The following is a 72,089-nucleotide window of genomic DNA, read 5'->3' as shown; positions in this document are numbered from 1 at the left end:
GTCAAATGCTTTCAGGAATTCCAAATACACCACATCCACTGGTTCCCCTTATCCACCCTGTCCGTTACATCTTCAAAGAATTCCAGCAAATTTGTCAAACATGACTTCCCCTTCATAAATCCAAGCTGACTCTGCCTGACCGAATTGTGCTTTTCCAAATGTCCTGCTACTACATTTTTAATAATGGACGCCAACATTTTCCCAACCACAGATGTTAGGCTAACTGGTCTATAGTTGCCCGTTTTTTGTCTGCCTCCTTTTTTAAATAGGTACATTACATTTGCAGTTTTCCAATCTGGTTTCAAACATTGAAATCTTTATTTTCAATACTTTGCATTCCCGGAAAAATTTGTGTGCACCTTTGGAAGTGGTTTAGCGAGTTGTAGTGAATGGTGAGACAAAACGGTAATACTCATGAGTGTGAAAGGAATCGCTTGGGCATTGTAGGGATGTTGTATGGTGTTGGTGTGGGGTAATGCCAACCTGGCACATCATGTGGCAGCCAGGGTGTACTGTGTCAAGTGAAGTAAATGTGGCTATGGTGAATCCATCTCTAGCATCCCGGGCAGCAATGTGGTTGGGTGCTGATGCCCTGTGTCCTGTGCAGCATAGTTGAATATTGTTGGTGCTGCTGGTGTGCCTGGTGATGCTGGTGTTGGGTGCTGGTCGTGGTGGGATTTTGAGGACCAAGGTGAGAAAGTTTCAAGGGCACTGATGCAGATGGAATAGATAGCAGGTGAAGTAGAGGTGACAGAAGCGATCTGTCTATGGTGAGAGAGGTAATGAGGTCACTGGATGGAGAATTGTGTAAAGACTTGCAGCATCCTGAATCTGTATAGGAAATGCAGTTTAGAGAAGCTAGTGGCTAAGAGAAGATATCTGAATCAGCTGGGAGCTTTGACTTGACATTTGAAGCTATCAACTCATCAGCTGAAACAATGGCAGACTACTTCCTGCCTCAGCTTCACTGACAAGGTCTGGGCACAGTGGGAAACCAGTGGGAAACCTGTCAAATTCAAAAATCTGGGATAAAAAACATTAAGTGGTTGTAAACATACCACTAATGATTTTAACGGCCTCCCCGCCGCTGTATGTTGGGTCTGCTGAGTGCTGATGGATCCGACATTTGAGAAAGTCGTGCGGTAGCGGGGTCCTGACCCGCTGTCAAAAAGCACACTTTCCCACTTTCACGCCCACTGACCCCTCTGCAAAATTCTCCTCATCGAGTCATAAAATCATAGAAAAATTACAACACAGAAGGAGGCCATTTGGTCCATCGTGTCCGTGCCGGTCGAGAATGAGCTACCCAGCCTAATCCCACCTTCCAGCACTAGGTCCGTAGCCCTGTCGGTCACGGTTCTTTAAGCGCAGATCCAAGTACCTCTTAAATGTGATGAGGGTTTCGGCCTCTACCATCCTTTCAGGCAGTGAGTTCCAGACCCCCACCACCCTCTGGGTGAAGACATTTTTCCTCATCTCCCCTCTAATCCTTCTACCAACTACTTTAAACCTATGCCCCCTGGTTATTGACCCCTCTGCTAAGAGAAATAGGTCCTTCCTATCCACTCTCTCCAGGCTCCTCATAGTTTTATACTCAAGCTGTGGCCTAACTAGTGTTGTATACAGTTCTAGCATAACTTCACTGCTCATGGTTCTGATTTGCAAAGTATTTTAATGTTGCACTTATTGCAATCACTTATATTGTGACAAAGTTGCACCTTGATGGAAGGCTAAAAAAAAAGACAATGTCAGTCTTTTAAAAGAAAACGAGAACATTACATTGATCAGTCATTTTGAACGGTTTCTGAGACAGCCTTAAGCATATTTATTTTCTAAACATGTGACTAGGAAGATAGGAACTGAACTAATACTTTTTGTAGTCATTCCAAACGTTCTGCTGATGGAACTACAGAGGTAAAACATAATGGAGCTACAATTGAATCAAATTTGTCGAAGCATTTTGCTTGTTAAAATGGCCAATACTAATAGAATGTTACAATTCTATCCACACTACAAGTACTGAATGAATCTTGCCAAATGTCCGAAAGATGAAGGAAACATGATCTGCAGTGTCTGATTTATGTTTCCGCTACTATGCAGTTTGATTGGTACAACCGCAGTTGTGTAACATTCCCATACTATGGTTTCTGGCTACAACAAGAGATTACTGGGTCGAGGATATATCAGAAATGACGTCCTCCGTCAGGTTGTTCCCGTTTTGTACTAGACTGTTCCATATACAGAAAACACAAAGGGGTGGATTTTCCGGTCCTTTGCACTCCATTTTTCACCCCAGAGGGGCGGCAATGACAGTGGTGAGGTCTTCCGGGTGGGCGGTCAGCCTCTAGCACCCCGCGGAGGTTTTCGGGGCCAGATTAGCGGAGGTGCGGAGCAGCACTGCCCCTGGTTACGATACTGGTGCGTTTTATGACTTCCGCCCGAACCCGTACGCCCCACAGTGCGCCCCACAGTGAATGCCTGGGAAATCAGGCGGTGCAACCCATACCGACTGCAGAGAGTTAAGTAATGCCGGCCTAAGGCAAGTGTGAATGTTTTTTCTTTTAATTTCTTTTGCGATTTATGTTGTGGTGGTGTGGGCTATGTTTCTGTTGGGTTTTTTCAGGGTCTTTTTTCTCCCCAGGCATCTCTCGGAACGCTCCCGAGCCGACTCTTTAGCTCGGGACTTTCCCACGCTAACGCGCCAAGAGAGGTGTACAACACCTCCCTTAGCACTGTGCCCCAGACTCAGGGCCCAGCTGCCCAATTTTGATGACTGAGGCGCAAACTTTAGCGCCCCGAAATCAGCAAAAGCCAAAAATCCAGCCCAAAACTTATAGCAGTAAAGGTTAAAAAATGAGCTAGCAAACCACAAGTAAAACTGAAAATAAATCTGAAGAGCTGAGTATTTTTGAGAACATTTCTAGGCAGTAGGAAGTAAGGAATTGTACATTCATGCTGAAATTAAAACGCTGACCTCCATGCATGTAGAGCAAGCTTCCTCGCAGAAGGGTAGAGGTTACTGTCAGCAATGTTATCATATAGATGCTTAATAGACTTGTGTCAATTCTTTATTATTTTAACATGGACTTTGGTGCCAATCTTTATCTCCCTTCTCTCCTATTTTGTGGCATAAACTGGGTAGTGCCACTTCCAAAATCCAAAAAAAATATTCTGACTTACTGCCATCCCATTTCAATTTGACAATAGGCCTTAAATTACGTCAAATTTTACAGCACAGAAACAGGACATTCGGCCCAACAAGTCCATGCCACTGTTAGTGCTTCACACGAGCCTCCTTTCATGTTATTCCATCTCATTCTATCAGCATATCCTTCGATTCCTTTCTCCCTCATGTACTTGTGTAGCTTCCCTTAACTGGCTTTGATTTAAGTGGCCAGCATTCCTGCCTGGTAGGAGCCTGATAGGTATATTAGATTCGGGTCCTAGGACGCAATGAGAATGTGGATGCCATTTTTGCGTGACTTTGTCAGTGAAGCTGAGGCAGGAAGTAATCTGCCATTGTTTCAGCTGATGAGTTGATAGCTTCAAATGTCAAGTCAAAGCTCCCATCTGATTCAGATATCTTCTCTTAGCCACTAGCTTCTCTAAACTGCATTTCCAATACAGATTCCGAACACTGCCCGTAAATCATAGCAGCACAGCGCGGAAAGCAGCCACTTACTGCAGTATTAACAGGGGTGATCACCTACTATCCTTTCAATTGCAGTAAACACTTGGGGCCCGAAATTGGTGAAGGCCCCTGCCCGCCCAAGTGCCGCCCAAAGGCCCGCCGATGGCTGCCGAGGTACCTGATGGTTCTTTGGGCAGGATATTCACCGCCGAGGGCCCTCAAAGATCGGCGGGTGGCAAATGAAGGACTTCCGCCGCCAATCTGGGCGGCAGCGGGCGGGAGCTCTCATTCTCGGCGGAAGAGGCACTTGCCGCCCAAGTGCTGCCAAGGATAGAGTCGGGCCCACGGAGGGTCGAAGAACTGGAAAAAAAATCATCAATAAAAAATGTTAAAAACTATCGAAAGACCTCCAGGGGACCCCATGTAGGTAAGTCGCTGTGGAAATAAAATGTTTAAATGTGCACTGACGTTTTTTTCAGGTTCTTCCTAATTACCGTCGGGGACAGACCAGCCTCCAGCCAGCGGTACACTCCTGTTCTGACGCCGAGTCCTGCTGACTCCCGCCCGCAGGAATCTGGGAGCTCGGCGGGCGGGAGCTCAGTTGTGCCACTCGGCCGTCCGCTGACGTCAGCGGACGGTTCCCAGCAGCTCTCCCCTCCCGCCCGCTCCAGGCCACATCCAAAGTGGCCCTGGGCGGATCAAGAAGAGCAGTGTCGGTGGCAGCGGGCGGTGAGGTGATGAATTTCAGCCCCACGGTGAACATCTCATTTTATTTTTCAGTCGTTTGTGGCTGGAGAGTTGCTGTTTATTTATTACTTGCAGTGGCTGGGGTTCGGAAAGATTAAAGGGTTACTGGCGATGCTCTTTCTTGCAAAATAGGAACCCTTCTGGCCATTTTATTCTGGCCAGAGTAAGAGAGGAGGAGGAGCAACAAGTACAAGGGGTACATGGAGCTGCAGCTGCAGGGAGACCAGCGAATTCACAGAAAGGCTTACCCTCCGCACGAGGTGTACAGGCCCAGAGTTGCGTCGCGAAAGAGCAGTGCATCAGACGGCCCCGTTTCTCCAGGGAAGCTGAGACAGACATGGGTCAGCTCCCGCAGCAAGACCTGTAACAGCTGGCACTGCACTGCCTGTTGCAGTTGAGGTCACTACAGTCCTCAACGTCTTTGCCTCTGGCTCCTTCCAGATCACAATGGGGAATATTAGCAGCGGGATTCTCTGTCTGCAGTTCAGGCTTGCATTAAGCAGGTGACCGATACCAAGCAAACAATTCCATCACATTACACATGGAGGATTGGAAACAGCAAGTTATTGCTCTGGGGTTCACGTGGATTGCAGGTTTCCTTCGGGCCTTGACAACATTGGCTATACCTTCTCAAGAGCAATTAGGGACCGGCAATAAATGCTGGACTTGCCAGCAAAGCCCACGTACCAGAATTAATTAAAAAAAAGACACATTGCCATGCAGGCTCATAGCTTTGATGAACTGCATGGATTGTGATCACCAGCAGCACATAATTCAGATCCATGCCTGACTTCCTGGAAGCTGCCAGGATGCTTTTATCTTGCGTCAAACCTCCATCGCCCTATTTTTTTGTCCCATGACAGTGAGTGAGAGGCTAGCTGCTTGGGGACAAGAGCTTTTCCCTGCACACTTGGTTCAGTGGGTAGCACTCTTACCTCCGAGTCAGAAGGTTGTGCGTTCATGTCCCACTCCAGAGATTTGTACGCAAAAACAAGCTGACACTCCAGTGCAGTGCTGAGGGAGCGCTGCACTGTCGGAGGGGCTGTCTTTCGGACACGACATTAAACCGATGTCCCATCGTCTCTCTCAGGTAGATATAAAAGATCCCAGGGCACTATTTCAAAAAAGAGCAGGGGAGTTATCCCCAGTGTCTTGGCCAATATTTATCCCTCACTCAACATCACAAAAGAAAACAGATTATCTGGTTATTATCACATCGCTGTTTGTAGCAGCTTGCTGTACACAAATTGGCTGCCGCCCTTCCTACATTACAACAGTGACTACACTTCAAAAGTACTTCATTGGCTGTAAAGCGCTTTGATACTTCCTGAGGTCATGAAAGGCGCTGTATAAATGCAAGTCTTTTTTCTTTCATGGCTCCTCTCAGGAACTCACACTCGCCAGCTGAACTGAACTACAATTGGATCCATGCTGTAATTGCCGCTGTGTACACTAATCCCATTTCCCTGCCCGTTCCCTAGTTCCCTTTGTATCCTTTCTTTTCAAATTTTTCAGAACAAATTTTCCAGGAGTGGCCTCCAATGTTGCATTGAGCACCGCTGACTGGCTGCTCAATGACTGGTAGAACTAGGCCTAATTTGCATTGGGCCGCTCCACCCAATAATATATGAAAATGGTAATTGGAGTCGTCAATTTACATATTTAACCAGCATCTCACCTATTTTGGATGGAAGTACTAGACACCCATTTAAAGACCTGCCTGAATTGAAATTGGGCCATAGAATCATAGAACCATGGTTACAGCATGGAAAAAGCCATTCGGCCCATCAAGCCCCTGCCGGCTCTGCAAGAAAACCTCAGCTAGTCCCACTCCCTCCACCCCCCTTTCCTCGGAGACCTGCAATTTTTTTCTGTCAGGTACTTATCCAATTCCCTTATGAAAGCCATGATTGAGTCTGCCTCCAGTACCTTTTCAGGCAGTGCACTCCAGATCCTAATCACTCGCTGCATAAAAAAGTTTTTTCTTATGTTGCCTTTGGTTCTTTTGCCAATCACCTTAAATCTTGTCCTCTGGTTCTTGACCCTTCTGCCAATGGGAACAGTTTCTCTCTCTACTCTGTCCAGACCACCTCTATCAAATCTCCTCTCAATCTTCTCTGCTCCAAGGCGAACAACCTCAGCATATCCAGTCTATCCACGCAGCTGAAATCCCTCATCCCTAGAATCATTCTCGTAGATCTTTTCTGCATCCACTCTAAGGCCTCCACATCCTTCCTAAAGTGCGGTGCCCAGAATTGGACACAATACTCCAGTTGAAGCCGAACCAGTGTTTTATACAGGTTCATCCTAATTTCCATGCATTTGTACTCTATACCTCTATTCATGAAACCCAGGATCTCGTAAGCTGTTTTAACCATTTTCTCAACCTGACCTGCCACTTTCAATGATTTGTACACATATCCCCCCAGGTCTCTCTGTTCATGCACCCCCTTTAGAATTGTACCCTTTAGTTTATATTGCCTCTCCTTATTCTTTCTACCAAATGTATCACTTCGCACTTTTCTGCGTTCAATTTAATCTGCCACGTGTCTGCCCATTCCACCAGGCTGTCTATGTCCTCTTGAAGACTATCACAATCCTCCTCGCTGTTCACTGTACTTCTAAGTTTTGTGTCATCTGCAAATTTTGAAATGTTGCCCTGTACACCCACGTCCAAGTTATTAATATAGATCAAGAAACGGCCTTGGGCATATAAGGGATGTTGAAGGTGCCCACCCAGTTTTCCTCCACTGGTCTCTCATTTTACAGGCAAGAAACAGGCGACCAGCAATTGAAAACTGCCCCATAATCTTAGTGCACACACTGAGAATTCAATCATTTGTCCCACAAAGAAACTACAATTCTTCACATGAGAAACATATCTATAGCAACATGAGATAATGTAGAAATTAATTAAAATGTAAAATCAATTCATCATTTGCAAATTGCTTCTTAACTCAATTGCTTGATTCATTTCTCAATTCATAAAAATACTTTTAGCAGTGTAGCAAATGGAAAGAATATCCACTAAGAGGGAGATTATAATTTAACAAATTCAAAGATGTCACTTAGATTCTTATAGATAGGAACAATGTCAACAACATTCAAAGCTGTAACTATTGATTAACAGCTGAAGAAATTTAAAATTACAGCAAAGGAGGGAATGAATTGGTAAGAGTTGGATTGATAGTAAAAGGACTGATGGCGTTCCTGTGTAATCAGATGGGAAGAATTTGATTAGATTGCCTTGCACAGAATGCAACATTTCTATGTCACATCACAGGGAGCAAGAAGAATTATATAATGAATAAAATCTATAAGTTGATGAACAATCAAAATTCATTCGAAATGCTGAGCTTTTGAGGTAACAAATGCTTCATGTGCACTGAATAAAAAATGAGACTGCAGACTGACTGACTAAGACTGCGTATGAGTGAATTTGTTGAATATGTTCCCATATCAACTATTGCATGACATTTATGATTGTCCGGTTTTAAGACTGTTTAATACATTCTAGGAGAAGGTCTGAAGATATAGTAATTCACTTTTACAGTTTGATATCGATGAAATGTGAAGACAGTGGAGTATGTGTTAACTCTCGGTAGGCAGGTTGGTGGAGCACACAGACTGGCCAGCCGATCCTTTTGTCCATTTCGAGGGCTGGGCCTGATTACCATCCCGTCGGTGAGTTGCACACAGACAGTTGCAGATCACTAGCTCCAGGCCGGCGCAGTATCGGGCAGCCTGAGGCTGATCCAGCCGGCATGAAGGTAGGCTCGGGGGGATGGCGGGGGTTGGGGGGAAACCTGGGATGGAAGTGGCCCTCATTATTCTTGTGGGACCCAGAGAAGCACTCCTGTTCCTCCTGGCTCCTCAAAAATCATTTTTGACTTACTTTTTGGTGCCTTTCCTCTTCACTGACCACCAAAACTGGGTGGAGGGTGCACGACGTGCCATCTGCCCAGTTGTTCTTCAAAATCACATCAGCGTCCTATGTACATCATGGGACCCCAGTATAAATAGCGTACTGAGGCTCCCTCCTGATTCAGGCAGGCACCTGGGCTGCCCAAGGGAAAGCTCAGCAAATTTGGCAATGTAGCAAGAATGGGGCAGCAAGTTCACCACCACTATTTTAACTCCACTATCGCCTCACTTCCGCCAGGCGTGCCGTGTTAAAATTGGCCCTGGGTCACAGATGGGCCGCGATTTCTCCACACGCGGCGGGATCGATGTGGCCGGGGTAAGTGGCAGGTTGAAAGCCCGCTCCCGACTCGAATCCCATCTCTCTCCGGAATCTTGCCACGATTGGTCTTGTTGAGCCCAGCCTTACCTGCCAATTAAGTAGAAGCCGGTCTGATGACGTCAATTGATGACGTGTCAACAGGGACCGTGCCCGACTATTCTTTGACGGTTCAACTCTCAGTGTTCTACAGCATTGAGCGACTGAAAACACTGACAAACACTGCACAAAGGTGCAGGGCTGCACACAGGCTCTCCCATGACTCCCTCCATATGCTGATGGAGAGAGTCGCAGCACACAGGGAGGGTCTCTTCCCATTCAATGGACAAAAGAGACCTCCCCAAGATAACAACGCAGCCTGGTTGCACATTGCACAGAAAGGGCACAAGCAGGGATGTGGTCAGGAGGACTAGGCTGCAGTGGCACAAACCTTTCAATGATCTCAGTAGATCACAAAACGTTACTGCAAAGCCACACTCAACCTCACCTTGCAGTGTCACTCATCACATCCCCATCACTCTGCCTTTCCTACCCTACCCCTGCACATCCTTACTCACACCAACTTACCTTGCACCTCCACCCATCCCTCTCTCTCTCTCGCTATCTACATTATTAGTTCCCCATTTCCACCCCTGATGCTCATCCTCATCCTTGTCCAATCGTACCAACTAACAACACACAAGAGCAGGCACTTAGGTCCATTAGCCAATGTTCATGTATAGTTAATGTTAATGTGTTGTCAAACATTGAAATCTTTATTTTCAGGACTTTGCATTCTTGGACAGATTTGTGAGCAACTTTGGAAGTGTCTTAGTGAGTTGTAGTGAATGGTGAGACATAAGGGTACCCCCCACAATGGTGATGAATGTGAAAGGAATGGTTTGGACATTGCAGGGATGCTTTATGGAGCTGGTGTGGGGTGATGCCGACCTGGCATCATGTTGTAGTCAGGGTGTACAGCGTGAAGTGAAGTAAATCTGGCCATGGTGAGGCCATCACTGGCCTCCCGGGCAGCAATGTGGTCAGGTGCTGATGTTTTGTGCACTGTGCAGCATCAGTTTGATTGTGGAAAAGGTTGGTGTTGTTGGTAGTGATGCTGGTGTGTTTAGTGACGTTGGTGTTGGGGCTGATTGTGGTGAGATTCTGAGGACCAAGGTGAAAAAGTTTCAAGGACACCGCTGCTGTTGGAATAGATGACAGGTGAGATTAAGATGACAGAAGCGATCTGTCAATAATGAGAGAGGTTGCCCCAAGGAGGTGACCGTGAATAGAGAGTTTACTACAAACACTTCCAAAGTGCATACAGCTCAAAATTCTTTTCCAAAGTGTGAAGGCTTCAACTTCTGACATTGGAAAGTGAACAGCTGTGAAATGGTAGCTGCTATACTATTTCTGCAGCTGTCAACTAGCCAAAGTAATGGAGAGTCACTGACAACCCGACACACTTACCTGGCGTGAAACCCAAGCAATGGCAAAAGTTTGGTAAAATTGCAAGTGCCTGCTTTTAAGTCTCTTAACAAGCATTTAAGTACCTTTTAATGTTGCTAATTATCTGTCCCACCGCTTGTTGTCGGGCCTGCTATCCGAACGCCAACCTTACAGTTGAGAAACTCACACAAAAGCAGGTTCAGTGTGGTATCCCGACCCGCTGTCAATCAAAGACATTTTGACAGCGGGCCCGCCTCCAAACCTACACTCGCAGGGCTGGGACAATTCCATCCATAGTGTTGGTTGGCAATAGTTCCAACACTCTGTCCTGCTCAAGTATTCAAAGGAGAAAAAGCACAGTAGCAAAAGCAAACATGTGTGACCTTGGGCAAGGTCTGGAATTTTGACATTTCATTTGAGACATAATTGAAAGTGGGATCAATAAGTAAATGCAGTATTATACACACACAATAAAACCTATGGTAACTCACTCAAAAGACAATGGCAAAGTAAGCAGTTTATAAGGCTTGCCTGAATTAGTACTGTCTGTAAGAACCCAATCGACAACGCACACACCACTCCAAAATTCTGTAGGATTACTACATTCACTGGATACCCATTAATCTCTCGTGGGGAGGAGGGAATTGCATCAGTTAAAATTTAATTAACTTTTTTAACATGTCATAGCTAACAGCAGACTGACCATGCAGTGCGTCAATGTACTCAACACCACATAACTTTCTGAAGTGTTTTAGCACTAACAGCTAGAATAACTCCTCCCCCACATTCTCTGTGGTACCATTGTGTTATTTATGAAATTTCATTTGCACTGAAAATGAAAATGATAATTTTTACAGTAGTGTTAGGTTTCTTAATATTACTTCATATAGTTTATAATAAAAAAAAGCATTGATCAAATTCAGGATTTTACTTTATCTCAAATATTGCCGCCAGCACTTTGCAGTATAATACACAGAACTTGGTGTTACAGAAAGGTACCTTAATTAAAATGGCTAACAATAATATGTTTGCTTCTGGCGGTTTGCTAAAGCACTGATTTGGTCCTTGTATTCAAAGATACGGATTATATCAGAACACTTTAGATGAAGGTCAATAACAAAAGAAGGTGCAGAAAACATCAAAATTAAGCAAAAGGAAGAAAAAAAATTAAACAAAGACAAACAAATTCAAAATAAAAGACAGGAAGGACAAGAGGATAAAATAATCTTTTCACCAGGGCTGATGTTTGCCTTGTGGGGCTCTATGCATAGATTTGGTATGGGGCCCCTTCACTGTTGAGTAAAATGAAACTAAATGGCCCTGAAATTCCAGTCAGAGGCTTCCTTCGGACGAATGCCTCCGACTCGAGAATTTTTTACGCATTTACAGGGTAGTCCTGGAAGCACCTGCGATTCCAGTGGGAAGGCCTTCTCCTCCCGATCTTCGAAGTGTGCTCCCGTCCTCGACGTTCGGACGCAGAAGGTGCAGTCATGTGTGACTGCGCAACCAATCAGGTACAGTATTCTCATCAATAGCAATGGGAACCCCATATCTACGAGTTCTTATTGCTATTAATGAGAAAAAAAACCCAAACACACTAAACACAACATAAAAAATAAAAAACACACCTCACATAATTAAAATTAATTGAAATTAAAGTTTATTAAATGTTTAAAGAAAAATATATATTTTGGTGAATTTTGTTTAAAGTATTTTCATAGGGTTTAAAATAAACTTACCTTAGTGGACAAGGTTTTTAACTGTGTTTTTAATTTTTATTTTTATGTGTTTTAAAACTCTTACACTGGTAAAAGTAAGCTATGCGCCTGCTTTTACCAAGCGAAAGAGTTTTAAGGACATTCACTGGGCAAGAGTTGGGCAAATAGCACAATCTCGCCTGCGCAAATGTTCTGGCTGCGGGGCTGCGGAAGATATGTGAAGCCAAAACTTGACAGATTGGAAAAGCCGTTTATTGGTGCATGTGCATTGCGCGCCAAAAAACGGCTTTTGCGGGGCCTTGCCGGGTCCATACGTATTCCATACGGACCCGGCGAGGCTGGAATTTTAGCCCCCGCTATTCACTAGCTCAGGGCTCTGTGCAATCCGGCAAAGCCTAAACGGGAAGTAAATGTGTCCAACTAGTAACCAGGTCTAGATTCTGAGGTAAATTGCAAGATCAGGTAGTGAAGAACACAATACTCGAGGTGGGGATAATCTTTGAACGCAAGCATTCTCCATGCACCGTGCTCCTTCACATCCCTACCCGCAGGTTTTGATAGACAATTTCTATTTAGGCTCAGGCTCATTATCCCGTTTGGCCAAGGTTGAAATGAAGTGATGCAAAGGGACTTTAACTGCCTTTTACAGAGGATAGGAACAGCCAATGAAATGTTGACTGTGAGGTTTATAATATCATGAGCATGTCTGCCAAGACAAGTAGAATGACGTACCATGTCCAATGGCATTTGGAGAATGTGGAATGTAGAACTGCAAATGTCCTTGCTCATGCATGAGCTGGAAATAGGGACAAGAAAAGAAGATACTAAACTGCAGAAGTTGGAAATCTGAACTATAAACAGAAAGTACTGGAAATACTCCCAGGTCAGGCAACAGTTTCTCTCTCCACAGTTGCTGCCTGACCTGCTGAGTATTCCCACCATTTTCTGTTTAAGACTTCAATTAGATTGATTTATTCAATTCTAAATGTTACCAAACTCCAAAACTTCGGGGTCGAAATTCAGTTTTGACCGCCACCCGTTACCGATGGCGGGAGGCGGCTAACAGGTGGACAAGGCCTACCTTCGATGGTAAGCGGTGTCTAGGCCGGCGCAGAAATTCAGTCGACTCTTTGGCAGAGGCGCCAAGAGACGACGCTGCACCGAGTAACGCCACCCACATGGTGACCTCACCTAGCCGGCAACGCCTCCTTGGTGCCTCTGTTGTGATATTTAGTTTGAACGTTGGCCTTTCCGGCAGGCGTTCTTAGAGCCTGGAAAAAGTGGTGCATCAACAGCGGAACTCTGACGGAATCGGCCAGAGAGCAAAGTAAGTTTTTGTCTTTATTTATTTCTTACTTTTTTTTCATTAGTAGTAACAGTGGGGAAGTTTGTGTGCGGGTCGGAGAAGTTTGAGGTTTTTTCTTTCTCCCGTTTCTTTCCGTTTTCCAGCTCGCATGGCGGCAGCCTCGCGATGTGAAATTCAGTCGGCCTCCTGAGCTCCTGCCCGAGGATGAGTGCGCAAAGCCACTCTTTATGGGTGCTCTCTCATCTTTGGGCGGGAAAGCTGAATTTGGCAGTTTGAGCCGGCACCTAACGCCTGGCGGTAAAACCAGCACTCAGGTGGTGACACCGCCTCAAAAACAGTGGTACTGATTTTCGACCCCTTAATATTTATTCAAAATTATTTTCAAATTAAAGGGTGCATTTTTCAAATACACATGCCCAATACACAGCATCATGCACCAGGAAAATTCTATAGGGCTTGATGACCTCCAGGCTGAATCTCTGATAATGTCCTCTAAGCAAGTGAAGATGCACATCAGGAATGCAAATTTATAAAGTCTTCAGTTAATTATCCACGATTTATTTTAAATCACAATTTTAATTATTTCATGAAATGCAATAAACATTATTCAGGCTAATTTAAATTGTCAAATTTTGTAAACTGCCTTTATTTCTCTCTTTTGTGCCCCTCTGCACTGATTCTCTTATGTTTTTTCCATTTCCTTCTCACGTCCTTTGGCTATGTTGTTTCTTTAACATTCTTCTCTCCTGATCCTCTCTGTCCTTGTCTACAGCTCTTAATATCTGTCTCTGGTCTCCTTGTTAGCCATTCTGTTGTGATTTATCAGCTGTCGCTCTCCTTTCTGTAGTTTTTTGTCTTACTCACTCTGTACCAAACCTTCTTCTGCACAAATACCCACCACTTTATTGTGCTGTCAATATCTGAAATGGTCCATTATATTCAAGAGTCTAGAACACCCATGCGATTCTTGTCTCCTCAAAGTTGACTGTACACAGAGAGATACATATTTACATCTCTGCTTGCATTACCCTAAGCATATCAGCTGCAAAATGTATACAAGATGAAAAATTTCTGAATGATAGTTAACTTCTTCTGAGAGATATTTAGTTAATTATCCTTATGTTGCATTTTTCTTCTCAATCAGCATCTCTTTTTACAAACCATGAAAAATATAAATGCAAGTATTAATACAACTGGGCACTAGATCAGTTGTTTATACCTGTCTGACCTGTCTTATTTGTCAGCTCAACATAGCTAACATTTAGTTTCCATCTGAGTCTTCTGACACATGCTGTTTCCTCCATATTCTGGTTATTAGCTGGTTATTAATCTATTCTTACTCCATGGTGCATTTTATCTCTTTCCAAATAGACCTTCACGTCGAGTATGATTAGTGCCACAGAAGCACGGCAGAGCGATGCAATAACTTGATGATTCCTGCTCTGGAAAGATTTTTTGTACATGCCGCCAAATAATCTATTTTCAGTCAAACAGAAATGGCACTTGATGCAAAGTTTTTGCATCTACAGTGACGATCTAACACTGAACGGTGGCTGTTCATCAATGTTCTCAGCTAATGTATCGGCGGCTACTTCAGCAATTACTATAGTTTACTGATCTCAATGTAGTTCAACAGCACTAATCTCTGGTGTTACTGTCAGCTCCTAATAGGCAGTAATTTCACTGATATGTACCAGTTCTTGCAAGTCCCCCTCGGATTTTTTTTTTAAACTAGCCTGTAGACAAACTAGCCAGAAATGTCTTCAACAAGTTCAGTATTCAACATCCATCTTCTTTATCTATGACATTAAAAATGAGACTGGTTTATATTTCTTCCAATTTCCCAACTAACATTCTTTACTATAAAATCTGCTCAAATTTTCCAAATTATAGTCATGATTTTCTATAAAAAGGTGTTCATTACCCATCTGATTCATCTATGACAGTACTAATTGTCTGTTCTTTAATTTTCCTAAAATTTTGATAGATTTGCACACGAAAGAAAGAGAATTGACAGGGTAGATGCTGAGAGTTTTTCCCCCTGGCTGGACTGTCTAGAACTAGGGGGCACATCTCAGGATACGGGGTCGGCCATTGAAGACAGAGATGAGGAGGAATTTCTTCACTCAGAGGGTTGTGAATCTTTGGAATTATCTGCCCCAGAGGACTTTGGATACTGAGTCTCTGAATATATTAAAGGCTGAGATAGATTTTTGGAGTCATGGGGAATCAAGGCATATGTAGATCGGGGGGGAAAGTGGAGTTGAGGTAAATGATCAGTCATGATCTTATTGAATTGCAGAGCAGGCTCGAGGGGCCATAGGGCCTACTCCTGCTCCTATTTTTTATGTTCTTATGTTCGTATCTTGCAGACTTGCATTTCTATGGCGCCTTTCAAAACCTCAAGACGTCCCAAAGTGCTTTACAGCCAATTAAGTATTTTTGAAGTGGTCACCATTGTAATGTAGCCAATTTGCGCACAGCAAAGTCCAACAAACAGAAATGTGAGAATGACCAGATAATCAGTTTTTTAGTGGTGTTGGTTGAGATATATTGGCCAGGTTACCAGGGACATTGCCGTGCTTTTCTTTTTATCTCCACCTCAGAGGACAGACAGGGCTTTGTTTTAATGTCTCATCCAAAAGGCAGCACCTTGGACAGTGCAATCCTTTCCTGGAGTGTCTGTCTAGATTTTGCCTAACAAACGAGCAGCAAATAGATATGTGACCAGATATCACTTTTCACAGTATGGTTGAGCGATAAATGTTGGCTCGGACACTGGGACAACATCTCCGCTATCCTGTGAATAATACAATGGGATCTTTTACATCCACCTGAGCAGCCACATGGAGCCTCGCTTTGACATCTCATTTGAAAGACAACGGATTTTATAATGGGCTGACCAGGTAATGAAGTTGAAAATTACCCCCAGTATCTCTGACACAGTGGAACTCCCTTAGGACTATACTGAGGTATCATTCTGGATTATGTGCTCATGTTCTGAACTAGATTTGCACCCACAAGCTTATAGGTCATACACTGAGGCACGCTATCACATGGATTGATTTTATTATACATGTGATTCAGTGATCATTTACTTCACAATAACTTCCAACTTTGTTCGATCACAGGTTTATGTTATAACTGTAAGCCTCAACATTTCTATAAAATGATCATTTTACCACAGCAATTTGGAGCTGCATACTTAAAAACTACAATGCTACAATCTTTTCATTGTAGTAATATTTTGGTTGAATATCAGTCATAATCCTGGATCAGATTGGAAACACACCGTTAAATAATGCATGCTGTCAAATGATAACTGTTGAAAATATTATTTAATCGCTAATACACATATTCAGTCTTAAAAGTCGGTTTGAATTGCAAAGACTGTTCTGCTCACTAAACATTACCAATTCCTGGAGCCTGGAGCTTCATTGGCTGAGACTGCATATTGGGTTAAAAACAGAGAATGCTGGCAATCTCAGTGGGTCAGGCAGCATCTGTGGAGAGAGAAGCAGAGTTAACGTTTCAGGTCAACGACCCTTCGTCAGAACTAGTTAGTGTTCGGAAAGAACACATTCTAAAGAAGCACTGAAAAGGGGAGGGGAAGAAAGAACAAAAGGGAAGGTTTGTGATAGGGTGGAAGGCAGGAGAGATTAGAGAGACAAAAGGGATGATGGGCCAAATTGAGATGGTAATGGCCGGAGATAGAAAAGGATGAGTCAAGATAGGGAGTGAATGGTGGAATAATGACCAGCTGCCGTTTGAGACAAGGGGGTCTCTCTAATCTTTCCTGCCTTCCACCCTATCACAAACCTTCCCTTTTGTTCTTTCTTCCCCTCCCCCTTTCTGTGCTTCTTTAGAGTGTGTTCTTTCCAAAAACTAGCCAGTTCTGACAAAGGGTCGTCAACCCGAAACGTTAACTCTGCTTTCTCTCCACAGATACTGCCTGACCCGCTGAGATTTCCAACATATTCTGTTTTTATGCCAGATTTCAGTATCCGCAGCATTTTGTGTTTGTACTGCATATTGGGAATTGTGAATGGAAGGCAGACGGCCTCACAGGATTGTCCATCCGTTAATATTGACGTATAAAAAAATTCACTCACCACTGCCCTAATTTCTTCAACTGTGGCAAAGCTCCTCACTGGGAGCAGAAATTTATGAACTTATCCAAATGTGCATTGAAGTCGTAAATTATTTTATTAAGAAGGTATTTACAATTATGTTACACATAACAAACCTAACAAGTATCGCTGATAAAGTTATTCACATTCATAAACACCAAATAGTCATACATTGTACTTCACATTGCTGTCAGATCTAAGCAACAAATGGTCACGTCACACTAAAAATATGTTTTTGTGACAATGCTTTATTTTTCTTCTGCTTCTCCCTCAATGGGTGTCATTCTTCTTTGTCTTTCTGCATACTCTGTCTGCCCTTTACTTATTTATTTCCTGAGCTTTATCCTGTCGTGGTCCTCTGTGTCCTTGTTGTCAGCTCTGTGCCTGTCTATCCCATCACAGCCTTTGTTGTCATTGATCAGCTGTAACCTTTCTACCAGTAGTTTTTCCCTTGATCCAGAAGCTGCCATTCATAGCCACCCTGCGCATCCGTCCTCGGTATTTTAAGGAAGTCTCTCATCTGACTTCCCACAGTTTCTCTCTTTTTGCTGTTCAACATCCTGGAGAGATATATATTGGACAACTTCAGGAGTTAAGGATTAATAATCAAACTTCCTTGTAACTTGGAGCAACAGGCTTTGCAAGATAAACAAGACAGCAACGGGGTACCACAGCAGAAACCATGGCTTATCTTCTGCTCCAAATGTCTGAGTATGATCTACGAGAAATGCTTGTGCGAAGAAATAAGTAAAGGATTTGATAATAGGTCAGGATGTCTTGTTTGAGGGAAGTATCTTTGAAGTAAACAACCACAACTGTTTATGGAAAGAAACTGTTTTCAAAAGATACAAGAACAGATATACCATGAGCTCTCTTATCTGTGACATGACCCTTTGGGCTCAATTTTTCCCAAGCCCATTTTCTGGCGTATTGCCAGAGTTACGCCCATTTTTCTAGGCCAGAAATGCACCAGAAATATTCTGCCAAAGTTTCCCTGATATATAATACAAATTTGGCGCCGCGCAGTGTGTCGAGTCGCGTTGGTGGAGGGGGGCGGAGCCTGTTGTCTGGGCCGAAAAAATGATGGTGCACCTTCTGCGCATGAGCGGGAAAAAAAGTGACATTTTTTACTTTATTTCAATGGACGCGCATGCACAGTACAGTTTTGGGTTGGCATTCGGCCATTTTTAAAGAGCCAGTTGTGTGTGTGACAATGTTGAATGCTGTGTGAAAGCATTGGAAAAATCGGAGTTGCAGCAGTGCAAGATGCAACACGGTGCAAGGACCAAGAATTTCTTGCAGGATGAAGTGGAGGCACTAGTTACTGTGATTGAGACCAGATGGCAGGAGCTGGACACCAGCAGAGGTCACATAAAAGTTCCACCCAAAGAAATGAAGAAACGGCAGAAAGTCAGCCGGGACAAGTTCTTTGTTGTCTCTCCCCAGGATCTGTATGGATGGATCACACCCAGGTCTTGTGATCTTCCCCACCCCGCCAACTCATTGCAGTCTTGTGACTTCTTCCCTTCTCCTCCCCTCCCAAACTCATTGCAGTCTTGTGTCTAGTGAAGCAGCTTTCTGATCGGCAACTCCCTCTCTGGGCTCAGTGCAGAAGCCTTCCAATCGCTACCTCCCTCCCTCGCAGCCGAGCTGTTAGCACCTGTTTCCAGACGCGGGGCTGATTCTGATGGTCGACGCTATGACCCTCCAGCCATGCTTGAAGATGTTCGGTGGCAGCGTGTGATTAAAAGAAAAATTAAAACTTCAGAAATCCAAGAAACTCTCATGTACTCCTTTGAAAGGTAAAAAAAGTTGAACCATATTGTGGATATTTAAAGTGTTTTTGACTCCCTCCAAATACTTCAATTCAAAGCAGTGGCGTCTTTCAGCACCGATTTCTCAATGTGCTCTGCTTTCTGTTAAGTCACCAGAAGGTTTTTCGGGAGTGGCCAGATACGCCGACCTAGGATTAACATTTGTTGGGCAAACTGTGAAAAATGCTGGAAACTGGCACAGACATGAGGGCAGACTGTGACGTCAAAGAAACCTAACCTAGAAAAATCGTAACGAAAACAGTTAAGTCCGGCGCAGATTCCAGGGGGAAACTTGTGCCAGAAAAAAACGGTGCAAATGACCCGGGAAAATTGAGCCCTTTGATATAGGCAACTACGGTGTTGATAGGAACGAGTTAGTTGGAGGGCTCGAAAGATACAGAAAGCAAAAAGCTGCTTACTGCATACAGTTAGATTGAGCATCTGTGCTTTACATCAATAATGTCTGTTCCATATACTCCAACATTAAGTGTCTCATGCTTTCTGAAGCGTGTCATTGTGAAGCATAAAAGGAAGGAGGTTGACTAAGAATTAATCCAACATTTGGCCCCTATATTTGCGGTAGCGTTTAGTCTCCAGAAGCAGCTTTTGTCTTTGACACTGCTTTGTACTTCAGGCCTGACAGGCCTCAGTTTCAGCTCCTTCAATTGCTCACTGGCTTTATTAACATTGAGCTTAGCTTATTAACATTTTTTTTATGTTTTCTCTGAACTACCTTATCTCTTATTTCTTTAATATCACTGCACATTATATTGCTAAACCTATAATGAACTGTTATATATTTACAACTAGTAGATGTCTGTAAGCTTCTATCCTTCCTGACCACGTCATCATCAGAGGCAGTCCCTCGAAATTGAGGAAGACTTGCTTCCATTCCAAGAGTGAGTTTTCAGGTGACTGAACAGTCCAATGCGGGAATTACAGTCTTTGTCACAGGTGGGACAGACAGTGGTTGAAGGAAAGGATGGGTGGGCAGTCTGGTTTGCCGCACGCTCCTTCCGCTGCCTGCGCTTGATTTCAGCATGCTCTCGGCGACGAGACTCATGGTGCTCAGCGCCCTCCCGGATGCTCTTCTTCCATGTTGGGCCGTCTTTGGCCAGGGATTCCCAGGTGTCAGTGGGGATGTTGCACTTTATCAAGGAGGCTTTGAGGGTGTCCTTGAAATGTTTCCTCTGCCCACCTGGGGCTCGCTTGGCGTGTAGGAGTTCCGAGTAGAGTGCTTGCTTTGGGAGTCTCGTGTCAAGCAACAGAGCTGGTCGAGCGTGGTCAGTGCTTCAATGCTGGGGATATTGCCCACAGTTTTTGTAATATATAGATGTCCACGAGCTTCAACTTGTAAATACTTTCCTGCTACAGGTATGTTGTGATGATATTTATTTTGTTCTCAGGATGTGGGAATGCTACCAAGGCCACAATTAATGTACATCCCTAGTTGACCTGAAAAAGTGGTACTGGGCCTTCTACTTGAAACATTGTAGGCCTTGTGGTGCTGATTCTCCCATGATGGAATTAGGGAATTCCAAAGGGAAATCTCCAAGGGCTAGAACATCCACTTTTGTGCTTATTGCCCAAAATGGGGTTATTTCTGGTGTGGGCGGTAAAATAGGGTTTTCAGATTGCTGGCTTCTCGCCCATTCTCAAATCACCTAGTCTCTGTTTTTTAAAATGGGTGTCACCGCGAGTGATATGAAATTGGTGGTAGCGTTAAATTCTTTTGACCTTCTGCTGTAAAGTGTGGCCGTCCTTAGCAACATCATGGCAACGCTCGATTCCCGCAATTCAGGAGTTCAAGGGTCATCTTCAAGGGCAGAAGAGGAGAGAGAGAGGGAGCAGAGAGGCACTGAAAGTGTGTGTGGCTGTGGTGTGTGCTTGTCTGGCTGTTGGGGGAGGCACGAGAGAGATTCACCAGCCTACTAAGCACCAAGAACATAGTTGGCACCAAGTTTTAGTCCAACAAATAAGATATAACCTGGAAGGGATGGAGGAGGCCCTGGAGCTGGTTGCCAGGAACACTGGTGGCAGAGGGCTCCCAGTGGTCCTGAAGCGCAGCACTGCACCCCAAGGTGCCGCACCCCTATTGCCAACCACACATGAGAGCCAGCAGCAACACCTTGCTTCTGGCTCAGAGCACGCTCCCACCTCGGGACCGTCCTCTCCCGTATCCGTGCAAGCAGCGCTTTGGCCATCACCACCCCTCCCCCCCACTGCCCCCTCCCCCAATGAAGCATTGCCTGAGGAGCTCCTCGGCCAGGTGGCTTGGAATTCAGGAGTTCAAGATTCGAAAATTTGTGGAAACCCCCCCCCAGTGTTTGGACTCATTGAAAAGGAAATTCGATTTGGGACTATTAAACAGAAAGTCTGGGATCCTAAAATGCTTATAGAAGAAATCTACGAGTTTTAACCAAGTTTGGGATTTTTAAAAGGTGAATGTTGGGTCTGCAAGAAAAGGGATGGGTTCAACCTCTAAAAGGCCAGTTTGGACATTGGAGCTAATCAAGCTGTCTGGGGACATTTGAGTTAATCAAATTGTCTGGGGAACTGTTTACCCTCGAAACCTGCCCCTAGAAGACATTTACATTCCAACAATGGATCCAAGGAAGTACAGTTTCAATCCAAGCACAAAAACCCATCCAATACATGCATAATGCTAATCACTTTTCCGGCCTGCGTAGAAAGTTCGGACCCAGGCAGATAACTCGACATCAGAAACTAACTTTAACAATTGCGACTCAAAACCGACACATAATTCCAGCAATTGACAAAAGCTGGTCAGCTCAGAAAAGTCTATCATCGCCAGATTAAAAACACTTAATCAAGTTTCAGTTAGCTGGGCAGCAAAACTTAAACAAGGAACCAAGGTTGATTTGGGGCACAGATAAGGAAGCCTCTCAAAGTATAAATAAGGCCTGTTTTTACAGCCATGAGGACACTTTGCTTCTACACCAGCTTCATATGCTTCAGACCTGACAGATTTCAAGATCAGCACACCAGTTTCGTTAACCTGGTTGTTCAGGACATCAACCAAGACAGTATCACAAGCGACCAGGACACCAAGCACATCGCAGCAGCAAAATGCTCACAAAACAACCACCAAGATATTACCAGCAACCAAATTGGTAATACTGAGCCACTGCGACCAACGATTTCAAATCCGAAGTCAACTCGACGAAAATTCGAAGATTCACAAGCTAGTTCCACTCTACAAGCTATTCCTGAGCTACCGCCTGGTAAAACATTATCTAAAAGAACTTTAAAACTTACTACTGAAGGAAGAAAGTGGGTACTTACCCCATAAATTCAATACGTGCCCTACCACATCAGCGGACACCACCCAACTGAGGAACACGCAGCAAGAAGTCCTCTCCTACGTTCGGGGTATGGCTAGCCGAATCAACAAAGTCCAATGCACCCCGAAACCGCGACCCATTACTGACTATCGAGGAAGGATTGGTGAGCGTAGTCCCTGAAACCCCAGAGCTTAACCTAGTTAGATAGGGGAATTGGGAGGTGGGAGGTGTTGTACTGCTGTGTATTCTCTTGTGTTTTAGTAAAGGATTCCCCATTAGAGTGATAGGTTTTCTCTCCTTTAAAGTGTTACGTTTTCGCAGTTTTTAATAAAAGTTGTATTCATTCTTCTTGAATAAGAAGCGATATTGTGGGCGATATGTGTGCGAGGTGGTGAAATTGACATTGGGTGTTCTCGTGGCCGCTAGTTTCGGTAAATATGCTCTTTACAACAAAAAAAAGTGGACGGGCGTTAATATTGAATCTCGGCATTAATTCCGTGTGGAAAGTAATGCTGGGTGATATTATGGGCGTTGATATCGCCCTTCTGATGATTCCGCCCCAACAAAGTGGGCGGTGGTAATATTTTTTCCCGGTGTTAAGCACATGGGCAAAGTAACGCTCGGCGATAAATTTCCTAAAAATGCCCGTCAGTTTCTATTCTGTGCCAAAATGGGCGATATATGGGCATTATACGTATTTCAGCAGTAAAATGGACATTAAGTGGGCATTAAGCATGCAAAAAAGTGAAGGTTTTAGCCCCAAGTCCCTATGGTGTAAGACTGGAAGGGGAATTTAGAGCTGATAATGTTTCCACAACATTGAAACTCTTGTTCTTCCTATGGTAGTGGTTGAAGTGAGAGAGAGGTGCTGTCATATTAAAATAAGTTCCAGCCCTCAAAACAGCTTAGGCGGGTGTCATGAGAGCTCGTCCTACCCCACACCCGAAGTCCGCCCAAAGTGAAAATTGGCCCAATTTTGTATCACTCAAACATTGAAAAATTTCTATCGGCTATTGGGCCCAAATTTCCCCAGGAGTTGCTCCGTTTTTTTTGAAGCAACCTGATTTTTCTGGAGTATCTTAAAAATCCCCATTCTGCACATTTAATTTGTGCCAGTGTAAGTGAGTTAGTTAGGATTTTTTTAGTTTAGTTTTTTTTTTCAAAAGCAGGCGTTACCAGCAATCTACGCCTGTTTTGACCATTGAAGCCAGTTTGACCAGCTAATAGTTGCTCCAAACTAACTTAGGCCAGCATATGTGGCCACTTGTGGCTGCACAGAAAACCCTTGCGGAGAGTTAAGAAAGCAGTACAGGTTAATACATTCTAAAGCACCAAGATTACAAAGCACTAATCAAAGCACAAAAAGCATTCAATAACAAATAAAAAATAGAAGGAAGCAGAGAAGACCTGCACCTAAAGCACCCAGACTTACAAAGTTTTAAGGAAATATTAAAAGAAAATAAAAGAACTCTGCAAACATAATCACAGTAGTTTAAACAACGCAAGCAGCTACTTACATGTACAGGGCTTTTTACATGTCACTCATTACTTTGCACATTTTTACAGGTCTCCTTCACAATCATTTTTTTACCTGTATAGGGATCTTCCTAAAACAAATTAAGCCGAGTGATGTTTCCATTCTCCTCCTCCCCCCTCCCAATCAAAACTCTTCCCATCCTCGCACCCTCTCCCCCTTTCCCCCCTCCCCCCCTCCCTCCCCAATCAAAAGTCTCCCTACGCCAACCTGTTTCTTATAGCCCTCAGCGAAGGAAGGCAGTGGTCGGACTGTGTGGCAGGCCACTTGGCCAGTGATAGGGTCGGCGAACATCGGGTCGTCCCTTCGGCCAGGGATAGGGGCGACGAGCATCGGGTCTGGAGCCAGGATGTGCTGGGAGGGCGAGGAGCTACTGTGCATGCGCGCTGACTCCACTGCGCATGCACGCAGCTGTCGGCTCTGTTTCAGCAGCACGGCCCTAGCTCCACCCACCCCCCCCACAGCTTTTGCCACGCCACGCCAAGGCCTAGGACGGTCCAAGGAGCGGGGAGAATACGGAGCTACGTTTTCGGCGCCATTTTGGGAGCAGAAAGTCAGCGCACATCAGGTAAGTGTGCCGAAAAAACCGGAGGGGGAAATTTGGGCTATTTGTAACTACATTGCAAGGTATCAACGTAATAAGCTTCAGCCACCCCATTTTTGTTTTGCAAGACACTAATATACCACAAGGAATCTGGCCAAAGGAACGGTTTATAGATGATGTGATTTCTCCTTCTGATTCTGCATCTACCGTTAAAACCTAGTCAACATTCTGTTCTTGTTATTTATCATATCTATTCCCAGGCTAGACAATAAATAGATAAATAATTGCCCTTAAAAGAAGTTGTAAACATTTAAAAATCAGTTTAATCTGAGCTTTCTAGCATGATGTTACAATATTGGGACATTAAAGTTGGGCAGAACTTTTTAATGCAGAATTGTCTTTTTTTTTTGTGTACGTAATAAATATCCAAGAGTGTTACTAATTTTCTGTGAAGTTTTTAATAAAAATCGCAACTATCCTTTACTCAAGCTGCACTCTGATGTTTCGTTTCATATTTTGGCTATATATATATATGCAATAAAGAAACTATTAAAATACCTGGAACTTTCTATGTATAGAAAGATTTATTTTTTCAAATTTAGTTTAAATGTTTCATAAAGCAATAAATCCAGTGTGTTGTACTATTTATTTTCCAAGCAAAATGTAGAGAACTAAATTCATTTATCTAATAAATATCAATGTGTTCTTGATATTGCCCAGTTCAGAGCTACCTTGTGTAATACGCTGCCAAGGAATTACATTTCAGAGCTTTTTTTTAATATGGTTCGTTACTTTTCCACTTTTCTTTCTACATGGCCATGGCTCCAAGCATTCTCCATTAAATTACTAGACAAAAGCCAAGAAAATATTTTCAACATTTTGAGAACCAAAGCCACTGTGGTACAAACGTATAGAATCATATAGCGCAATCTTGCCTGTGCCAGCTCTTTGAAAGGGATATCCAATTAGTCCCACTCCACTACTCTTTTCCCATAACCCTGCAAAATTTTCCTTAACATATATATATATATCCAGCTCACATTTTATTTATTTGTTCCTGGGATGTGGGTGTCGCTGGCAAGGCCAGCATTTATTGCCCATCCCTAATAGCCCTTGAGAAGATGGTGGTGAGCCGTCTTCCTGAACCGCTGCAGTCCGTGAGGTGAAGGTACTTCCACAATGCTGTTAGGGAGGGAGCTCCAGGATTGTGACCCAGCGACAACGAAGGAACTTTTTCAAGTCAGGGTGGTGTGTGATTTGGAGGGCAACCTGGAGGTGGTGCTGTTCCCATGCGTCTGCTGCCCTTGCCCTTCGAGGTACTAGAGGTCATGAGTTTGGGAGGTGCTGTATGCCGCAAATTTTACTTGCCACTTATCTGCCCAAGCTGGATGTTGACCAGGTCCTGCTGCACGTGGGATGCTGCATCAGGAATGGCCAATTGGGCATGGTACCAGACGATCTGCAAGTTCCCATGGAGACTAATCCAGCACAAGTCTGAGCCTTCAGGGATGAAGGATGCAAAATGAAGGGTTAAAAAAATAATCAAACATAATCCATACAAAAGGATTTTTTCTTCAGTACTCTATTTCTGATGGTCCTTAAGTATTTTACTTATATATCTTTTAGTTTGTTCTCAGGATGTGGCCAACACTGGCAAGGCCACATTTATTACCCATCTCTAATTGTGATGGGAAGGTGTTGGGAGGCCTTTTTGGCTAGTAGCAAGAGATCATTAAGAGTCTTTGGAAAGGTACTATTAAAATGCTTCCACCAACATTTCAGGTAGTGCATTCCAGATCATTATAACCTGCAGCAAAAAAAGATCTCCTCATCCCTCTGGTTCTTTTGCCAATTACCTTAATTCTGCATCCTCTGATTCCTGACCCTCTTGCCCCTGGAAACTCCTTACTTAATCTATCAAAACCCTTCATAGTTTTGAACATCTCCATTAAATCTCTTCTTAATCTTCTCTGCTCTAAGGAGAACAATTCCAATTTCCCTGAATTTAGGGAGTTAGGAGGTAAATTAAATGTAGGTAGTAATCTCAGGATTGTTACCAGTGCCACGTGCTAGTCAGAGTAGAAATAGCAGGATAGTTAATATGAATACGTGGCTTGAGGAATGGTGCAAGAAGGAAGGATTCAAATTCCTGGGACATTGGAACCGGTTCTGGGAGAGGTGGGACCAGTACAAACCGGGCAGTCTGCATCTAGGCAGGACTGAAACCGATGTCCTAGGGGAAGTGTTTGCTAGTGCTGTTGGGGATGATTTAAACTAATAGGGCAGGGGGAATGGGAACCTATGCAGGGAGACAAAGGGAAGTAAAATGGGGTCAGAAGCAAAAGGTATAAAGGAGAAAAGTAAAAGTGGAGGGCATAAAAATCAAAGACAAAAATCAAAAAGGGCCACATTACAACATCATTCTAAAAGGACAATGAGTGCTAAAAAGCCTGAAGGCTCTGTGGCTCAATGTGAGGAGCATTCGTAATAAGGTGGATGAATTAACTGCAGAGATAGCTGTTAACAGATATGATACAATTGGGATTAAGGAGACATGGCTCCAGGGTGACCAAGGCTGGGAACTCAAAACGGGGAAGGTGGCTCAACCGTGGCTTACAAGAGAAATTAAGGATAGTGTTAAGTCCAAGGAAGAGGCATATAAATTGGCCAGAAAAAGCAGCAAACCTGAGGACTGGGAGAAATTTAGAATTCAGCAGAGGAGGACAAAGGGTTTAATTATGAGGGGAAAACAGAATATGAGAGTAGCTTGCAGGGAACATAAAAACTGACTATAGTGAAGAGAAAAAGATTATTCAAAACAAATATAGGTCCCTTACAGTCAGAAGCAGGTGAATTTATAATGGGGAACAAAGAAATGGCAGACCAATTGAATAAATACTTTGGTTCTGTCTTCATAAGGAAGACACAAATAACCTTCCGAAAATACTAGGGGACAGAGGGTCTAGCGAGAAGGAGGAACTAAAGGAAATCCTTATTAGTCAGCAAATTGTGTGAGGGAAATTGATGGGATTGAAGGCCGATAAATTCCCAGGGCCTGATAGTCTGCATCCCAGAGTACTTCAGGAAGTGGCCCTAGAAATAATGGATGCATTGGTGGTTATTTCCAACATTCTATGGACTCTGGATCAGTTCATTTGGACTGGAGGATAGCTAATGCAACACCACTTTTTAAAAAAGGAGGCGTGAGAAAACAAGGAATTATAGACCGGTTAGTCTGACATTGATGGTGGGGAAAATGTTTGAATCAATTATTAAAGATGTAATAGTAGCACATTTGGAAAGCAGTGACAGGATCAGTCCAAGTCAGCACGGATTTATGAAAGGGAAATCATGCTTGACAAATCTTCTAGAATTTTTTGAGGATGTAACTAGTAGAGCGAACAAGGGGGAACCAGTGGAAAAGGTGCATTTAGACATTCAAAAGGCTTTTGACAAGATCCCATACAAGAGAGTGTGCAAAATTAAAGCACATGGTATTGGGGGTAATCTGCTGACGTGGATAGAGAACTGATTGGCAGACAGGAAGCAAAGGTTAGGAATAAATGGGTCCTTTTCAGAATGGCAGGCAGTGACTAGTGAGGTACCGCAAGGTTCATTGCTGGGACCCCAGCTATTTACAATATACATGAATGATTTAGACGAAGGAATTGAATTTAATATCTCCAAGTTTGCAGATGACACTAAGCTGGGTGGCAGTGTGAGCTGTGAGGATGCAGGGTGAATTGAACAGGTTAGATGAGTGGGCAAATACATGGCAGATGCGGTATAATGTTAAATGTGAGGTTATCAACTTTGGTGGTGAAAACAGGAAGGCAGATTATTATCTGAATAGTGACAAATTAGTAAAAGGGGAGGTGCAACGAGACCTGGATGTCATGGTACATCAGTCATTGAAAGTTGGCATGCAGGTACAGCAGGTGGTGAAGAAGGCAAATGGCATGTTGGCCTTCATAGCAAGGGAATTTGAGTATAGGAGCAGGGAGGTCTTACTACAGTTGTACAGGGCCTTGGTGAAGCCACACCTTGAATATTGTGCACAGTTTTGATCTCCTAATCGTGAGGAAGGACATTCTTGCTGTTGAGGGAGTGCAACAAAGGTTCACCAGACTGATTCCTGGGATGACAGGACTGACATATGAAGAAAGACTGGAACGACTAGGCTTATATTCAATGGAATTTAGAAGAATGAGAAGGGATCTCATAGAAACATATAAAATTCTGACGGGATTGGATAGATTAGATGCAGGAAGAATGTTCCCAATGTTGGGGAAGTCCAGTACCAGGGGTCACAGTCTAAGGATAGGGGGTAAGCCATTTAGGAACGAGATGAGGAGAAACTTCTTCACTCAGAGTGTTGTGAGCATGTGGAATTCTCTACCAAAGAAAGTTGTTGAGTCCAGTTCATTAGATATATTCAAAAGGGAGTTAGATGTGGCCCTTATGGCTAAAGGGATCAAGGGGTATGGAGAGAAAACATGAATGGGGTACTTAAGTGCATGATCAGCTATGATTATATTGAATGGTGGTGCAGGCTTGAAAGGCCGAATGGCCTACTCCTGCACCTATTTTCTATGTTTCTATGTGTAGTCTCTTCACATAACTAAAGTTTCACATTCCTAGTACCCTTTTGGTAAATCTCCTCTGCACCCATTCCAAAGTCTTGATGTCCTTCGTAAATTGCGGTGCCCAGAAGTGGACATCATTTTCCAGCTGAGGCCTAACCAAGAAAGAAAGAAAGAAATATGTGCATTTGTATAGCACTTTAGTGACCACTGGACTTCCTAAAGTGCTTTACATCTAATGAAGTACTTTTTGAAATGTAGTCACGGTTGCAATGTAGGAAACCAGCCACGATCCCTCATCACTCATGAATGTTTGGTGTGGAGGGATTGTGGCAGAGGTGTGGTGAATCAAGGTACGGGGCCCAGAAGAGCCGAGGGCCCAGGGGCAGCACGGGCCTGCCCACACTGCGGTATGTGTGCGCACTAGGTCCATGAAGCAGAGCAGGTCTCTAGTCGTCTTGGTTAATCCTTGCCATTGGATAAAGGGCGTGTGGTGTTGGGTGTGCAACGGCCACCACACGTTAAAAAAATCCACGCACAGGAATCTTCCACCCCCTCAATTGGAGTTCAGGACCGGAACATTGGGTCCTTCATTGAAATATCTGTGAACTCATGTGGAAGCAAGTCATCCTCGTTTGACGGACCGCCTATGATGATGATGATGATGTAGGAAACCGGTGATTTATAAAGATTTAGCACAACTTTCTTACTTTTGCCTCTATTTATAAAGCTCACGACCCAGTATGCTTTTATAACAGCCTTCCAAAAATATTATTGTGCCACCTTCAAAAGATTTGCATATGTGAACTCCCAGGTCTTTCTGTTCCTGCAATGAATAAATAGTTTACTGAACTGTGCCTCAGGTGTTGGCTGTGCAAGATTACCAAATGTAAGATCTAAATGTAAGATTAGAATGCCGTTATCTGGATATGCAGTGGTCCAGGCTGGATCACTGATGCCAAAGACTCCATCTCAAATTGCAGGGATAGAATCATTAGCATTAATGACGTGGGCTGCAGGTGCCTACAAGTTTTCTTCAGCAACGTTCGCTCTGACCCGCCATTAAAAGGCAGAGAACCCCATAGTCACTTTGCCGTATGTCCCACTGAGCATCCGCCCCCCCACCCCAGGCCGAAGAAAATGCTCGATAAAAAATCTTCAATTCACAGCAAAGGCCACTGATTTCCTCCAGATTAATTCCCATTGTCTTCATGCTTCAAGGGCCTTACTAAAGGCTTCATTCAGCAGGGCACTAGTTTGGACTCTTGGGGAATGAAGGGATATGGGGTTCGGGCGTGAAATTGGAGGTGGGGTCAGAGATCAGTAATGATCTTATTGAATGGCGGAGCAGGCTCGAGGGGCCGTATGGCTTACTCCTGCTCCTAATTCTGATGTTCTTCTATAGTCAGATCTCAGCAGGCAAGAATTCTGCTGAGAGCTTATAAGGTATTGGTAGAATTCCTGGGCTAGTTCAGGAATGCTCCGAGATTTAATTCTTCACATTATGCGTTGTGGGCGAAAGATATATCCATGCCACCACCTCCCCCCTCCATCCCCCATCCCCCGTCCCCCTTCCCCACCACTGGAAAGTGGAAGGCCTGAAAAAAAACCTTGTAGAACTGGGTTCTGCCCATTTTACGAGTCCCAATTTGGGGATCAGCTGGCTTTCTATCTTGGCCCTGACCAGAATTTCTGGGCCACACATGTAAGGTGCAGACCACTAATTTCTAAAAACAGTTTACTTACTGGAAATGAACCAATGCAAAAATTTAAACAACTGTATCAAATTATGCTGCAAAGTCGCTCTTCCCAAGATTAAAGGTTGTGCAAAGTCTTTCATGTAAGATATTTAAGTAATACATTTGGACTTACTGTTGAACTATAATACTTTAATCATATTAAATTAACAACTTTGCTGTGGCAGATAACTGAGGATAGAGAGCTCAGTTATGGAATGAGGTTCTCCAATCTACAGTCTGTATTCTCCTTCAATTCCCTGTATGGAACACATTGGCCCTGAATTTCCTCAGGCCATCTGTAGCTGTGCCACTGTCTTTTCTATTATCCGGTCACATTTATTTATTTTCACAGCATTTCTATTTACCAACTTGGCTGTATCAGCACTATTGATTCAACTCAAACTTTGGTGTTAAAATATACACCATTCAAATATTATCCTTTGTGCAACACAGCATCACCAGCTGGACAATTGACGTTGTGCTTGATCATTTTAGCTGCTTTGAGAGAAAACATTTACATCTCTGCTGTGTTTTCTCTCTGTGTTTGGAGAGCTGTAAATTCCATGGTCATGTTACATCTGCAAGCAATGCTGCAGTACGCTGGAAATATTTAGAAGGTCAAGCTATTTTTATACAAGAAGAACAGGAATGATTCGGAAATGTTGCACAATGAGAGTGCATCATCTCATTCTGTGAATGCATCTTGCTAAATTAGGTGAGAGGCCAACTTGCCTGATTTGTACAATCTTTCTTTTTATGTGTGTGATGCCAAACCCAACAATAGGAACAAAGGAACAGGAGGATGCCATTGAGCCCCTCAAGCCTGTTCCGTCATTCAATGAGATCTTGGCTGATCTGCGACCTAACTCCATATACCCACCTTTGGCTCATATCCCTTCATACCATTAGTTAACAAAAAGCTACCAATCTCCGATTTAAAATTAACAATTGATCTAGCACCAATTGTCATTTGCAGAAGAGAGTTCCAAACTTCGACCACCCTTTGTGCGTAGAAGTGTTTCCTAATTTCACTCCTAAAGGGCTTGGCTCTAATTTTTAGACTATGTCCCCTAGTCCTAGAATCCCCAACCAATGTTAACAGTTTTTTGAGGCCTTCTTACCTGCCTCACTATAATTCCTAATTTGAAGCCATCTCGTGCACCTTAGTCTTATACTGATGGTCACTACGTCTTTCATCGGTTCACTCCATGAATGGACATTTAGTTTTGAAAGACAGTGACCTAGAAATGCATTATGGGCAATGGTGCAAAAATGGATGGTATCGGATTGGCTGCCCATTACATGCAGCGCCTGATATTCCGTTCCATTGACTGCATACCGCCAATTTTGCGCCACTGCCCGAGATGAAGTTGCAGGACCTGGTCATTGGAAATTGGCTTCTTAATGGTATTTTAGATTTGTTACTATTTGTTGTAAACTTTGTGGGAGGGAAATTGCCCTCACCCTGTTTCGGGGGGTTAATTCGGATTATTTGAATTATAAGCTGTCAGGGGCATCGAACCACCGCTGACTGCGCTCCCGCGGGGCAATTCCCCCGTGAGGCGCAAAGGAGGTTGGCGGCAGGTGGTAAGGGGTCGGCGGCTGGGCGGGGCGGGGTCATGTTTCCGCCGCCCCTGACCTGGGGGCAATTGCGGACGGGTCACAGCCCCCACCTGCCCTGGGCAGAAAGCCCTTCAGCGGCGGTAACACATCTTAAAAAAGGACAATTTCAGCCCCTGCATTTTTCTGCATTTTTGGGTAAATTGATCTGCATTTTGATCGACGAAGGATCACAGACCTGAAAGGTTAACTCTGTCTCTCTCTCTCTCTCGACAGATGCTGCTGAGCATTTCCAGCATTTTCTATTTCTATTTCAGATTTCCAGCATTCGCACTATTTTGCTTTTGTATCTGCATTTTTGATTATTGTATTATTGGCTGCAATTGCTCCAGCCTGAATTTTGCATTGCAAGAATTTTTTTAACCACAGCCTTTGCTTCAAAAGTCTTACTCGTGCTGCTTACTTCAGCTGCAACAAGCAAACGGGTCAGCAACTCATCCAGGAGATGCTGCAGTTCTGCCCATGTTCCTTTGCACAGCCATTATTCCTGTGCTTGCAGATCTTTTAGCTCAAAGTGTGGGTTAGCTTCAAACTGGGAGAAATTAACAGTCCTCTGCCAATCGCAGCATTCTCTGTGCTCATGAATAATGCACAGGGAATTTATCTAATTAGATTCATAAACGGCTCTTGCAGATTGTGCCAAGTTAATTTGACCACTTCTGTTGCATGAAGTACTGCGAGAGCACAATGATCTAGTTGGGAACCCTGACATTTATTTATTTCAAGTGTTATAATACATTAATTATAATAGAATGCTTGAACCATGCACCATAAGAACATAAGAATTAGGTGCAGGAGTAGGCCATCTAGCCCCTCGAGCCTGCTCCGCCACTCAACAAGATCATGGCTGATCTGGCTGTGGACTCAGTTCCACTTACCTGCCTGCTCCCCATAACCCTTAATTCCCTTATTGGTTAAAAATCTATCTATCTATGATTTGAATAAATTCAATGAGCTAGCCTCAGCTGCTTCCTTGGGCAGAGAATTCCACAGATTCACAACCCTCTGGGAAAATAAATTCCTTCTCAACTCGGTTTTAAATTGGCTCCCCCATATTTTGAGGCTGTGCCCCCCAGTTCTAGTCTCCCAGACCAGTGGAAACAACCTCTCTGCCTCTATCTTGTCTATCCCTTTCATTATTTTAAATGTTTTTATAAGATCACCCCTCATCCTTCTGAACTCCAACGAGTAAAGACCCAGTCTACTCAATCTATCATCATAAGGTAACCCCCTCATCTCCGGAATCAGCCGAGTGAATCGTATCTGTACCCCCTCCAAAGCTAGTATATCTTTCCTTAAGCAAGGTGACCAAAACTGCACACAGTACTCCAGGTGCAGCCTCACTAATACCCTATACAATTGTAGCAGGACCTCCCTACTTTTGTACTCCATCCCTCTCGCAATGAAGGCCAACATTCCATTCACCTTCCTGATTACCCGCTGCACCTGCAAACTAACTTTTTGGGATTCATGCACAAGGACACCCAGGTCCCTCTGCACCACAACATGTTGTAATTTCTCCCCATTCAAATAATATTCCCTTTTACTGTTTTTTTTCCCAAGGTGGATGACCTCACATTTTCCGACATTGTATTCCATCTGCCAAACCTTAGCCCATTCGCTTAACCTATCTAAATCTCTTTGCAGCCTCTCTGTGTCCTCTACACAACCCGCTTTCCCACTAATTTTTGTGTCATCTGCAAATTTTGTTACACTACACTCTGTCCCCTCTTCCAGGCCATCTATCTTTATTGTAAACAGTTGTGGTCCCAGCACCGATCCCTGTGGCACACCACTAACCACCGATTTCCAACCCGAAAAGGACCCATTTATCCCGACTCTCTGCTTTCTGTTAGCCAGCCAATTCTCAATCCATGCTAATCCATTTCCTCTGACTCCGTGTACCTTTATCTTCTGCAGTAACCTTTTGTGTGGCACCTTATCGAATGCCTTTTGGAAGTCTAAATACACCACATCCATCGGTACACCTCTATCCACCCTGCTCATTATATCCTCAAAGAATTCCAGTAAGTTAGTTAAACATGATTTCCCCTTCATGAATCCATGCTGCGTCTGCTTGATTGCACTATTCCTATCTAGATGTCCCGCTATTTCTTCCTTAATGATAGCTTCAAGCATTTTTCTCACTACAGATGTTAAACTAATCGGCCTATAGTTACCTGCCTTTTGTCTGCCCCCTTTTTTAAACAGAGGCGTTACATTAGCTGCTTTCCAATCCACTGGTACCTCCCCAGAGTCCCAAGAATTTTGGTAGATTATAACGAATACATCAGCTATAACTTCCACCATCTCTTTTAATACCCTGGGATGCATTTTATCAGGACCAGGGGACTTGTCTACCTTGAGTCCCATTAGCCTGTCCAGCACTACCCCCCTAGTGATAGTGATTGTCTCAAGGTCGTCCCTTCCCACATTCCCGTGACCAGCAATTTTTGGCATGGTTTTTGTGTCTTCCACTGTGAAGACCGAAGCAAAATAATTGTTTAAGGTCTCAGCCATTTCCACATTTCCCATTATTAAATCCCCCTTCTCATCTTCTAAGGGACCAACATTTACTTTAGTCACTCTTTTCCGTTTTATATATCGGTAAAAGCTTTTACTATCTGTTTTTATGTTTTGCGCAAGTTTACTTTTGTAATCTATATTTCCTTTCTTTATTGCTTCAATATAGTCATTCACAGACAGGAGAGAACTTAATCCATGAATAGATAAGTAGCAATTAGCACATTTCTAGGTTTAAAAAATAATCCTTTCATAGATGTAGGCTGAGATACTTTTTTTGAGGAATTATTCTGCTGGACCAGAACTTCTGCCCTCTCCAACGCCATTTATTTCACCAGATGAAGGTTTATCCGGAATGGACAGCGGGCTGCTGGCAGGATTCCTGCAGTTAATACAAGTCCATCAATGCAAAGAGGGGAATATCCATGGTGCACTGCAGCACCAAAAGTGCGGGATCTTAAAGTGGCAGGTGCATCTAAAAGATTGGAATTGCTGTCTTACTGAAGATCCCAAATGAGACCGAGGCTTTCAGTAGCAAGTCGAATTTTACAATGAATTTCTATCACTTAGTCAACAGGTCCGGAAGGCATTTTCTTCGGGAAAAATTGGTAAAAGTGGGAAACTCATCAAGATAATTCCTGCAAAGCAGATTGCATCGACACCAAAAGGTTCATGTCAAAAATATAGAAACATAGAAACATAGAAAATAGGTGCAGTTGTAGGCCATTCGGCCCTTCGAGCCTGCACCACCATTCAATAAGATCATGGCTGATCATTCACCTCAGTACCCCTTTCCTGCTTTCTCTCCATACCCCTTGATCCCTTTAGCCGTAAGAGCCATATCTAATTCCCTCTTGAATATATCTACGAACTGCCATCAACAACTCTCTGCGGTAGAGAATTCCACAGGTTAACAACTCTCTGAGTAAAGAAGTTTCTCCTCATCTCGGTCCTAAATGGCCTACCCCTTATCCTTAGACTGTGACCCCTGGTTCTGGACTTCCGCAACATTGGGAACATTCTTCCTGCATCTAACCTATCCAGTCCCGTCAGAATTTTATATGTTTCTATGAGTCCCGTCTCATTCTTCTAAACTCCAGTGAATACAAGCCCAGTTGATCCAGTCTCTCCTCATATGTCAGTCCTGCCATCCCGGAAATCAGTCTGGTGAACCTTCGCTGCACTCCCTCAGTAGCAAGAACGTCCTTCCTCAGATTAGGAGACCAAAATTGAACACAATATACCACGTGAGGCCTCACCAAGGTCCTGTACAACTGCAGTAAGACCTCACTGCTCCTATACACAAATCCCCTAGCTATGAAGGTCAACATGCAATTTGCCTTCTTCACCACCTGCTGTACCTGCATGCCAACTTTCAATGACTGATGTACCATGGCACCCAGGTCTTGTTGCACCTCCCCTTTTCTAAATCTGCCGCCATTCAGATAATATTCTGCCTTCATGTTTTTGCCACCAAAGTGGATAACCTCACATTTATCCACATTATACTGCATCTGCCATGCATTTGCCCACTCTTCTAACCTGTCCAAGTCACCCTGCAGCGTCTTAGCATCCTCCTCACAGCTCACACTGCCACTCAGCTTCGTATCAGCTGCAAACTTGGAGATTATACTTTCAATTCCTTCATCTAAATCATTGATGTATATTGTAAATAGCTGGGGTCCCAGCATTGAGCCCTGCAGCACTCCACTAGTCACTGCCTGACATATTGAAAAGGACCTGTTTATCCCGCCTCTCTGCTTCCTGTCTGCCAACCAGTTCTCTATCCACGTCAGTGCATTACCCCCAATACCATGTGCACAACAATCTCTTGTGTGGGACCTTGTCAAAAGCTTTTTGAAAGTCCAAATACAACACATCCACTAGTTCAATAGTTCAAAGTACAGGAGTTGGATTGGAAATAATCTATTTTCAGTGGGTCAGAGGTAGCACTGGGGTTCATTTGTAGGAGGCCGAGGGGATTGCTGGAACATCAAGGCCATTACAACCACTTCCTGTGGCTCACCTGCAGCTTCCCAATGTCTGTCCCAAAAAGCGTTACAGAGTGTGGGTGGAAAGGAGGAAAATCCTCTGGTCACCCAGACCTTGCTCCTGCTGTTATGTCTGTAATGCTCTTATGAATGACTCCACAAGGCAATGTGTTGTACTCAAACTGTCGTGACCTTGGCCCTTTATTCGTAACCCCAGAGTGAAGAACAAGCATGATGGGCAGCCTTTTATACTGGGCCCTGAACACCTATGCATGTGACCCTCAGGTCTCCCACCGCAGTGCCCTCTGGTGGACAGCCTCTTCCACAGGGGCAGGAAACCCCGGTCTCCACCAGTTGCACCCTCTAGTGGTGCCAACATAGTATATACACAGTGTGAACCTTATTGATAGTACATCAGGTAACAAGTCTCCATCTTATGCAACCACACAGTGACTACACAGAGAGTATATCTATAGTCTGCATATATAACATCATCTTCCCCCAAGTCCTTTGTGCCGATTACCTTTGCACTATGTGCTCTGGCTTAGCTCGCCTCAGACTTAAGTGCCAATAGCCCTTGCACCTTTGCTGTGCTTTGCCTTGGCTCTCTCCCTCTTACCCCCCAAGTCCTATTGCTACAAAGTTCGGCAGTGGTTACCAGTTTGGATGGTTCGATGATGCAGTGGAGGTTCCAGTGGGTTCTGCGTGTGATCCATGTGTGTGTCCATGGCTACATACATCCAATTCCACTCCCCACCCCCCCACACACACAGCGAGATCATGCAGCAGGCCCATTACATTAACATACAGGATCAGACACAGTGCAAGTGCAAAGAAAGGAAGTTACGGTTTGTATCGCGACACCTTGATTCAGTGACTTACATTCGTTACGATTTGCGGCCGTTTGCCAGGATTGGGTAGATTGCATTCATGGTTCAGTCATGGTAAGTACTGAGGTAGCAGGACAGGGATGCGAGGACGCAGGTTCCAGTGCAACCGGACAGGGTCCTACTCATCTGATGGCGGCGCTGCACCCCCTGCTAGTGGGGTGGGCTTGGTTCGCTTACCTAGCCAGGACTCAGGGCCTTTGCCATTGTCTAATGGTGGGCAGAGCCACAGATGTGTGTGGCCTCCCTGTCCTTCTTTGAGCGTTGCAGAATCTTCTGCCTGCTCTCCTACGGTGTTGGGAACCTGGCTGTTCCAAGTTCCGTTTGGGGAACTCGTTGATTCTGACCTTTCACTCCCAGACATGGTTGAGGTAGCGACTGGGTCTGGGGGCTGTGTTGTCTCCACCCAGGTGGTGGGCAATGGCAGCCAACTGCGTGTATTGGCGGGGCTTCCGTTTCTAGGTCCATGGCGAATAGTGCCATTGGGTGCCTGCAGCGTGGGATAAACCTGGGGCAAGGTATCAGGATCAGTGCCTTCAGCCTCCTGAGGTCGCTGGTCTATAACTTGTGGGGACACCTGGGGCAGGGTTTCAGGATCAGTGCCTTTACCCTCCCGAATTCACTCCCTCGCTTCTTTTGGGAACATTCAATTCGCGACATCTCGCAACAACATTTTGTTCTTTACATTAGGACTGGTACCGACATCTCGCAACAACATTTTGTTCACAATCTTAATCAGTTCATTACATTGATTGCCATACATACAGTGTCTCTTTAAGTTCAGTTGGTTGCAGGTTTCCTTTAAGACAACCTTGCTGGCTTTACCCCAATCAAATCCTTTGTTAGACGCCACCTCGTGATTTGGCCGTGGCCATTTTTTTTTTCAACCACACTGCACCTCGCTGCAGCAGGGACGCCATCTTGCCTCTGTCCTCAAGGTCGACTGCCTTGATCCTTCTCTCCCGCGATTCTGCCACAAAAGCTGGAAGAGTGCCTGTGAATTCGATCTTCCTCCCCAGGAGTCCTGCCACTGGAGCCGGGAAAGTATTTTTAGGTCGTTCCGGTCGCATCATTGCCACGCAGTCGTGATGGACAGTCTATGCCTCAGGTGCTGCACTGGTCTGTTTTCTGGTGCCTGGCCCAAGCGAAGGTGAGGTTTTGCTCTACCTCTAAATATGGGGGACATCGATTGCTGGAGTGAAGAGGTCTTCCCATATAGTCTGCATATATAACACCTGCATTGCCATTTGTACGTAGTGGGTGGGGAAGGAGTAACCAGTGGCAATCTCAGCAGGAACAGAGGAAGAAAAATCCTGGTCATGGAGGTGAGACAGTGCTACGCCTCACCACCCAGATTTTCCGTCATTCTCCACCGTGATTTCGCTTGATTTTGGGCAGGATCATGGATGAGAGTCCCAGATGAAGGCTTTTTCGACTGACATAATGGCCTGGATATTCTACCTCCCATCTGCCTGAAAATTGGGCAAAAGTGGCAAAACTGGCTAGAAACTGTCTTTGGATCATACTTACAGAATGTCCACCCATACATATTCTGCTGGTTTAACATGAACTTCCTGGTTTTTAAGTCAATTTCTCTCGAAATTAACCCCAGTGCTTGGTTTATTTCTTTGTATGGCCTTGCCTACCTACTTTTGGTGATTTGTTTATCCCTATCACTAGATCCCTTTGCTACCCTACCCCAGTTAGACGCAGGACTGGATTTTATATTTTTTGCATTTCGCCTGTTTCCAGGAACAAATCGTGATGTAATCAAAAATTTAACGCCGGGTTAGCATTAGCGCCAGAGCGCGAAACTTTCGGCAAATGAAAGTTCACGAGGAGTATTGGCGCTAACTTCGGCATTGCACCACACAATTTGTGGGCCAGAGTGGAATGTTCCGGTGCAAAAAAAAACGGCCGTTCTGCGCATGCACAAATTTTATTTTCCTTCCCGCGTTTCAGGTCTGCTGTCCGATCACAAACACAAATGCAAGGTGCGGTCACATGCATGCACAGTACACCCAGGGCTGAATCAGCCTGGAAGGCCCGGCTTCCGACTGGTGCAACTCTTCCTCGGCGTTACCATTCACAGATGTCAACTGTGGTTTGTGCTTGGTTGGTGAGTGAGTGGTGGGAGATGGAATGCTATCATCCTGAGGAATGCCAGCACCTCCGATCTCCATGGAGCCACTCCGTCACCGACGGGGCTGGGCCTTAGCAACCGGAGCACGATGTGAAGGAGCACCTTGTAGGCCTGCTTCGGCACCGTCACGTCCCCATGGGATAGTGGGGAACGCAGAGAGTATGGAGGCAGTCATGGACTGCATCACTTGCCCGTGGGACAGTGAGGAATGCAGAGAGTATTGGAGACAGACATGGACTGTATCACTTGCCAAGCTGAAGCAGAGCTTTTGCCTGTGATGCGCCCGAGTCTTTTACATGATCACGGGCACGCGCGACACTCTCTGGAACTCCACGATCACGACTGGAGGCCACCAGCCTCTGTGTGCGGGCAATGATGGCCTCGCTGGACTCCCGGCGTGCAACAACAATCTGCGACCCCCTACCTCCGTAACTGTCGCAGTGAGCTTGTCGATACTCGCGGGGATCCGTCCCAATGCAGCAATGATCTCGTGGTGCACCTCTGTACTTTCCCTGGACATTTCCACCAGGTCCAGTTCTAGGTCTGCCTGCCTGTTGGCAGACCGACTTTGCCGACTCACCCTTCGGAGAGCTGGCCTGCGGGCTTCCACCCCAGCACTGCGTTGCTACACGCCACTGGGGCCAGGAGCCTCCGAGTCATCAAACCCGGATGAACGCAGCCTCGTCCCCTGATGAGCACCATTCCGATGGCACATCTAGTGGGCTGGGATGCTCCGTCGGAGCTGTCTCATCCAGCTCCTCGTCCTCTGCACCATGGCCTGATGTGGAGGGGTCCCTCGAGGGATGCTGTGCCTCTGGCTGGTCATCTGGAAGTAGAAAGCAACAGACGAGTGATTAGCAGCAGGGGACATGAGGACGGTGGCGTTGCACCAGCTCATTGGAAGGGCCGTCGTCACTCCATTTTCTGTCTCAATGCAGTACTTTGAGTCACTATGATTCATTTACATATCCTCAATATACAAAGGGGCTCAGTACCACCCCCGACAACTGTCCAACCTGTGTCTACAATAAAGGCCGAGTCTCTCTTCCACATCAGTCAGAGGAAGTGTTTGAGGTGCACTCCCGCCTGTCCGCAGTTGCTCCCTCCGGTTGTGGGAGTGCTTCGACTGAAAAGATAAAAATGGGAAGTGTTGCAAAAGGGTGCATCTGCTGTTGTGGCACAGATGCCTACCAAAGTAATTCAGGCCTTACTGTGTGAATGTTTTAGATGTTTCCGTTTAATGTGTTTGGCTCTTGCATGTGCTTCGTCAGTATGTATTCGAAAGTCACAGGCATCTAACATGAGGTGTGTAAGAAACCTTTCCGAAAGCGATCGGAGCAGTTGCAGTGCATTGTGATAGATGATGTTAATTAGGTGCATAGATTATTCAACCCCAATAGGGTGCCGAAGTAAGCCTTCCTTTCTGTGATGCATTGTGAGAGGCATCCCGCAGAGTGTTGAGAGGGACAATAAGAATGAGAAAATTCAGATAGTGTGTAAGATTTACCTTTGAAGTCATGGAGGCTTCCATAGATGAAAATGGTACTCACCCTGACAAGCCTGGTGAGGTCATTAAACTTTTTTCGGCACTAGGTGCCATTCCTGGGCACAACGTCTACAGCAGACACCTCTCGTGCTATCTCTCTCCAAAGCTGCTTGAACGCTGGAGGCAGTGGTCTGGATTTCCCTTGAAGATGGAGTGCAGCCCATCTCTTCTCCACCGCGCTCACCAACGCTTCACTGGCCTCATGGGTGAAGTACCTGGCACGCTGCCGTCCCTCCTGCTCCTCCATCTCAGCAGAAGTGGGCCGGTTTGAATGCGCATGCACGCAGGAAGCTGCGTGCCCTGCATTAGCATCTGCGACCGGAAAAGAAACCAGGAGGGAGGGAGAAAAAAAATTGAAAGCGCATGCGCAAAATGGCCGCCTCCTTCAACGTCGAAAGTTTCGGCTCTGGCGCATTTTGTTGGCGACAGTTCCTTGCGAGGTCGCAAACTTTTTCCCAGCGCAAACCCGCCACGAATTGTGCCTGGAAATCCTAACACCTGAAAATCCAGCTCAATCCAAGCAGTATTTGGCCTGCTTATTCTTCCTACCAAAATACACCACCTCACACTTATCTATATTGAAATGAATTTGCCATTTATACAGCCATTCTGCAAGATTATCAATGTCTTAGATTTTCTCGCATTGTTCCTTTGCATTAGCTACACCACCCGCCCCCCCCCAAATTTGGTGTCATCTGCAAAATTAGAAATGGTACTTTTGATTCTAGCCACTGATTCTATTCCTCTCCATGGCAATTGTCTGAGGCTGAACCAGCTCGTTCGAAACTTTGGTGTTGTGTTTGACACCAAGATGAGCTGTCAACTATATACCCACTTCGTCATCAAGACTGCCTATTTCCAGCTCTGTTACATCACCCCACTCTGTCCTTGTCTCAGCTCGCCTGCTGCTGAAACCCTCATCGATGTCATTGTTACCTCTACACGTGACTATTCTAATGCTGTCATGGCTGGCCTCCCATCTTCCACTTGACATAAACTTCAGCTCATCCAAAAATCTGCTGCTCATATCCTAACTTACACTATTTCCATTCACCCATCCCCCCTGCGCTTGCAGGCCTACATTGGCTCCCAGTCCGGCAACACCTTACTTTTAAAATTCTCATCCTGATTGCAAATCATTCCATGGCCTCACCGCTCCCTATCGCTGTAACCTCTTCCAGCCCTACAAGCCTTCAAGATCTCTGTGCTCCTCCAGTTCAACCCTCTTGCGCCTCCCCGATTTTAATCGCTCCACCATTGGCGGCCGTGCTTTCAGCAGTCTAGGCCCTATGATCTAGAATTCTGTTCATAAACCTCTTCGCCTCAGTACCTCTTTCTCCTCCTTCAAGATGTTCCTTAAAACTTACCTCTTTATAATTGTCCTCATATCTCCTTTATGTTTCTCGGTGTCAAATTTGGTTTGATAATGTTCCTGTGAATTGCCATGGGATGTTTTATCTTGGTAACGGCGCTATATAAATGCAAGTTGTTGTTGAATCATCAAGCGCAGTAAACAACAGCATTTGGCTTACTTAGAGAAAACGTTTTCTTTGAAAGCTTCAGAAGGTTGGTTAATCAATCCTGTCTGACTAGTCCTCCCCTCCTCCAACAGAAACTCTGTCTTAACATCTGAGAAGTTGGAGTTTCTGTTTTCAGCCATCATTTTCTGCTCTTCCTCTTGGCTAAATTTGCAGCTACTTCCACTTCAAGCTGTTGCAGGACTTTAAATCTCATAGCAACACCTCAATTTCTGGCCCCACAAGAATATCCATCTCATTCCTGCTAGTTTACCAATCGGAGGATATACCAATGTTTAGATCCTGGAAATTTTGGCTGGGACAGTCAATAGGAAATCTAGTTCAATGTCCTGGATCAATAATTGATTACACTGTCTATCATAGAGGGAATGTCATCCAGAGTGTTAATTGCAGTGCAAACCTTGCTGAATCTGAGACAAAGTAAGGATTATGGGGCTCAAACATTGCCTCAGAATGCTTTGATTCAGGTTGGCTTTACGTTCCAAGACACTGTGTAGTCATAAGTTGACAGTCTTGCAGAGAAGATACAATTACTTGTGAGAAGATTTCCCTGATCTTGAGCAAGAGTTTGGTCTGTCGTCAGACAGATCGATTATAGTCATTAACTGATATCGACTACCAAATGGCTTAAGGAGGGGACTGCATAGATAGGATGTTGGAATGTAGGCAAATAGTCCTGGCTGCATATCTTGAAACGCTCTACTCAAAGGTAGTGAGTTCTCTACATTGGTAAAGTCAACCTGTCTCCTGATACTTCACCAAGAAAAACTCTCAGACCTCATCCTCTCAAATTGAATGTCCCCTGGGTGGGTGAGTCACCTTCCTCCAAGTGTACCATTAGCAGATTGGGAGCACGACTGGCATCTACAAAGGTACATGATGAGAAATGCTTGGCTTTCATGGGGAAATCATGAAGTATATGTAGTTGACACATTTAATCCATATTCATAGAAATCAATTACTTGTTTTATAACCAGAAAGCTGGCCATCCTAGATTGGGTGATGTGTAATGAGAAGGGACTAATTAGCAATCTTGTTGTGCGAGGCCCCTTGGGGAAGAGTGACCATAATATGGTAGAATTCTTTATTAAGATGGAGAGTGATAAAGTTAATTCAGAAACTAGGGTCCTGAACTTAAGGAAAGGTAACTTTGACGGTATGAGGCGCAAATTGGCTAGATTAGACTGGCAAATTATACTTAAAGGGTTGATGGTGGATAGGCAATGGCAAACCTTTAAAGATCAACAATTGTACATCCCTGTCTGGAGTAAAAATAAAACGGGGAAGTGGCTCAACTGTGGCTAATAAGGGAAATTAAGGATAGTGTTAAATCTAAGAAAGAGGCATACAAATTAACCAGAAAAAGCAGCAAACTGGAGGACTGGGAGAAATTTAGAAATCAGCAGAGGAGGACAAAGGGTTTATTTAAGAAGGGGAAAATAGAGTACGAGAGGAAGCTTGCCAGAAATGTAAAAACTGACTGCAAAAGCTTCTATAGATATGTGAAGAGAAAAAGATTAGTGAAGACAAACATAGGTCCCTTGCAGTCGGATTCGGGTGAATTTATAATGGGGAACAAAGAAATGGCAGACCAATTGAACAAGTACTTCGGTTCTGTCTTCACAAAGGAAGACACAAATAACCTTCTGGATGTACTCGGGGACTGAGGGTCTAGTGAGAAGGAGGAACTGAAGGATATCCTTATTAAGCGGGAAATTGTGTTAGGGAAATTGATGGGATTGAAGGCCGATAAATCCCCGGGTTCTGATAGTCTACATCCCAGAATACTTAAGAAAGTGACCCGAGAAATAGTGGATGCATTGGTGATAATTTTCCAGCAGTCTATCGACTCAGGATCAGTTCCTATGGACTGGAGGGTTGCTAATGTAACACCACTTTTTAAAAAAGGAGGGAGATAGAAAACGGGTAATTATAGACCGGTTAGCCTGACATCAGTAGTGGGGAAAATGTTGGAATCAATCATTAAGGATGAAATAGCAGCACATTTGGAAAGCAGTGATAGGATCGGTCTAAGTCAGCATGGATTTATGAAAAGGAAATCATGCTTGACAAATCTGGAATTTTTTGAGGATGTAACTAGTAGAGTGGTCAAAGGAGAACCAGTGGATGTGGTGTATTTGGACTTTCAAAATGCTTTTGACAAGGTCCCACACAAGAGATTGGTGTGCAAAATCAAAGCACATGGTATTGGGGATAATTGTCTGACATGGATAGAGAACTGGTTGGCAGACAGGAAGCAGAGAGTCGGGATAAACGAGTCCTTTTCAGAATGGCAGGCAGTGACTAGTGGAGTGCCGCAGGGCTCAGTGCTGGGACCCCAGCTCTTTACAATATATATTAATGATTTACATGATGGAATTGAGTGTAATATCTCCAAGTTTGCAGATGACACTAAACTGGGTGGCGGTGTGAGCTGTGAGGAGGACGCTAAGAGGCTGCAGGGTGACTTGGACAGGTTAGGTGAGTGGGCAAATACGTGGCAAATGCAGTATAATGTGGATAAATGTGAGATTATCCACTCTGGGGGCAAAAACACGAAGGCAGAATATTATCTGAATGGCGGCAGATTAGGAAAAGGGGAGGTGCAATGAGACTTGGATGTCATGGTTCATCAGTCACTGAAAGTGGGCATCCAGGTACAGCAGGTGGTGAAGAAAGCAAATGGTATGTTGGCCTTCATAGCGAGGGGATTTGAATACAGGGAGGTTTACTGCAGTTGTACAGGGCCTTAGTGAGGCCTCACCTGGAATATTGTGTTCAGCTTTGTCTCCTAATCTGAGGAAGGACATTCTTGCTATTGAGGGAGTGCAACAAGGGTTCACCAGACTGATTCCAGGGATGGCTGGACTGCCATATGAGGAGAGACTAGATTAACTGGACCTTTATTCACTGGAGTTCAGAAGAATGAGAGGGGATCTCATAGAAACGAATAAGATTCTGACGGGACTGGACAGGTTAGATGCGGGAAGAATGTTCCCGATGTTGGGGAAGTCCAGAACCAGGGGAAATAGTCTTAGGATACAGGGTATGATAGAGAATTCAAGCTCTGCAGTCTGGCTGCAGTTTTGAGAAAACACAGACCACATTGCATTAAATCATCAATCAACTTGACATTTTAGGACCTTTGGTAGCGAGCCAATTAAAGGTTAACAGTATATCAATTGAGCCAATAAGGTCAAAGAAGGCGCGTTCTTTTCTGTAAACTGAACCAGGTATAAGTACAGCTATTTTGGCCATGCGTTCTCAGAAGGACAAAGGCCTGGCTTAAAGCCAGAAGCTTGTTGCTGCTGCCAAAATAAAATTACATTAAAACTACAACCGGAGTTCGCATTTAATTGAAAATTAAGAGATCTAACAATTTTGGCGTCGCAAACAGGATCGCTAAGGAAAGAAACTGAATTTTGGACATCGGACCTACACACTGAGGTAAGGACTCCTCTTTATAAAAGTCCTCGTTCAAAAGTCTAAATTCGCCTCTCCTTCTACGCGAGTCCGAAAGTCTCCGGTTTGCGAACCCTCCGGTTGGTAGTCGGCTCGAGCTCCCATAGACGTCTAACTTCGGCGGTGTGTTAGTTAAATAATCACCGACCCACTGATTGGCTGGAAAGCCTATGACTCGAGACCCCAGTAAAGAAATCAGTATTATGGCAGCAGACGATAAGAGCAAAGAATTGCCTACAACTGTTAAAGGCGGGCGGGCACCACCTGAGGTTTCGATAGATGAAATCCTCCAACAGTTGAAAGAATACATAGAGCAACAATTCGACTGATCTAAAACCTGTATTAAGATCGAACAAAAGTACGGAACCTCCAAAGGGCAATGGTCCTTGGACAAGATTAAAAGGGTCTGAGGAAAAACGACCCGTATTAAAAATAAAGAGCGAATCCGATGGTCCCTAACCATTATGGGACAGATCCGACAATGGAATGAAATTTTAACGCGTTCCCAACATGATAGGGACCTGACCAGTACAAAGGACCAATTGCAAGCTGTTTGTGCACAGATACGACAGAAAAGACTTGAACTTGAAAAGTCGGAAGTGGAAGTTAAAGATCTTAAAGGTGAAATAAAAGATTGGAAAGAAATCATTCGGTCAAGAGACAGTAATAGGAAAAGGAAAATGTATCGGTCAATTCCCAGGGTACCCATGTTTGGATAAATTAAAAGCGCAAACCTGAAGACAGGACCGAGGAATAGATACGGATTCTGAGTCCTCCGATGATACAGGGTCGGAGGATGAAGAATTAGGGGTGCGCTTTGCCCCGTTTAAAAAACGACGCGTTGTAGTCAAATCAGAAGAGACTGCGGATGAGGGCGGAACCAAAAAAACGAGGAAAAGGGTGTATGCAAAATATTTATTTCATGATCCGGCAGACCCAGAGAAAATTGATAAATGGTTCAAGAAATTGCCCAATCCAAAGAAAGAGGGAGTGAAAACGTTGGACCAATTGGACCGCTTAAGAAATATATATCAACTTCATCCCTGGGACGGAGTACAAATTTTGACCATAATGGTGCCAAAAACACAGAGAAGAAAATTGCATGACAAGGTAGAAGAAGCTTTGGGGCAGGATGAGAAAGAATTAAACGCAGGATGGGAGGTGATTAAACACTGGCTGCAAGCCTTCAGTCCAGCTAAGACAGACTGGGGAAAAATTGCAGCCTGCCAACAGAAAGGAACAGAGGAGGCCCTGGAGTATGACGAGCAGTTTAGATGCACGTGGCTAGAACAATCGGGTATGAAAAATACGGATGAGGAAATGGATGAACAAGTGTTTGGACCCCTGAAAGCAGTTTTCGTGGCAGGTCTAAAGCCAGAACTGTCCAAAATGCTGAAGGTAATGTTACCGGACTGGGAAGGTAGAGGAACTACCTTTGCAGCATTAGTGGATCGATGCAACCAATTAGATCGGGATATGGGAGCTAAAGTACGAGCTGTACAGGCTATGGGATGGAAATCCCAGGATTCCAATAAACAGTCATTTGGAAAATTACCCGGAAAATGTCATTATTGTGGGAAAGAAGGTCACAGGGCCAAGACGTGCAGGGCAAAACAGCAAGGTCGCGGCTGGGGAAGAGGACGCAGCCAGGAATACAATTCAGCCAACAAGCCAGGCTTGTCACAAGATAATGACCTCATAGAAGCATTTAAGCGACTGACAATACAACAACAGAAGGAGTTACTTGGGATAGCAAAAAATGATTCGAGTCGACCCTGGCCCCCCTCCTCGCACTAATACAATAGAGGGGAGATGGTCTATATATAACTGTGAGGGTGGGCGATAAGGATGTGGACTGTCTTTTAGACACAGGGGCGGAATTAACATGCTTACCCCTACAATATGGAGACTTTTTGCCGTTGGATGGTAGGGCACGTACAGCCGATGGAGTTGGGGGCCATAAAATGGAAATTAAAAGGACAACACCGGTACTTATAGGGCTGGGTCCACATGAACTAACCACGCCGGTCTGGATAGGCCCAGTAGATCAACCCATTTTGGGAATGGACGTTCTAATCCAAGTAGATTCATCGTTGCATTTTGAGGATGGTCGGGTGACATGGTCAATTGGAACTTTGAAGAAATAAGAATTGAAGGAACACCCGATATGGGCTAAAGATAAGAACGATTGTGACCTATTCCAGATGGAGCCTGCATCATTTACCGGGACCAAGCCTCCATGCACTAAACAGTATCCCATCAGTCCAACTGCCATCGCGGGAATCTTACCGGTTATTCAGCAATTGGAGACACAAGGGGTGCTTATTAAAATGCATAGCTCCTCCAATAGCCCCGTGTGGCCAGTACAGAAATCGAATGAGACTTGGCGTTTGACTGTCGATTTATAGGAAAGCTAACCAGTGTATTAATCAAAAAGCTCCTTTGGTCACAGATCCCTTCACCATTTTTAATGCCCTCAAACTGGAACATAAATATTTCTCGGTTTTAGATATGGCCAACGGATTTTGGTCGGTGCCTCTGGCATCGGAGGTTCACGATCCAAGGACCCAGTTACCGCAGGGTTTCCACAACAGCCCTACGGTATTCCACATGGCTTTACAAAGCTATTTACGAGAATTACCTCCCCTGTCATCCACAGTCATCCAATATGTAGATGATATCCTGCTAGCTTCAAACACGGAAGAACAGCATGAACAAGATTTACGAGCTTTCCTGGACCACCTTTGGCTGAAAGGACATAAAGCCAGCATCGACAAAGCACAAATATCCCAAGAAGAGGTTGTATACCTGAGACAAAAGATTTCACAAGGAAAGAGAAAACTTACCCAGGATAGAACTGCAGCCATTCGGGCTGCTAAAAAAAAACACCACTATTCAGGAGCTAAGGTCTTTTCTGGGATTGTGTAACTTTAACAGAAATTGGATTGACTCCTTCACACAGCTTGCTCAGCCATTGAATGATATTTTAAAGGGGAAACGTGCCTCTAATGAAGCCATCACCCTCACTAAGGAACAGCAAGATGCCTTCCTGAGTTTGAAAAAGGCTTTGTGTTCGGCACCGGCTCTGGGAATCCCTGACAGTGGTAAGCCATTTACCCTGTTTGTTCATGAGAAAGAAGGATGTATGACAGCTATACTGACACAAGAACACGGGGATCGGCAAAGACCTATTGGCTATTATTCGGCAAAACTGGATGCGGTAGCCCTCGGATGGGGAAGTTGCCTAAGGGCCATGGAAGCTACATGTCAAGCGGTAATGACCACTGCGGGTCTAGTCCTCGACCAAAAGCTGATTGTCAAATGTCCCCACACCGTACACGCTTTGCTGTCTATGACTAGAATGTCTCAGGTGATGGCAGCTAGATGGACCCGCTGGACAGCGGTTTTGGAAGCTCCTAATCTCCATATCATCCGGGCCAGCCCGGTTAATCCTGCAACTATGCTCCCGATGTCAGAATCGAGGGAGCAAGAGGGGGGAGAATGTGAAGAGCATGACTGCGTGGAGATTTTAAAAGAAACAGAAGAAGCAGCCTTAGCAGCAGAGGAGTCTCTACACAACCCAGACCTCATCCTGTTTACAGATGGTTCCTCCTTTGTTGACAATGGTACCTGAAAAGCAGAATGGGCAGTTACAACCTTATATGAGGTAGTGGCAAAAGGATGTTTACCCTCAGGAACGTCAGCACAACAGGCTGAGTTACGGGCTCTGTCAGAAGCATGCTGAATAGCAGAAGGACAGACAGCTAATGTCTACACAGATTCGCGTTATGCTTTTGGAGTCGCTCACGACTTTGGTCTGTTATGGCGGAAAAGAGGATTCCTCACTGCTGCTGGTACACCTATCCGAAATGGAAAAGAAGTCCGAGACTTACTGGAGGCCATACAATTACCTCAGGAAGTGTCCATCCTGAAGTGTAAGGCCCATACCGAGGAAAATACCACAGAAGCACAGGGAAATGCCCGAGCCGAACAGGCAGCTAAAGATGCCGCCTCAAAGGGCGTTCCCCCCAGAAGAACCAACACAGATGTGCAGATTGAAAGCACTCAGGACTCTGACACGAGACCTTCAAATAATGCAAGGCGAGTGTTCCTGGGAGGAAAAATGGACATGGATTGAGGCAGGAATTAAGCTATGCGAAGATGGTGTCTAGAGACAAAGAGTTACCGACAAGCCAGTCACGCCACAAGCGCTTATGCCTTTTTTAGCCCAACAGATCCACTCATGGGGACACTTGGCCTCACAACAGATGACGGCACGGTGGGGTCGGGGATTTAAAAAACGTGCCCAGCTGGTAGCAGACCGCCGTGTGGTCTGCCAAAAAAATAATTCTGGACCCATCACGGTAATGCCCCAACTGAGGCCCCCTGCCCCTGTCGGACCATTCCAGCATCTGCAGGTTGATTATATATCTCTTCCTTCATGCCAAGGATACACAAACATTCTTGTCATGGTCGACAGATTCTCTAGATGGGTAGAAGCTGTCCCAACTAAAAGAGCCACAGCTAATCACACTGCAAAGGTCTTGTGTAAGGATTGCATTCCCCGATGGGGAGCCCCGAGTAGCATTGACTCAGATCAGGGAACACACTTCTCAGGTGCTGCCTGCCAAGAAGTCTGTAGGTTACTGAACATTACGTGGGATTTACACTGTCCTTATCATCCACAATCATCAGGACAAGCAGAGCGAATGAATCGAACTATGAAACAACGGCTTGCCAAATATCACCAAGAAGGAACACCATGGCCCCAGGCACTACCAATAGTGCTATGTAGTATTAGGGCAACACCAAACTGAACTACAGGTCTAAGCCCATTGGAAATTATAACAGGAAGACCCATGTCACTGCCAGGAACTATCGATTTACGGAAAGCTGATGTTCACTTAATGAGTGACACTTTGTTATCATACTGTCAGTACCGAACCAATGCTATTAGTTCTGTTTCCCGACAGGTATCGGCAGCTTGGGGTAATCCACCCGAAGGAGGACACGACATCATCCCGGGAGTCTGAGTATATGTGAAAAAGTTGCATAAAGAACCTTTGGGTGCCAAGTGGGAGGGACCTTATCAAGTGTTATTGACCACCCAAGCAGCTGTTAAAGTCCAAGGAAAGAAAGCCTGGATCCACGCTTCACACGTTAAACGAGCACCCGTAACTGAAGCTGAAATCTAATAGGGACAATTACTTTTTGCCAAAATGTATAAATTTACTGTATTACTGTATGTAGGTATTCTAGGCATAGGCCTACTTCTTACTAGCCGACCCGCTGCACCAAAGTGAAATAGTAGGGTAGCAAGGGAATTACATGTAAATACCTTTTTATATATGTCATACATTTATGCCAAACAAGTTAACATTTCTAGTTGTTGGGTGTGTGCGCATATTCCTATTCACTCAAAGGGAGGGATTCCCTTGAGGCCAGTTCCCTTGAATATCTCGGAAATGGCTGAGTGGAAAATTAATCAAAACAAAACAGGCAATGCGTTTCAGGATACGGAAAACTGGGCACGTAAATGGAAGTCAGCAGGTTACAATCTAACTACCTTTGAAGGGGGATACCAACCATGGTACAATAATTCCAAACAGTCCCCATTTCTTGTTGTCACTAATCCAACGGGAATAGGAAGACCAGGGGAATCGGTCTGTCTGATTAGAAACATCAAAGGAGGCCAAAATATGGGGTATAGTAACTGCTCCCGGAATTATAATGTAATCAAGCCATGGAACCATCCAAACTGGGCCGATGTGGGAATTCTTATTGTAACGGGGATTCTGAATAAAACAGATGGAAAAGCCTGGACAGGCCCCGGAGTGTTGCTGACAAAGAAACAGCTAACCTTCATTGCCTATAATGGCACCTATTGGGTGTGTGGCCACAAGGCCTACCCTTGGCTGCCCCAGAATTGGACGGGATCCTGCTTTTTAGCCTATATTGTGCCATATATGTATCATATAAAGTCACTGTCAGAACATTTACACCATCCTAAGAGAGCTATCACAGAAACAGAGAGGTTCTTTGCCATTCTGATCCCCAGGTATGGGACCGCTAGACTGGCAAGGGAATCTCTGAACATGGCATCCGTTGTGGAACGGGTAGCCAATGATACCACAGAGACCAATGATAAAATCAATGCAAAAATGGTAGCAATCCGCACATTAGCCCTACAGAATAGACTCGCCCTTGACTACATCCTGGCTGAAAAGGGAGGTACTTGCGCCCTACTCGGAACTGAGTGTTGCACATATATCCCAGATAGCTCCAAAGAAATTATCCACTTAGCAGAGCATATCCAAAATGGAGGTAGAAAAACTTAAGCAACCCCCATCATTCACTTTGTGGAGCGGAGCCACTGAACGGCTAGGTTCAATAGGAACTTCATTGGTGGATGGTTTAATTTTATTCGTTGTAATTATTTTACTTTTATATTGTTTGTTTATGCTTAAGGGAAGGTTGTTTACTGATTGGATTAAGATATTGATTTGGATTAAATTGGAATTGGTTAATTAACCGACTAAAACCAGACTTCCATTGTGGCCACGATGGAATTCGGGTTGGTGTAAATTTGTGTCGAAGCTGCTAGTCCGGATATGTGGTGAAACACATCAACAAATTTTAGAAGGAAACTCTATTAACATGTATGAAATTATTTAGTAGAATGTTTAACCAGTGATACCTGATGTTTTATGATTCAGTTTGTGAAAGAATCAAAGTGGTGATTGATAGAGAATTCAAGCTCTGCAGCCTGGCTGCAGTTTTGAGAAAACATAGACCACATTGCATTAAATCTTCAATCAACTTGACATTTTAGGACCTTTAGTAGTGAGCCAATAAAAGGTTAACAGTATATCAATTGAGCCAATAAGGTCAAAGAAGGCGCGTTCTTTTCTGTAAACTGAACCAGGTATAAGTACAGCCATTTTGGCCATGCGTTCTCAGAAGGACAAAGGCCTGGCTTAAAGCCAGAATAAAATTACATTAAAACTACAACGGGAGCTCGCATTTCATTGAAAATTAAGAGATCTAACAGGGTACTCCATTTAAGACTGAGATGAGGAGAAACTTCTTCACTCAGAGAGTTGTTAACCCATGGAATTCCCTGCCGCAGAGAGTTGTTGATGCCAGTTCATTGGATACATTCAAGAGGGAGTTAGATATGGCCCATACAGCTAAGGGGATCAAGGGGTATGGAGAGAAAGCAGGAATGGGATACTGAGGGAATGATCAGCCATGATCTTATTGAATAGCGGTGCAGGCTCGAAGGGCTGAATGGCCTACTCCTGCACCTATTTTCTATGTTTCTATGTTTCTATCTTTCCTTATGTTCCATCTGTTGCATGTACTTTAGGTATGGAGGGAACAGTAAGTTCAGGCAATGGGAATGGGTAACAGTGTGATAAAACAGGAATGGCAACCTGTTTTATGGTAGTTAATTAATTTTACCTGCAATCATATATATAGCCTGTATATGGCAACCAAATGGGTTTCTCACTATTGCAGAGGTAATTGAGTTAATGTTAGTGGGTTTCAGTTTCTCCTATTCCACTTTCAAAAAGTCAATACAGAAAATAATGGCATGCTGCTTATCCTATGTTGGATTTGATCAATTGTGAAGCCTGTTGAAGTCAGCTCTGGAGCCAACTTATTGCCATTTCTGTGTGCAGGCCATTTCATTACATTGCGATTACAAATAATTGGACCCATCTGCTCAATAATGACCCTAATTGCTATTTTTGCAATACCAGGAAATCCTTATCATTATTTGAAACCCATGTTGGAAACTGACAGCCTCATCCCACACCACATGACATGACACTGATTTATCCAGGTGTCTACTGACCTTTCATCACTTCAGATAGCGCCGCACCACCCCCACCATTTATTTAATGAGTTACCAGCAGCATTACGATCGAAAAACCTTGACCTTACAATATATTGCTAGGCACAGTAAGTCTGCATTATGCATCAGCTAGTTCAGTTGGTAACGTTGCTTAGGTTCAAATCCCCCACCATGACTGCAATTCATAACTGAGGCTGACATGCCAGTGCAGTATTGCGAGGGTGCTGAATAATTGGGGCTGCTTACCTTCAGATGTAACTTTAAGCTAAACTCCTGCTTCCTTGTTCAGGTGGATGTTAAAAATGTGATTATATTATTTGAAGAAGAGCAGGGAGTTTTTCCAATGTCCTGCCCTTCACTAAGTCATTCAAAGACCAGAATTTTCTGGGGTCCATGCAGGCACGATTGGAGGCGGGTGGGGTGGAAAATTTGAAATAAGTTGGAGCGGGTCGGAAACCCACCGTCACCTCGCCCCCACACCCCCGCCCCCCCCCCCCGCCCCCCCATGCACCTTTCCCTCGGGCTCGTTTGCTGGTGCGGCAACAACCCGAATGGCAGAAGTAGACGAGCTCATTCAAATCATTATTGCCTTGTTGTTAGACCCTTAGGAGCATTCTTCAGTCTACTGTACAAATTTCCGTGCTTGCCGCTGAGATTCAAGCAACTTGGGAACCACATCTGTCAGCCTGAGGTGGGAGTTGATTGGCCATTGATCCAGCTGATTAGATGACAGCATGAATTGTACAATAAAAGCTCCCACCTCACAACTCATCACGTTCCTCAGGCAGAAGTTGTTGCTGACTGCAGTCCCAGCACAGATTTAGCTTTCTACAGACTGCGATTGTTAGCAGCAAAGTTGCCATCCAGTCTCACCTCATTGGACGAACCTATTGCACCATTGACAGATTGCTTATCTCATCTCTACTTGACCTGCCATTTATTACATCAGCATGGGCGCCATTTATACTGTCTCATCTTGCTCTTCACAATGGGACCACGATCAGCCCCAAAACCAGCAGCACCAGGCACACCAGCAGCACCAATAACAGCACCACCAACATTCTCCTCAACCACCTGATGCTGCACAGGACATAGGACATCAGCGCAGGGCTGCACCATGCCAGAGGCGATACCCCCAACACAGGGTGTACAGGCAGAGCTTCCTCAACATGACGGAGCAGCAGTGTCAAAGGAGGCTCAGGCTATCACGCCAGGTCGTCGCAGACATTTGCAGATTGCTGGAGCAAGACCTGCAGCCCAGAGGAGCGAGTGGGCGTGCTTTAGCAGTGGCTGTCAACGTCAACTTCTTCGCCTCAGGCTTCTTCCAGAGATCTGCAGCAGACATTTGCAGCATCTCGCAGTGAGCCCCCCACAGATGCATCTCACAGGTCACTGATGCCCTGTTTGCCAACTCAGCCAATTATATCAACTTTGCCACTGATAAAGCCTGCATTACTAAGCGGGCACTGGGCTTTCCCATTCTTATTGGCTTCCCATGGGTGCAGGGCATCATCGACTGCACACATGTGGCCATCAGGGCATCCCATCATCACCCAGGAGTCTGTGTCAACTGCAAGGGTTTCCACTCCCTCAATGTTAAGCTGGTCTGCAATCATAGGAAAATCATCCTTCATATGTGTGTCAAATTCCCTGGCAGTTGCTATGACTCTTTCGTCCTTTGCCAGTCCACCCTCCCTCAGCTCTTCACTCCTGCAAACAAATGTTTTTATCTGCCTGCTAGGAGACAAGGGCTATCCACTGAAGACGTGTCACATGACACTTTTGAGGAGACCAAGTACTGAGGCGCAGGAGAAAAATAACAAAAGCCACATTTCCACCAGATGTGTCATAGAGTAGACAAAAGGAATGCTCAAAAGGCACTTGACATAACTTGACAGATCTGGAGGAGCCCTTCAGTACACACCAGCCAGGGTGCCCAGAATCATTGTGGTCTGCTGTGCCCTGCACAACATGGCACAGCAGCGAGGATTAGTGCTGCACGAGGAGCAAGGCTCTGAGCACACAGTCTCTTCAGTGGAGGAGGAGGAGGAGGAACAGGAGGAGCACCAGCTGGAAGTCAAGGTGGAGGAGGCGGAGCAGGAGGAACCTGCGATCCAGATCCCACCAACACCCAAGCACATTGCTGTCCGGGAGGCCCAGGGATGGCCTCAGCTTGGTCTGATTCACTTAACTTTACACAGTACCCCACCCTTATGGCTGCCACATGCTGTGCCAGGTTGGCAGCACCCCACAACAACACCATAAAGAATCCCTACAATTACCAAGCCATTCCTTTCACATTGACCACCATTGCTGAAGGAAATGTCATGTCTCCCCATTCACTGCAACTCACTAAACCACTTCCAAAAGTGCACACAAATTTTTCCTAGACCACAAAGTGGTGATAATAAAGATTTTATTGGTTGACATTACTGGAAACTTTACACAAGATAACCCTGCCAAAGTCTGCTCCTCCTGCGACTGTGCAGGGGCAGACTCGGCCATTGCGATCTGAGGGTTCATCTGGGACTCTGACTGAGGGGGTGGGAAAGGGGGAGAAGTGTGAGCGCTTTCAGAGGAGCCCCCGCTTCCATCTCCCTTTTCACAGTTATTCCTCTCATGGGCCACCCACAACTCCCTGCTAGCAAGGAGCTGGAGAGCATCTTGCTGCCCATCAGTGGAGCCATGAGGACCCACATCTATGCTGACATCCCTCCCTGACAGGAGGCCTATGAGCATCTGCCATCTATTCTTCAAGATTAGCCATATATTCTCCATTGCTATTCTCCATTGACACCTTGTGTTCCTGTGTGTGATGCATTAGCTGCTCCATGCAAGTGGCCATCCTTGCCATGGACAAGCCTACAGTTGCCGTCGCCTGTGACACGGTGGTACTTATGTTGGAGATGGACTCCTCCACTCTCTGCACATTTGCAGACATCGCAGTGGCAAAACCTGTCAGAGCACCCTTGCATGTCTTCTTGCACCTCCAGGAACGCCCTCTCTCTGGATGGCCCCCGAGGCTCAGCAACTGCCTGCAGCTGAGCAGAGCTGGGAGTGTCCTGCGCCCTCTGGCGAGGAATCTCTGCTGCTGTCACTGTCTCCAACATCTGCTCGTGCTCACTTATGACTTGTGGCAGACCAGGTGACAAAACTATTCTATCTCACGTGAGACCCACCGAGGTCTGCATCTCTGTGCAGGTGCTGGGTCCGCTTATGTCTGGTGATGGTGCACCCTCATAGACTGGAGGCTCCTCTGAGCAGTCATCTTGCTGTTCCTCCTGGACAGTGTGGGGGGGGGGGGGGGGGCTGTACTTTGAAGGACGTGTGAGAGAGTAAAGAGATGAGTTATATATGCCACATAAAGAATGGTACAGATACCAGTATGCATCTGATAACCATTCAGTGGCTGCTGACATCAGTCTCCACATGAGTGATTGCTGTATGCCATGTAGCTGTATGATATGTAATTCTGTCCCCAGGTTGCTGAGATGTCCGTCTCTGTCTCCCACCTCCAGCTGCTTGGCCACTCCCGATACTTCTAACGCAGCCTCCTCTGCTCTTGTGAAGGTGACAAATGAAGGAAGCCTAAATCCAGTTCTCTCACTCTCCCTCCTATTGTGCACTCCCTTTACTTGCAAGAAGGAAACAAAGAGGGAGACTGTGCTGGCAATGCCAAGTGGCCTCCTTGTGTGTTGTTAGTTGGTATGATTGCATTAAGATGAACGTGAGTGTGAGGGTTGGCTAGTGAGATGGGAATGTGATAATGCAGCTAGAGAGCAAGAGATGGGGCGACGTGCACTGTATGTTGGTGTGAGTAAGGATGTGCAGGAGTTGGGTAGTGAAGGCAGAGTGATGGGGATGTGATGAGAGGCACAGCAGGATGAAGTTAAGTGTGGTTTTGCACTGACCTTTTATGATCCAATGAGATAATTGAAACGTTTGCGGCACTGTCCCCAGGTCCTCCTGACAACATCCCTGCTGTTCACCTCCTCGGCTATTTGGAGCTAGGCTATTTTTGTCTCCTGGGGAGGTCTCTTCAGCCCATTCGAAGGGAAGAGGACCTCCCTGCCTGCTCTGAATCCCTCCACAAGCATATACAAGGAGAACCTGGATGCAGCCCTCTGCCTCTGTGGAGCCGTCTCGCCAAGTGTTTGGAGCAATCAAAACCTCCAGTGCAGTGACTGCACTCTCCTAGATGAACCTTCAAGTGCAATGTGGCTACTATAAATAACCCAGCTGAAAACGCGTCATCGATGAAATCATTCGACCCGCACCATTTAATAGGCCCGGGTAACACGCAGGATGGGCTCAATATGCCTCATTAGTGCGGAGTCGATTTCTGTAGTGGGATGGAAGCAAGAATGGGGTCACGATCTGCCACTCCGATCGCCCACACCCAACCCACCCAGGTACAGACATTTACGACCAATGTATGAAGTGCTTTGACATGTTCTGACAAGGAGTTATGTAAATGCAGTTCTTTCTTCCTTGTACCAAAGTGTGCTTCTGCTATTGAATTTTTGTGAGCTCTTTTGCATGGAAATGAAGCATCCAAGTAACTTTGCACTGCTGATAATAGTTTGGCAAAGTCAGCTTCACACTATTGTATTCACAGGTGCTCAAGATTATGAGCTAAACACCTTACTTATTCAGATTCACAATGATGGGTCAGAACACACAACTCTTTTTGATTGCTGTACTCTAATTAAATTAGAAATAAAATATTCCATTGAGGGATAACATTTTCTTCCCTGTGTTTGGATTGTAGAGAAGCATCATTTATGGATAAGAGGTAAAATAAATATCTTACACAGCACTGATCAAGCTTCAACAACTCCATTTACCAGAAATGCCAATAGTCATGTTTGAAAGCATATTATACGATGGTTAGCTCAGTAACTGAGATTTAACGATGATATTTAGGAACATAAGAAATATGTTATATCTTGAATAAAGAGTCAGACTGGATACTGCAAGTTCAAAGTAAGGTTTGGCCGTAGTCCTTTCTTACAGATCTGAGTGCGGCTCCAGCCTGTGAGGCCTCCTTGTATACAGGTGCTCTCAAGGGATTGTGGGATCCCTTGGGACTCCAGGGGATAAGCCCTGTGGTGGTTAGACATGGTATTTACAGGTTTACATACATAACAACACTCCCCCCAAAGTCAATTGTGTAACTATTTACAATGAGGCCTTCCTTTCTCTCGGTGCAAATGCTGGTTTTGGTGAGTCGTTTGTTGGGCCCTCGCTGGGCTGCTGCGCAGCTGGCCTTGCTGGGCTGCTGGGAGTGGTGAGTCCTGCTGGGCTGCTGTGGGTGATGGGTTCTGCTTCGTGGTCAACCGCTGGGTCAGTTGGCACTTGTGTGTATGTTGGAGGGTCAAAAAAGGTTGAGTCTATTGTGGGTTGTTCTGGATCATCCGTAAATCTGAGTTTGATTTGGTCCAACTGTTTCCTGCAGGTGAGACCATTTGAGAGTTTGACCACAAACACCCTACTCCCCTCTTTGGTCAGAACAGTGCCAGGAAGCCACTTGGGACCTTGTCCATAGTTTAACACAAATACAGGATCATTTATCTCAATTTCGCGTGACACATTTGCATGATCATGATATGTATTCTGTTGAAGCCGCCTGCTCTCTACCTGTTCATGTAGATCAGGGTGGACTAACAAGAGCCTTGTCTTAAGTGACCTTTTCATGAGCAGTTCAGTGGGAAGGACCCCAGTGAGCGAGTGGGGTCTTGTGCGGTAACTGAGCAAGACTCAGGATAAGCGAGTCCGAAGTGAGCCTTCAGTTACTCTTTTCAAGCTCTGCTTGATTGTCTGAACTGCTCGTTCTGCCTGACCATTGGTTTAAACGGGGCACATGTGACATGTTTGATCCCATTGCAGGTCATGAACTCCTTGAACTCGGCACCGATAAAGCACGGCCCATTGTCACTTACAAGGACGTCAGGCAGGTCGTGCGTGGCAAATATGGCCTGTAGGCTTTCAATGGTGCCAGTGGACGTGCTTGCCGTCATTATCACACATTCAATCTATTTGGAGTACGCATCTACAACAAGGACCTTGGACCACGGTTTGGAGGACCAGGATCATAAACTTAGTCGCGCCTCCATGGGTGCACTGCTGAACTGTGAACATGTATCACATTTGTGCATGCAGGACTCTAAGTCTGCATCGATACCGGGCCACCACATGTGGAATCTGGCGATCGCTTTCATCATTACGATGCTTGGGTGGGTGCTGTGGAGATCACTGATGAAAATGTGCCTGACCTTTTTTGACACCACTACCCAATTACCCCATAGGAGGCAGTCTGCCTGTATGGACATTTCATCTCTGCGCCGCTGGTGCGGCTTTATTTCTTCCTACATCTCTAACGGGACAGTAGACCAACTCCCGTGGAGCATACAGTTTTTTACTAAGGACAGCAAGGGCTCCTGGCTCATACAGGTTCTAATCTGTCGGGCGGTAACAGGTGATTGCTCACTCTCGAATGCTTCCATTACCATGACTAAATCTGCAGGCTGTGCCATTTCCACCCCTGTGATGGGCAATGGCAGTCTGCTGAGAGCACCGGCACAGTTTCCTGTGCCTGGCCTGTGGCAGATGGCATAGTTGTATGCGGACAACGTGAGCGCCCATCTCTGGATGCGGACTGATGCATTCGTATTTATCCCCTTGCTTTCAGAAAAGAGGGATATAAGCAGCTTATGGTCAGTTTCCAATTCAAATTTGAGCCCGAACAGATATTGATGCATTATCTTTAACCCCTTAAACACATGCAAACGCTTCTTTTAGATCATACTGTATGCCCTCTCGGCCTTAGACAGACTTCTGGATGCATAAGAAACTGTTACAATTTCCCAAAATTCATTAGTTTGTTGCAATGCACACCTGGCCTCGTACGATGACGCACCACATGCTATACCAAACGTTTACATGGATCGTATAACACAAGTAATTTGTTTGAACATAACAGCTTCCTTGCTTTCTCAAAGGTATTTTCTTGGCTTTTACCCCATACCCATTCATATCCTTTATGCAGTAAAGAGTGCAGGCATTCTAACAATGTGCTAAGACCCGGTAAGAAGTTAGCAAAATAGTTCAGGAGTCTTAGAAACAGCTCCGTCACGTTCTGTGGTCTTGATGCACTTTTGATTGCCTCCGTCTTCGAATCGGTGGGCCTGATGCTGTCCGCCACGATTCTTCTCCCCAGGAACTCCACTTCAGGCACCAGGAAAACGCACTTCAAGTGTTTTAGCCTGAGCCCCACATGATTACACCTGCTAAGAACTTCCTCCAGGTTCTGCAGATGCTCGACGGTGTCCCGACCTGTAACCAAGATGTTGTCCTGGAAGACCATGGTGCATGGAACCAACTTCAGCAAGCTTTCCATGTTTTGCTGGAATATCGCCACTGCCAATCGAATCCCAAACGGGCATCTGTTGTAAATGAAGAGACCCTTGTGTGTGTTGATGCAGGTGAGGCCTTTCAATGATTCCTCCAGCTCCTGCGTCATGTAGGCCGAGGTCAAGTCCAGCTTTGTGAATGTTTTCCCTCCCGCCAGCATCACAAATAGGTCGTCTGCCTTCGGTAGTGGATATTGATCCTGCAGTGAGAAATGATTGATAGTTACGTTGTAATCACCAGAACAATCGGACTGGCCCACTCATTGAATTCGCTCGGCGAGATGATGCAGCCCGTCCAGCTCAATCTCCACCCTCTCTCTCAACATGTAAGGTACCACTCTCGCCTTGTGATGGATGGGTTGCGCTCCCGGAATCAAATGGATCTGCACTTTTGCTCCTTGGAACTTCCCGATGCCTGGTTCGAATGTCGAGGGGAACATGTTTAGGACTTTGGCGCATGCGGTGTCGTCGATGGATGAAAGCACTCTGATGTCATCCCAGTTCCAGTGTATCTTTCCCAGCCATCTCCTGCTGAACAGTGTGGGGCCATCGGCCGGTACCACCCAAAGTGGTAACTCGTGCACCGCTCCATCGTAGGAGAGCTTTACGGTAGCACTGCCGATTATGGGAATCAGTTCCTTTGTGTACGTTCTCAGTTTAGTGCAAATGGGAGTCAGGACTGGCCTTGAGGCCTTTCTGTACCACAATTTATCGAAAGTGTTTTTGCTCATTATGGACTGGCTTGCGCCCGTGTCCAGCTCCATGGACACCGGGAGTTCATTGAATTCAACCTTCAACATTATCAGGGGGCACTTTGCGGTAAATGTGTGCACCCCATATACCTTTGCCTCCTTGGTCTGAGGCTCTGGTTCGTCATGACCCACCGTGGATCTGTTCCCCTCTGTAACATGGTCATTTGCAGGATTAGCAGGGTTTGCAGCTCGCCTGCACATATGTTGGAGTGTCCCATTGTTCCACGACCCTTGCAAACATATCCTTTGAAGCGGCATGACTGGAAATGATGATCACCCCCGCAGCACCAACAAGGTGTTAATGGCCTTGTATTCACCACCCTTGATGGTGGACTCTAAGTCATCTACAGATGTGCAGCTGCAGGCGTGTAAGTCATGCCCTGTACATTTTGAATCAAAAACAATATTACTTTGTTCACAGTACTTGCAGCAGCACTCATGTGCTGAGAAATTTGTTTGGTATTGTCACTGGTGGTGATAAATGCCGGCCTATCGCTATGGTTTTACTCAAGGTTGGGGTCTCTACAGTCAAAAGTTTGTGAAGTATTATTTCATGGCCAATGCCAAATACAAAGAAGTCCCTGAGCATGTGCTCCAAGTGTCCTTCAAATTCGCAATGTCCTGCAAGGCGCCTTAGCTCGGCGACGTAGCTCACCACTTCCTGGCCTTCAGACCTCTTGTACGTGTAGAACTGGTACCCCGCCATCAGAACGCTTTCCTTCGGGTTCAGATGCTCCTGTAAATCATCATACGACTTTTCTGTGGGTTTCACTGGAGCGAGCAGGTTTTTCATGAGTCCATACGTTGGTGCCCCACAAACGGTGAGGAGGATCGCCCTTCGTTTGGCAGCGTTCGCTTCTCCTTCCAGCTCGTTGGCCACGAAGTATTGGTCGAGTCGCTCCACGAAGGTTTCCCAATCATCTCCCTCTGAAAATTTCTCCAGGATGCCCACAGTTCTCTGCAGTGTTGCGGTGGGGTTCGTCATTTGTATCTCGTCGCCAGTTGTTATATCTTGAATAAAGAGTCAAACTAGATACTGCAAGCTCAAAGTAAGGTGTGACAGTAGTCCTTGGGACTCCAGGGGATAAGCCCTCTGATGGTTAGACATAGTATTTACAGGTTTACATACATAACAGAATAGGAGCAGGAGTAGGCCATACAATCCCTCGAGCCTGCTCCGCCATTCAATAAGATCATGTCTGGTCTTCGACCTTAACTCCACTTTCCCGCCCGATCCCCATATCCCTCGCTTCCCTTAGAGTCCAAAATTCCAGCGATCCCAGCCTTGAATACACTCACGACTGAGCATCCACAGCCCTTTGGGGTAGGGAATTATAAGAAGGGTTTAATATGGCAAAGCATCGCAGAATGTTCTTTCTGACTGATTTTTTTAAAAAAATTTAATTTTAAAATGCTGCGCAACTGGAAGCTGCAGAGACATTTGATCTCACGATTCGTGGTTTGGATTTTATCTCTGCTCTCCGGGAAGAAATTGTGAATTGTTAGCACTTCATGTTCTGTACTTGCAAACTTACATTCAGAGATGCTGAATATCTTGTCAGTGAGTCACAATCAAGTAGATTGTGATATGTTGCCTGTCGTTTTCTTTGTGATGAACCTGAAATTCAGGATGATTACGTTTGGCATGGTTTTCACCATTTGATAAGGCTGATCAGAAGAAGATTATTGATCTTATTTATGAGAGCCACTTTTGTATGAAAAAAGCAAAGATATATCACTTCACTGGAACCAAAGCTCGCATCAAAGACGAGTTACTTGTAGTCAGTGGTACACTTGCAACTACTCATACATCGCTACTTCACCATGCTTCTCCCTAAAAAGTGCATGAGTAAAAGTTGCTATATTGAGACCTTTTGAATTTGTTTCACGTGATGGTCATTATGCAACAATCGTGCACTGTTGTGTATGTATAATATATGTATATACCTTGTACACTCAATGTCCAGTTACATAAGACCACTGAATGTATCTTCACACTCTATACACTATGCCTGTACCACCAGAGGGTACTACTGGTGGAGACCTAGAGGTCACCTGCACACTGCAGGTAACCAAGTATAAAAGGGAGCTTACCTTACTGTACCCTCATTCAGGAGCTGTAATAAATGGACTAAGGTCACAACAGTTCAAGTACAATACCTTACCTCATGGAGTCATTACTGGAGTGCTTACAGACACAATATGTACTACTATATCATCACTAATACTATAATCATCATCATCATCATCATCTATAATAAGTAACCTGAAATCACTTTTGATTTACAAGCAGATACAAGCATAGGTGCAAAGACAGTCAGAAAACTAGTACGGACCTAAGGCCTGCTCACTCAATCCACTCAAGCTAACTTGACAATAAATTTGAACAACATTAGCTGAGTGATTTTTAGACTTTTTCAGCCTGCACATCATTAAAAAATCTCAGCCTCTTATGTCCTTCTAGCTAAGAATTCTGCCAATGACTAGTCTACAAAGCAATCTCTAACTTCTCCCCCCTTGACTTCTGGTTTTCATTCCATTTCTACTTCTCACTCCCTCTCTCTTCCATTCTCCTTCACATCTGTTTCTCTCTCATTCTCTTCATATTGTTTTGCTCTCTCGCTCCTCCTTCATTTTGTCTTGCTCTCTTCCTTTATTTCTGTTTCACTCAGCAGCCCTATTTCCCGATCGTTGTTATCCTGCGCTTCTCTTGATCTCCTCCTTGACTTCTGTTCCTCTTGCACTCTTTCTTCACTTCTGTTTCTCTCTCACTTCTATTTATCTCTCTCTTTTCATTCATTTCTATTTCTCTCTCTTCCCCCTTTTACCTGTGTCTTTCTCTTTCTCCTCTTCTCTTCTGGGTTCTTTATCCCTTTCACTTTAATTCGCTTTCCTTTTCCTTTACTTCTAACCTCCTTCACTTTGGTCTCTGTCTCATAACTTGCTTTGAACTATGTCTTCGAATTCACTTTTGCCTCTACTCTCACGTCCCATCACTACCAGCCTGCCTCCCTCCTTTAGTGCTCAAGGAAGGAAGTGGATTGGCGTTTGATTTAAAGATCCACTTCCTTCCTGGAGCGCAAACACCAAATTTTTAAAAGCTGAAATTCATGAGCACCTTGTGCTAATTTTTTCAACCTTCAAAAGTTAACGCCCCAAACGGGGCGCCCCTGAATTTCTCCCTCAGGGAGTTTTCAAAACAAAATCATGCCCGAATAAGAATTTTAAAAAAGCATCCAAGAGAGAGTCCCGAAAAAAGCATGGCAGGGAAAAAAGTGTGTTTTCTGCTAAATATTGCCTGGACTTGCTTGATCATCACCAGGGGCTGTTTGAACCATTGATTAAATGAATTGTTTTGTTATTTCCTGCCTTCTATTTTCATTAGAGAGGGTTAGCCTAAGAGACATTAAAAGCACTACATATATTCAATTCATCATTGTTAGCTCATAGCCAGGTGTCAGCCTTGGCTCCAGTGGCAGCATTTTGTCTCTAAGCCAGAAGGTCAAGGGTTAAAGCCACACTCCATTTCTCAAGTGCACAATCTAGGCTGACACTTCAGTGCAGTATTAAGGGAGTGCTGCAGTGTTGGAGGTGCCATCTTTTGGATGACACATTAAACCGAGATCCCATCTGCCCTTTCTGGTGGCCATAAAAGATCCCATGGCACTCTTCAAAGAAGAACAAGGGAGTTCTCCCATTCTTTATCCCTCAACTAATACCACCCAAAATGGATTACCTGGTCCTTTATTCCACTGCTGTGTGTGAGACTTCGGTTGTGCAAATTGGCTGCCACAGCTACCTACAGCAACCACTACATCTCAAGCGTACTTTAGTGGCTGTGAAGTGCTTTGGGATGTCCGGAGGTAATGAAATGTGCACTATAAATGCAAGTTATTTCTATTGTATGCAGTTCTGTGCATATAATTTTAGGAAGGATATTACATATATGGAAAGGATGCCACAAAGATTCACTAGAACGATACTATTACATAGAATATACAGCACAGAAACAGGCCATTCGGCCCAACCTGCATTTATGCTCCACTTGAGCCTCCTTCCATCCTTCCTCATCTAACTCCATCAGTATAACCCTCTATTCCCTTCTCCATCATACACTTATCTAGCTTCCCCTTAATGCATCTATACTATTCACCTCACCTACTCCCTGAGGTAGCGAGTTCCACAATTGCACCACTCTTTGGGTGAAGAAGTTTCTTCTGAATTCCCTAATGGATTTCATGGTGACCATCGTATATTGATTTACATGAATGAAACTGATAAAGGAAGGTTTGAAAAATTGCAGTAAGAGAGAAGATGATGGAAAGGATCTGTAAAGGTTGTCAAAATTATGAAAGATTTGGTGAAGTAAATAATATAAGTTTTTTTAATTGATTTACTATATACACTAGTTGGACTCAGAATTATCATTAGAACAACAAATGTGGAAGTTTTCTAAAGTGCATGTTCAGCCATGAACTCATTGAATGGCGGTGCAGGCTCGAAGGGCCAAATGGCCTACTCCTGCACCTATTTTCCATGTTTCTATGTTTCTATGATATCACTCAATGATCTCATGCCATGTCGTCCTGTCACCTTTTACAGAAGAAGCTATCGATGATGAGGTCCGTGCAGAGACGAACAGGTAGGGGGCCACCAGTCCCCAGCGACATCACTGAGATGGAGGATCGGCTGCTCGCACTCATGGGGATGCATACTCGGACAACATCTGCAGACCCTGAAGTGATGCCACATGAGTAAAGCTTACACCATTGCGTGATGTAAAGTCAATAGATGCCACACACACTCATATCCGAACAATCATAAATGATAGATGATTTCTAAAATTGTCCTAGAAATAATGCTGGCCTAATGAAAATCATTGCAATGCAAATGTGTAAATGTGTAGATGGTCATGAAATGTGATGTCTGTGATGATTTTGATAGTGGTCGGGCATATGCTGTGTGTAACGCTGGAATCACCTTGTGACACCAGCACCCTCTTCTCCTCTAATAACCTCATTTGTGTTTTGCAGCTCAGCCAGTAGCATGGCCCCAGGCAAGACCACAGAGGCCAGAAGGTGGGGGCACGGGGCCGGATTCTCCGGACGATCCTACATCTGGTGCTGAAGAGCCCCGATTCTCGGCCGGCAATCCGCTGGGTCTGTTCTCTACGGATGAGAGCGTGGAAGTCGAGGAGCCTGCATCACCACGCTCCAGAAGCCATTCCACCCCAAGCCCATCTAGTGGTCCTCCGGTCATTCCCGCCTCCACTCGGAAGGTACCGGCCCCAAGCACCTCGCCACAGGGCACCTCATTTGTCCCCAAGACGACGCCGACCCCGCAGAGGCCTCTTGGAGGCGGCAGGTCTGGTCCACGAGTGCCACATGAGAGCAGAGAGATGATACAGTTGTCCAGGAGGATAGTAGACATTGGTGACCAGCTCATCGAAGCATTTGGGAGCATATCCCGACAGCTGGCCACCATGACTGAGTACATTTGGTGGATGGCGGAGGCCCTGGATGCCATAGCCAGGAATACTGTTGGCACAGGCCTCCCTGTGATCCCAGAGCACGGCACTCCACCCCTAGTTTCTGCACCACCACTGCGAACGACAGATGAGAGCAAGGACCAAGATCCTGCTTCTGCATCAGATAATTTTGCCCCCTCAGCATCCCCTGCTGTACCCGTGCAACCACCGCCTCTGTCTTCATCCCTCCCAATGAGGCACCGCCTGAGGAGGAGCGAGGAGGGGAAGGGGTAGAGGTGGGGAGAAGAAGGGGAGGGGGGAAGGAAAGTGAGGTGCATGTCCACAGGTGATTGCGGTGTTATATCTCCATCTGGGTGTATGCAATTTGTTGTAATGTATGGGGGGAGGGTACCAACCTCCTGCTTTGCATTTGTATCTGTGTTGCTGGACATGTTGAACACTTGATTGATATCAATGGTGGAAAAAGTGGGGTATGGGCAGGGTTTGGGTGTTTTTGCCTGTGATACTTATGATTTCAGACCAATGTTGGTAAAACTTTTTTTTTATTGGACATAACCTTGTTGTGCATTGTCTCAGATAGCTGGACCATTACACATTGGTGATTCTTTAACATGAAAAGGGTAAAATAAAACTTAACTTCAATCAATGTAAACTTTAACTGGCACCAAAGTGATGGGCACCATTGGTGTCTGAGCTGCACACACACAGCAGTGTATCAGCGTTGTCACTCACAGCAACGTTCTTTCAGGAAAATTGTTCAGATATCAGCTCCTCACGTAAGAGTCTTGCAGCTATGTAGCCACCATAGGCCCTTTCCTGCAATCTGGCGGGGGTTGTGGGTATGGTTGCATAGCCAGCCTGATTATCTGGCCCGAGGTCAGCGTGCAGCCCTTCATCCTCCTTTTCCTCTCTCTCCTGAGGTGGAGCATCAGTGCCTTCTGGCAATTCTTGGCCCCTCCTGATAGCCAGATTGTGCAGCATGGAGCACACAACCACAAATTTAACTACTTGCTCAGGGTTGTATTTTAGCTCCCCTCCTGAGTGGTCCAGACATCTGAAGCGCTGCTTAAGCACAGTTATTGTTTTCTGGACCACATTGCTTGTGTCTCTGTGGCTCTGGTTGTATCGCTTCTCGACCTCGGTGTGGGTGTCACGCAGGGGGGTCATCAGCCAGGTGGCCAAGCCATATAGGTTATCACCAAGCATAAAGCATTGTCCTTGTGGCTGACTCTTAAAGATGTCAGAGACAGCGCTCTCACGCAGAATGTGGGGCTCATCGAAGGTGCCCGGACATTTGACATTTACTGCCAGTATGATCTGGTTGAGGTCAACAACTAGTTGGACCTTCAGAGAGTGAAAATTCTTTTCTGTTGCGAAAACACTCCGGACACCGAGAAGGTGGCTGCATGGTGATGTGAGTGCACTGTATAACTCCCTGCACCCTGGGGAAATTAGCAATGTGGTAGAATGCTCCAGCCCAGTCAGTCTGAGCCTCCGTGGTCATGGGGAAGCTGATAAAGTCCATCCTTCTCGCGTACAGGGCCTCCGTGACTTGTCCAATGCAGCAATGGGTGGCATGATGAGACAAAGGGCAAATCTCGACCGTGGAGGCCCGAAAGGAGCCAGACACGTAGAAAGACAGTGCCGCGGTGATCTTGACCTCAACCGACACTGATGTCCTGATGGCAGGCTGCATATGTGGCCTGATGAACTCACATATTTCATTGATCACCACCTTGTGGAAGCGCAGTCTCCGAAGGCAGGTGTGCTCGGACACGTCGAGGTAAGACCTCTTTTCCCTGTATTTGCAGGGTGTGTATGGTCTGGCCCTCCTCCTCATTCTTGCACATCTTAAATTGGGGACATAATGATGTGCATCACACATTGAGCCATCTGCACTCTGCAGCATCTGCGTATTAATCGACGCAGGCTGAGCGTATGCAATGAAAATACAATAGCGATTGATCTGAAGCAATAATTTCCTCACTCAAATACACCTAGAGTAAACCCCCAATAGTCCAGAGTCTGAAAATATGTCTGTTGAGATGTTCACTTCACCTGAGAAGAACACCAGAGTCAATGCAAACTCCCCGAAGTTGAAGCAGTCTTTTGAATGAAGTGAACTGCGATTTAAAAAATGGCAGCCACACCGCTGGCTTTAGTTCCGAACATTCCACTTTTTCTCGGTGATTTTTTTATGCGAGCGATATTGTGGGCGATGTGTGTGCGAGTTGGTGAAAGTGACGGTGGCCGATCTCCTGGGCGTTAGTTTCGCCAAATGTGCTCTTTGCGACAAAAAAAATGGGCGGGCGGTATTACTGAATGTCGCCGTTAATTCCGTGTGGAAAGTAACGCTGGGCGATATTATGGGTGCTGATTTCGCCCATCCTGATGATTCCGCCCAAAAAAAGTGAACGGGCGGTATTATTTTTTCCCGGCATTATGCACATGGGGAAAGTAACGCTCGGCGATAAGTTTCCGAAAAATGACGGTCAGTTTCCACTTTGTGGCTAAATGGGTGATATATGGGCGTTATACATCATTTCAGCGGTAAAATGGACGTTAAGTGGGCGTTAAGCATGTAAAAAACGAGGAAACTATAGCCCTGTAGCATAATTAAAAAGAGACTTGTAAAATTATTTGAAAAAAAAGTAAATAAAATAATACATGGAAAGCACAGCGAAATATCATTAGAGTATTTAGATTCATTTATAGAGCTAGCACTGGCAAATATATCCTTCTGTGTTACAATGTCTACGATAAGTCAATCTTAATGATGTCTAAATATTGGATAGCAACTAAAATAGTTTTCTGCAAGGGCAGATTTGCATATATTCCAGAATTACCATGTTCACAGTACTACTGCTAACCTCAGAGAAGCAGTACACAAAACATGAAAACAAGAGGTAAAATATTGTAGGGTGTTTGTTTTTCACTCTACTCTGATTCTTAGACCGGGAACATAGTGGGAAAGGACAGCACGTGGCACTAAATTTTAGGCTTAAACCAGTGTTCAGTTTTATTCCAAACTTAAAATTTTCTTTAAAATTTTATAAATGCTCCGAATAATTATTGACAAATAATGACAAGGTTTTGCTTTCTGTTTGTACAGAGTGTTACCTTTTTTCGCATTTTAAAAGTTCGACAAACACGCATACTAATGCATGGTAGACCTATAGCTTACACATGACAATGGTTCTCTCTTTCATGCATAATAGCAGCACACAGCCTTTTCTCCACTGGTCCACTTTCTTGAATTGGTCAGAAAATTTTTATTTTGAAATACCAAATATATGTGATTGCCTCATGTCCAGACCTAGAGGATTCTCACACAATTTAAACCAACCAAAAATTCGCCCCGGCCATAGTAAAAAATCTGGTTTTCACAGGTTAATTAATCTCAATGACTCCAAATTAATTTAAACCAATTTTAACCAGTGCCAGTTGAAAAAAACTATCTGGACACACAGACAAAGACAAGTTAAAAACCATCCACATGCTTTTAACTTTACCATTCACTCTGAAGCATCACACACAATTTCTTTCAACACGTTTCAAACATCCATAGTAGCAAATTCTATGTTTTATTTTCTTAGATTCATAGAAATGCTTTTCTATTTTTTCCTTCTCTTAAACAACCAGTTTACTCCCGTAAACACAATGCTTCACTGCCATGCTTTGTTCTTTAGATCCTGCAGGGTCCTGCCTTTCTTTCTCGGAACAGGCTACCTCGTCTTTTAACCTTTTATTCTCCTCCTCCAGCTTTTCTGCCTTTTCTCTTAACAGTCAGGCACATGAGCCAAACTGTCTTCTCTTTTGACCCTTTGTGGTTGCTACCGACTGTTCACTCTGCCACGTTTTCCTGCGTACAGCATTTCCTGTGTCCATGGCTCAGAAATGTCCAATTTGTTGCATATACATGCAGCTACCTTAGCCTCCATGGACTTTCTACGACTGCTCTTAGTCGCTGGCTCTACCGCGTTTTGCTGTGGTGAGTCCATTTCCAGTGCCTCTGGCTGCGAAATTCTCCCTGACTACCTTGGTCTCCCCTGAGACCACCTTGCAGTGACCTACGGTTCCTGTTACTCTGGCTTCTCTCTTTGGCTACCCGAATCAACCGGGATCACTCCAGCCTATCCGAGACTGT

This window comes from Pristiophorus japonicus, chromosome 10, assembly GCF_044704955.1.
Source record: "Pristiophorus japonicus isolate sPriJap1 chromosome 10, sPriJap1.hap1, whole genome shotgun sequence".
Taxonomy (NCBI): Eukaryota; Metazoa; Chordata; class Chondrichthyes; family Pristiophoridae; genus Pristiophorus; species Pristiophorus japonicus.
The sequence above is the reverse complement of the archived record's forward strand: the minus strand, read 5'-3'. Positions refer to the sequence as shown.